Below are 60,948 nucleotides of genomic sequence, written 5' to 3'. Positions count from 1 at the left end.
ACGGCATGGAAGAGCACTAGTAAGCCAGTGACTCAGCCCCAATAATAGGGTCAGAGGCAGAGAATCCCAGTGGAGAGAGGGGAGCCGGCCAGGCAGAGATAGCAAGGGCGGTTTGTCACTCCAGTGCCTTGCCGTTCATCTTCACACCCCTGGGCCAGACTACACTCAATCATAGGACCTACTGAAGAGACCGAGTCTACGTCTCTCACGTGGGTAGGCAGATCATTCCATAAAAATTTTGCTCTATAGGAGAAAGCCCTGCCTCCAGCTGGTTGCATAGAAATTCTACTGAACAAAAAGGAGGCCTGCCTCTTGTGACTGTAGCGTACGTGTAGGTATGTACGGCAGGACCAAATCGGAGAGATAGGTAGGAGCGAGTCTATGTAATGCTTTGTAGATTAGCAGTAAAACCTTGAAATCAACCCTAGAGTGTAGAGTGGCTAGCACTGGAGTAATATGATTTCTTTTGGGGGATCTAGTCAAGATTCTAGAAGCTGTATTTAGCACTAACGGAAGTTTATTTAGTAGTCTATCCAGGTAGCCGGAGAGTAGAGCATTGCGGTAGTCTAATCTAGAAGTGACAAAAGCATGGATGAACTTTTCTGCATCATTTTTGTACAAAAAGTTTCAGATTTTTGCAATGTTACGAAGATGGAAAAAGCTGCCCTTGAAATATTCATGATATGTTCGTCAAAAGAGAGATCAGGGTCCAGGGTAACGCCGAGATCCTTCACAGTTTTATTTGAGACGACTGTACAACCATCAAGATTTATTGTCAGATCAAACAGCAGATCTCTTTGTTTCTTGTGACCTAAAAATAGCATCTCTGTTTTACGTTAGTTTAAAAGTAAAACATTTGTCGCCATCCACTTCCTATTGTCTGAAACACAGGCTTTTTGGGGATTTACCATGTTTCATCAAAATGTACAGCTTTTTGTCGTCTGCATAGCAGTGAAAGTTGACATTGTGTGTCCAAATGACATCACCAAGAGGTAGAATATATAGTGAAAACAATAGTGTTCAATGGTCCTTAAATGGAACCTTGCACCCATGGGAGAGAATCCTCACCTGTTTGATGGTGGCAACTTCAACTGCACACAAGTTGCTGAACTTCTTCACAATTCATGCACAGTGGTTGGAGAGTGAGGTAGGGACAGAGTTCCTTTCCTAATGTAGGCTAGTTCATATAGAAATGTATTTTCATCTCCAAAATACCCAGCAGCAGCAGCAGAATTCTAAATACTGTATAGTCTATGTAACAGATAGATAAATTGTTTAGGTCATTCTCATACGTGCTGTGGAGTCTGACGAGAGACTAATCTTAGTTTAATAAAAATGTTGACATCTGTCTGGTTCATGTTTTTTCCTCCTTTATGTAACAGAGAGATCAGTTGTTTAGGTCATTCTCATACTTACTTACTGACTTTATTGTCCCCATGGGGAAATTTTGTTGCAGTGTCATGTACACATTTAAAGTGGCGTTTAAATACAAAACAAAATTGACAATACAACTTTCATTACAGTTACATACCAATAATAATAAAAAAATAATAATAATTGTAATAAATAAAGAAAGAAAACATTTTAAAAAAGACTAGCCTGCTGGCCTTACTGAGTCGATAGGAACATTAGCCTGAGCTATTTAGGAGGGATATCACACCTGGCACAAATGATTGTCTAGTTCTGTTTTTCCTGCTGAGGGGTGCCCTATACCTGCGCACAGAGGGGAGTAGTTCAAAGTCCAGGTAGAGGGGGTGGCTTGGGTCTAAAATGATTTTGTGAGCCTTACGGAGGGCCCTGACCTTAAAGATCTCATCCAGGCCTGACTGTACCTTGCTTGCTGTGGTAATAATCCTTCTCAACATATTTCTCTGGCTGACAGTGGCATTGCCAAACCAACAAACAATACAAAAAGTTAAAATACTCTCAATAAAAGATTTGTCAATATAGTCAATATAGTACAGTCTACATTAAAAGATCCCAGCTTTTTGAGAAAGTACAGTCTCTGTTGGCTCTTTTTGTAGATCAGGTCTGTACATTTACTCCACTGAAGCTTATTGTCCAAAAGGACACCCAAATATTTGTATTCCTCTACAATTTCTATATTCTGACCTCTGATTGATGTTGCAGAGGTAGGTGTTGTACGCTTCCTGAAGTCTATGCACATCTCTTTGGTCTTGTTGGTATTGAGGACCAAGTGTGATTCCTCACACCACTCTACAAAGTCATCTAGGACCGGGCCATGATGTTCCTCGTCATCATGCAACAGGCTGATCAAGGCAGTGTCACCAGCGAACTTAACGGGGTGTCTGTCAGTATGGGAACTAGTACAACTATTAGTGTACAATATGTACAGGAGTGGGGACAAAACACATCCCTGAGGAGAGCCTGTGTTGGTATTGTGCGTATCCGACACGTGGGGACCTATTTTGACTCGCTGTGAGCGTTGGCTCAGGAAGTCCAACAGCCACAAAACCAGCCCCCCATCTAAGGAGAAGTCCCGAATGAGTCTCTGTGCCAGAATGTAGGGCTGGATTGTGTTGAAGGCAGAAGAAAAGTCAACAAACAGAACCCTGACATGGGATTTGGCACCCTCTAGATGTCTATAGACCATGTTAAGGAGGGTAAGAATGGCATCATCAGCTCCTCTGCTAGGCTGATAGGAAAACTGAAACGGGTCGAGAAGCTTCTGGGTGACACTGAGAATATGACTTCAACAATTTTCTCAAGGCATTTCATTACTAAGGATGTCAAGGCAACAGGGCGGTAGGCATTCAGCACAGAGGGATTAGATGCTTTAGGAATTGGTATAATTATTGAGTTTTTCCACAATACTGGCACGTGTTGCTGGTCGAGTGAGGATTGGAAAATGTCTGTAAAAACACCAGCCAATTGTTCAGCACAGTGCTTTAACACTTATTTCTCATAGCCGGTGTGGAGTCTGACGAGAGACTAATCTTAGTTTAATAATAATTTTGACATTCGTCTGGTTCATGTTTTTTCCTTCTTTATTGCCTGCTCATTACACGACAAATTATTTTATTATAATTGATATAATTAAAAACGGTACTATATAATTTCAATCACACAGTGTTCACATAGGCCTACTTAATTAATACACTGTACAGAGAATCATTTGAAATATAATTCAGCTGATAATAATTCGAAAATAATTCATTAAGAAAAACGGAATATAATGCAACACAAACTATATGCACAGACTAAAAAGGAATGACCCTTCACAAGACTTAATAATTCATACTAACTTCAGAACATTTTAACTATCAAATGTTTAAATAAACAGACAAATGCAGAGGAGAAGGAGGACATAAGGAGATGGGGGACTTTATCATGAGAAAAAGACTGAAAGTTGAGAGAGAGTGGAGTGGTCTCACTACTACTTCTGTACAACAAGAGGAAGCAATCAAATGGAAGATAACCAATAAGTGAGTATGGGAATAAACGTGCTGCAAATCATAACTGAAATACGTATTGGACTTGAAATACAGGGAAATAGAATGTAATGTTCTCATGACTAAGTCTTTGATCCTCTTAGCAACAGACGGTTCTTGCGGTTCCCTGAAGTTATGATCGGCATACAGTATGGTCTGGCTTTCACTTATTACAGTAGATCACAGGTTTTCTGGAAGTGAAGTGTTTGTTGGCTTTAGAGTCTAATGGTTTGGATCAGTCCTCTTGTATGTGCATGGGGTTCATAACCACGGTCGTGGCATCCTGGAACAAGGGATTTTTTGTCTGAAACATAAAAGGACCAAACAAGAGAGAAGTTTAGTACTGAGGGAGCATCATGTTATCAACAATCAATTTCAACACCTAACCTTACAAATCTTACATTAAAGACTCATTAAGTTGATTATTTTCTTTAAAATCAATACAAAACAACCATAAGAAGACCAAACACATTCACCCAAATAATGATGAAATCCACTATTCATATAAAAAACTATGAGACTGAGAATAATAGAAAGTTATTTGGTTATGACAAGCAACCAGTTATTGCAGGGACATTTAGCCTATCTCATGTCATGGTGATTCATTGTCATGTGTGTGCTGTTCTTTCTCTCACATCTTCCCAGACTTCGGCCTCCTTTGCTTTGAGGAAGCTGTCATACTCTCTCCGGTAGTGGAACTCTAGCATAAGCCTGCTGATGAGGATCACTGCGATGCCGATGAAGATGATGCTGGACACAGAGCTGCCGATGATCACGTAAGTCCTGTCAATAGAGCCTGCCAGAAATGTGGAGAGGAAGCGTTTGTTGTAGAACATGTGTCCTGACTGAGCCCCAGTTTCCCTGGTCAGGTCACGTGGTAAGGAAAACCCCAATTATAATACAGCTTCAAATATTGAACAAACCTTTTGTCTAATGTAAACAATATTAGATCAAACAACTATAGCAGTATAGGGCAGAACAAATACATCATAGGAATAGTCTTTTCTAGGTGAGCCTAAACGCTAGTAATATTATAAATTGCTCCAATGAGCAGTGAGATCCGAAGAAGTGAAAACATTCGGACATAAAATGAAAATAAAGGATGACGATTAGAGATAAATTGAAGGTCTCACGAGGCAGATCTGCGTAGAAGATCAGGATGTTGCCATCAGGCAACAGCTCTACTTTGTAGGAGATGGTGTCTTTACTGCAGGGGAACTCCTGGGGTCCCTTCATCCAAGTGAGCTTGACTGAGCCACAGAGTTGGCTGCAGTTACTCATTAGGCCGCTACTCTTCTTATTGTTCAATTCACATGTCACACATTCCCTGGACATAAAGACAGGTTAACAGACACGCTGAAGGTACACACACACATTTTGTTGTTCTATCCTCGTGGGAACCTAAAATTAATTTCTATTCAAAATCCTGTTTTCCCTAACCCCTAACCCTAAACCTAACCCTAACCCTTACCCTTACCATAACCTTGATCTTGACCTTAAACCCTAAACCTAACCTTAACCCGTAACCCTAACTCAAATCCTAAGCCTAACTCCTAACCCTTACCCTAACCCTAATTCTAACCCAAACCCTAATTCTAACCCTGACCCTAACCCTAACCCCTGATCTTTAAAATAGCCTTTGTCCTCATGCGGATGTGGGAAATATCCCCACGAGGGAGAATTTTCCTTGTTTTACTATCCTTGTGGGGACTTTTGGGGATTTTAGGTCCCCACAAGGATAGAAGAACCAACCCCCCACACACACTGCATTATTGTAGCAAAAGTAAACTGTTGCTGTACGGTCACTATTTAAGACCTAAGCTTTGTCAACCTGGAAGCTCAATCCAAACTCACTTTAAGTTATTGTCTTGTACTCACAGGAATTTTGGGCATGCGTCAGCAATCTTTGAGCAGTTTATGCCAAAGAAGTCTTTGGTGCACTGGCACTGGTTACACTGGCATGTTCCCTGGCCATTGCACAGCTTCCCAACAGTCCTGCACTGGTCGGTGAGTGTGGAACAGTCACATGCAGAGCCTGTGTAGTTGGCATTACACTTACAGGTTCCACAGTCACACTGCCCATTACCTGCAGAAGACATTACACGGCTGAAAAGTGGGCTGCAATAAAATACAACTAAGGAACACATTCTTCAGCCAATCAAAATGCATGGCAGGAACTAACTGTTTGAGTTTACTCACCACCGCAGAGCATGTTGTTGTGGCGGGCACAGCTGTTGTCATCACATTGGCAAAATTTGTCGTGGTGGGTGCCCCAACAGATACACTTTCCACACTCACAGCTCCCATGCCCGCTGCACAGCTGCGAGGAGTTGTCTTGGCGACATGTTGCGGCCATAGAGTCGGCAGAGGTCATGTCCTTAGGCCGCTCACAATCACACCTCTGACCCAGGTGACCCTCATCACAGCTAAAGGGCATAGTATTTTACAAAAACTATGAAAAGCCAGGGGATATTCTGATACTTATAGTCTATTTTGGGCCAGGAGTTGTTTCTGGTCAGGTTACGTGATCAGAGAAGACTCCTATTCCTACTCATCAGTATCTAAACAACACTTTAATCACTTTCTCTGGATTCACTTTCTCTGGAGAACAATTGGCTTAAATCACCTAAAGTTTTGATAACATACAGTATATCTTTGATACATTTCTTTGACTACAGAAACTAGTTTACTGCCCTGTGGTAACAGTCAGACTGCAGACTGCAGCGGTTTCCCTTACTCTGTGCAGTTTGTAAGCACAGTTCTCTATCTCACCAAACAGGAGGTGCTGTGAGTTCCAGTCATAATTTTAGGACTTGCCTGCAGATGCCGCAGGTGAGCGTTCCATTTTCATTGCAGTGTGAGGACTGCTCTTCTCTGTCTTGGCAGTCACAGTCACACAAGGTTTCCACAGAGACCTTCAGGGTCTCGCTGATGCCCTGCAGTTTTAGGGAAAACGTCTGCTTCTCCTTCAGACATGTTGAAATGTTCAGGCTTACCGTGAAGTTGACCTGGGAGCAAGGGAGGGGTTAATAAGTCTATAAGTCCAAGTTACATGACTAAATCCATTGAAGACATGAGCTTTGTTGTTGTTATTCACATTATGATCACTCCCCCCGCCCCTGCTTTGTGCCAGACCTGCTGGTTGAGCTTGACATTCATGCACTCGCCCCTCCTCTGCCATGGGGTGTTGTCCCCTTTTTCAGGGGTGCAGTGGGATCTGTAGGTCAAGTCCAGACCTGAGGGAGCTTCATGGTGCTCCAGTAAGATGGTGGAGGACAGGTTCTGTGAATAGATATGCATTACTAGATAGAACAACTGATGATGTTACATGTACGTCCATGTGTCCAATAAATGGCATTTCATTGCAAAGCCACTTTTGTTTGTAAGTTATGCATTTGCAAAAGTAGTATATATTTCTCTACTTCTAACATACTCCTATCTAGAGAAATGTAGGTCTATCATGTATGAAACCTTTGAAGTCCTCACTAGGAAGATTTAGACATAATTTGCCATAGCCTATTTTTAGACCTGTGAGAACCCAGCACACACTATATACATCAGTAGGTAACCATGATGCCATGGTTTCCAATGAAAATACGTATGAGAGCTAGTTCTACCCTTTTAGTCTGCAGTGTGACTCATGAGCATAACCACAGACATGCTTTTATTTCCACTTTCAGCATCTCTGTTTCAAATAAAGCACTCCTCTTTTTTTGTCATTGCAGCCATTCGCCATTTTGCAGTAGCTTGTTAACTGTATTCTAAGCTTGAGATACTCACATTGTAGGCCTCTGAGATGAGCAGGACCACGTTGCTGGAGTCGTTCTTCAGGACTCCCACCACTGACTGAGGGATTAGTTTACTCAATGCCTAGAGAAGTGTGTGTGTGTGTGTGTGTGTGTGTGTGTGTGTGTGTGTGTGTGTGTGTGTGTGTGTGTGTGTGTGTGTGTGTGTGTGTGTGTGTGTGTGTGTGTGTGTGTGTGTGTGTGTGTGTTTAGGTATGGGCACAATAGAGAGAGATGGGAGGAGGCATAAATACTGAGGTTAAAGATCCAAGGCAGCTGTTTTTATCTCTATCAAAGCATTTCTGGGTAACAATTAAGTACCTTACTGTGATTGTGTTCAATTAAAATGGTAAAAAAGAAACAAAAATAACTTCTTAGCTAACAGAAGTTTCTCAAGCAAGAATTTTGCTGGGACTGTCTGGAAGTGGTCTTAGTGGGGAACGGAAAAATGAAAACTAGCTGTTATTGGCAGAAAGGTTTGGAACTCTCTTTCTTATTGGTCTATTAATTCATGTCACCAGGCAGGCCAAAACTTCATCCCACCAAAACAGCCTGGAATTTCAGGTGGTCTTTAAAACAGCTCTTTCACTGAAAGGGTATTATCATCATTTTCACAATTTCACAGTATTATTCCAACCTCATAGTGTGGAAATATATAGAAAACACAGAGAAATCATGTTTTTGACTGCATTGGGCCTTTAAACATTTTGTGACATTTTGTAATCTGCTCTTACAAACAACCTCTCCTGTCAGTTCTGACCTTGTAGGCAGCAACACTGTCCTCGGTGACAGCAAAGATGAGCTGGATGTTATTGGCTGCCAGGACCCTGGCAAGCTGGCCAACCGAAGGGTAGTCCTGAGACACATACAGGAAGTGGAGTAAATAACCACAGAAAGACATTGTAGTACCCCAGTTCTCCTGCAATAAATGTTAGCCCCTATCACTGAAACAAGCTCACGGCTTCTAAGTGTTGATCACCCTTCTCCTCTCTTGATAACTCACATATTTAGTGCTATCGTAGAAGCCAGTGTCATTGAGATGGCACATGCCGTCATAAGGCTCGAATATACCAGCCAGCCTGCCATCCCCGGCAATGTGGAAGGTGTCATCTGATGTGTAGACCAGGATCCGGGTGACATTGTTCCAACCAATCACACTCTGGAAGGAAAGACAGAGACACAGAGTGACAGAGATGGTGTGAGGCAAGTAAGAGTGGGAGAGTAAAGAGAGAGAGAAAGAAGGAGAAACCCATAGAAAAAGAAATATGGATGTTCTAGACATCCTTGCCTCCAATCTATAAAGTGGAGGTGACTGTGTTTGGTTATGTATGACACTACCTGGCAGACAGCTGCCTGCATGATTGCATCAAAGCCTGCCTCGGGGGAGTCCAGGTTTCCAGAGATGATCTGGTCGCTGACCCTGGTCTTGAACTTGTCCGCGTCTTCTGTGAGTCTCAGAATATTCTGGAAGCTGAAGGCAGGTTGACAGGTGTTCAGGCGGTTGGGACAGGGGTTATTCTTCTTGGCCTTCACCTGGCTGACGTATGGCAGAGCCACCTTGTCTACAAATGAGCCGAAGCCTGACAGCGGAGAGAGGAGCGGGATAGAGATGGACAGGATGAGGAGAGGTGGCACAGTCGGATGACTACACACAGTTGATTGAAATCCTCACATGAAATCCTATCTTCTGCAAAAGTCTGTCTCCTCAGCACTCACCTATGCGAACCTTCTGGGTGACTTTTTTCAGCGCATAGAGGATGTCCTGGCCTAGGTTCTTGATGGTGTCCAGGTCGTCCTTCATGGAGAAGGACAGGTCCATCAGGTAGTACAGGTCTATGGGGTAGCCCTCGGCTCTCTTGAATGACACATTGAAGGTCTGAGGGACTCCTGAAACAAACGGGTCAGCTAGAACAGTTATCAACTGCAAATACATGCATCACTACAATACTTCACATGATGTCGTTATTTCTATTACTTTGCGCGGCTTCAAAAATAATCATAAATCACCACCACAAATTTCTGATTTCAGACCTGTCTCTGTTTGAATTTCAGATTTCAGACCTGTCCATGTTCATATTTCATATTTCAGACCTGTCCATGTTCATATTTCATATTTCAGACCTGTCCCTGTTTGTATTTCATATTTCAGACCTGTCCCTGTTGGTATTTCATATTTCAGACCTGTCCCTGTTTGAATTTCAGATTTCAGACCTGTCCCTGTTGGTATTTCATATTTCAGACCTGTCCCTGTTGGTATTTCATATTTCAGACCTGTCCCTGTTTGAATTTCAGATTTCAGACCTGTCCCTGTTTGAATTTCAGATTTCAGACCTGTCCCTGTTGGTATTTCAGATTTTAGACCTGTCCCTGTTTGAATTTCAGATTTCAGACCTGTCCCTGTTTGTATTTCAGATTTCAGACCTGTCCCTGTTTGTATTTCAGATTTTAGACCTGTCCCTGTTTGAATTTCAGATTTCAGACCTGTCCCTGTTTGAATTTCAGATTTCAGACCTGTCCCTGTTTGTATTTCAGATTTCAGACCTGTCCCTGTTTGTATTTCAGATTTCAGACCTGTCCCTGTTTGTATTTCAGATTTTAGACCTGTCCCTGTTTGAATTTCAGATTTCAGACCTGTCCCTGTTTGAATTTCAGATTTCAGACCTGTCCCTGTTTGTATTTCAGATTTCAGACCTGTCCCTGTTTGTATTTCAGATTTCAGACCTGTCCCTGTTTGAATTTCAGATTTCAGACCAGTCCCTGTTGGTATTTCAGATTTCAGACCTGTCCCTGTTTGTATTTCAGATTTCAGACCTGTCCCTGTTTGTATTTCAGATTTTAGACCTGTCCCTGTTTGAATTTCAGATTTCAGACCTGTCCCTGTTTGAATTTCAGATTTCAGACCTGTCCCTGTTTGTATTTCAGATTTCAGACCTGTCCCTGTTTGTATTTCAGATTTCAGACCTGTCCCTGTTTGTATTCTGGGAAATACTTCCTTTTAGGAAGAGTCATATAACTCTCACCAACTCTGAGTTTGAAGAGGAGGTTTTGTGGCTTAAGTTGGACCACATTGTCTGAGTTGCTGCTGAGATCATTGTTCTTCAGAAAGACTGGATCTGATCGGGGGTTGATGATGTCCATCTGCTCACAACGCCTGGTCCTCAGAGACTCAGCAGTGTCACACCTCCGCTCACTGGACTCTCCAGACTTCAGGAAGTCCTGTCAGGAGGATGTGTATTATGGTCTTAGTTCAGTGTGTCGGACTAAGGATAGAGAAAATAAAACACTGACTCATACACGTGGGGTGCCAGATTATCATGTGGGTCTGCCTGCTGTCAATCCAACAGATGGGGGTACATCTCTGTATAATTATTATCTTTAAAGATACATAGGACATGTCATTATTATAGATAGGACCTATAGATTAGACTGTTGCTTTGGGGAAGAGGGTTTTGGTTGCAGGGAGAAATGACAGAGTTAAAGTCAAAGCCAACAAACATTTGAATGTATCACCAATATCTTCACTAAAATATATACCACAGAAATTAACAGGAAATGCATGTGGAAATAGAATAGAAAGACGGAAGTGAGTCTGACATCAGTTGCACGACTAGCTTAGGAAACCACAGAGCGCTGGAGCAGAACAATACACCATTCAATTTTCAACCCCAAACTGAGAGCAGGATAGAGAACATACACATGTTGTATAAGACATGAGCACCCAAGCAAGACAGTGTGTTCACTGATTCTAATCAAGACAATCCACTGGGAACACACTGGTTGATTCAACGTTGTTTCCATTCATTTCAATGAAATGATGTTAAACAGCGTGAAATAAACGATGAACTGACACCTGTGCCCAGTGGGATTTGACAGCTGACTTGAAATATTAACTTGAAACAATAAAGCAAGAGCCTCACTGATAATCTTTAAAAATCTAAGCAAAATAAGCGTGAGATAAAATCTGTCCTACTTTCTGATGTCTAATGAAGGATCAATGATAGTGATACATGACTGATGATTCGAGACCATGGGACTATAAGGTTCTGACTGCGCAAAGCATAGTTCTGAGATATTGAGCATTAAAGTTTTGATATCCCAGATCTCAGAGGTTTTGGAGTGAATTCTTCTTTCATAACCCATTCAGGTCCTTACCTTTAGGTACCCAAAGTACAGAGTATCAAAATCTTAAGACATTTGGACATACGTTTTTTTAGGGTGTGCAATCGCAGGTAGAACCTTATGGCTCTGAAATGTCAATCTGGGTTCAGACATAAGGTTCTATCACAGAATGTTCAAATTATTTCAATTTCAATAGATAAGTACAGACATTTAATGATTAAATAAAGAGAATACCCTTCCTTCTTTCTAAACACATCAAATATATTAATTCATGTTCATCACACATTTGTTAAAGCGATAGTTCTCTGAAATGAAAAATACACTATATCCTATGGATACCAAGCAACGTTGTTAAAGCTTAGCTCTGGATGAGTAAACTGACATATTTTTTTCTGATCTATGACACCTAAAGTTAGTAAACTACTTGATAGTTATCAATAAAATGTGGCAAGTTTGGAATTTTATTACAAATTAAAAACAGAAATACCTTATTTACACACGTATTCAGACCCTTTGCTATGAGACTAGAAATTGAGCTCAGGTGCATCCTGTTTCCATTGATCATACTTGAGCTTATTCTACAACTTGATTAGAATCCACCTTTTGTAAATTCAATTGATTGGACATGATTTGGAAAGGCACACACCTGTCTATATAAGGTCCCACAGTTGACAGTGCATGTCAGAGCAAAAACCAAGCTATGAGGTAGAATGAATTGTCCATAGAGCTCTGAGACAGGATTGTGTCGAGGCACAGATTTGGGGAAGGGTACCAAACCTTTTTGTTCAACAAAGCTTCTTGATATGCCACACCTGTCAGGTGGATGGACTATCTTGGCAAAGGATAAATGCTCACTAATAGGGATGTAAACACATTTGTGCACCAATTTTGAGAGAAATAATATTTTTGTGTATGGAAAATTTCTGGGATCTTTTATTTCAGCTCATGAAACACGGGACCAACACTTTAAGGCACCTGTATTTATTTGTTTTTACCATAAAAGCTTATGTTATGGCAATTCTTATGAAAAAGTGGTGGAACATTTTTTGAAATAATTTAAAGAGGACCAGAACCTATGATATGTATAATCAAGGCCTTGATACTACAAAGCCTTGCAGACTATATCTGCTAAATGTCCAGTTTTGAGATGAGTATTTTTTAATTGGAAAAGTTGTTACAAATCTGAATGGAAGACGCGGAAGACATACCGTTTTCAACCGTTGGAACCATTTACTTAATCATTCATGTATATCTTTTTTTCGTCCTTTTTACTTTTGTGCATTATACATTTTTGACTTCATCAATATCATCTGGAATCTGTTTAGAAGACCCAGGATCTATTGCTTTGTTTTACCATTCATCAACTGGAATCTGTGTGACAAACCTGGACCTTTTTGTGAGTAATAAATTACATTTGAATTGCAACTAGAACAATAACTCTCTTAAGTCTTTAAATGGGGAAAACGTGTTGGAACCAGTCTTTGTAAAAGCAGCTATAGCAGACCTGGGTTCAAATCAATTATGCATTGAAGCCACCGTGCAGCCATCTTGGTACTCTTCCTCCATTGTAATTCTTTTGAGGGAAGCTATAGAAATGCATTTATTAATCTCTACATAAGTTAATGACACATTTATTCTATTACAGACACCGTAATGCATACTTTTAAATTATATTATTTAAACATTAAAAAAATTATATACAGTGGCAAGAAAGTATGTGAGCCCTTTGGAAATACCTGGAAAAAGTATGTGAACCCTTGGATTTAGTAACAGGTTGACCTTCCTTTGGCAGCAATAACCTCAACCAAACATTTTCTGTAGTTGCAGATCAGACCTGCACAACGGTCAGGCGGAATTTTGGACCATTCCTCTTTATAAAACTGTTTCCATTCAGCAATATTCTTGGGATGTCTGGTGTGAACTGCTCTCTTGAGGTCAGGCCACAGCACCTCAATCGGGTTGAGGTCAGGACTCTGACTGGGCCACTCCAGAAGGCGTATTTTCTTCTGTTGAAGCCATTCTGTAATTGATTTACTTCTGTGTTTTGAGTCGTTGTCCTGTTGCATCACCCAACTTCTGTTGAGCTTCAATTGGCGGACAGATAGAATTAACATTCTCCTGCAAAACGTCTTGATTAACTTGGGAATTCATTTTTCCGTCGATGATAGCAAGCTGTCCAGGCCCTGAGGCAGCAAAGCAGCCCCAAACCATGATGCTCCCTTCACCATACTTTTCAGTTGGGATGAGGTTTTGATGTTGGTGTGCTGTGCCTTTTTTCTCCGCACATAGTGTTGTGTGTAATATTTTGCCAGTAGCACTGTGGAACAGCCAGGTGCACTTTTGCAAACTTCAGATTTTCAGGAATGTTTTTTGACAGCAGTGGCTTCTTCCGTGGTGTCCTCCCATGGACACCATTCTTGTTTCTCCATTTATAGACAATTTGTCTTACCGTGGACTGATGAACATCAAGGCTTTTAGAGATACTTTTGTAACCCTTTCCAGCTTTATGCAAGTCAACAATTCTTAATCTTAAATCCTCTGAGATCTCTTTTGTTCGAGGCATGGTTCACATCAGGCAATGCTTCTTGTGAATAGCAAACTCAGATTTTGTGTGTGTTTTTTATAGGGCAAGGCAGCTCTAACCAACATCTCCAATCTTGTCTCATTGATTGGACTCCAGGTTAGCTGACTCCTGACTCCAATTAGCTTTTAGAGAAGTCATTAGCCTAGGTGTTCACATACTTTTTCCAACCTACTCTGTGAATGTTTAAATTATGTATTCAATATAGACAAAAATACAATAATTTGTGTGTTATTAGTTTAAGCAGACTGTGTTTGTCTATTGTTGTGACTTCGATGAAAATCAGATCAAATTTGATGACAAATTTATACAGAAATCCAAGTAATTCCAAAGGGTTCACATAATTTTTCTTGCCACTGTATGTATATAAAAACATTGAGCATTTTCAAATACACAACCCACAACAAGTACTTTTATTTGAGTATTTGGAATTATTATTTGTATAAAAAATTGTAATTGAGAGTATTGTCAAATACTTACTTCAAATTCTATTTTCAAAAACCTGGGTTAAATGCATGGGAGTGTATTTGAGTCAGTGTATTTGAGTATTTTCAAAAACTTTCCAAGTGTATTTCCAAATACATTATAATATTCAACTTCAAATAAAAGATATCTGAATATTTGCTTCAAAAGGTATGTGAAAGTAATTGAGATATTTGAAACAGTATTTGAACCCCGGTCTGGTCTATAGAAGTGGCCTTTTGGAATCTTAGAACCTAGCCACTACACTTTGTTTGAGTAGTGCTATGGTGAAGAACCTATGCAGTGCCATACGTCTGTATTTTGAAACTAGTATAAATGGTTGAGGATCTAGAAAGAGAAGATATTCTAACACTTATAACCAGGGGTTGGAGCCGGTTCAGGGAACAGAAAGAACCTGAAAATGATGACATTTTTCTAGGAATAGAATCAGAAATGAAAACAAAAGTGATATATACTGTTCCGGATCAGAAAAGTAATTTTACGTTCCGGTCATTTTTTTATAGTCCCACAAAACATGCAACAAATTGCCTACACAAAGACCTCACTGTCACTCATAAACTTATTCCAGTGTCTACCTGCCAGCTGAAAATCTTTGCCAGTGTGTGTGTGTGTGTAGGCTACCTGCCCCTCCCCTCCCTCCGAACCATGCATAGATTACTGTAGCTACTGACAATTACAGGTGTGATTCAGAAATTAGGTAGAGAGATTTTTAATTAGAGAACGATGGATTATCTTTTCAATGCTAGTTAAGGATACTATAGTTTTCACGTTTCACATTGGATTTATTAATTACAAAAAGGTAAGACGTGTTTTTATTTTAATTATGGTGCCGCTCTGCACACACAAGCTTGTTAGTTAGCTCTGGTCTTGCTCTCGAAAATTCTAGGTGGCATTATGTGTAATGTAATGGAACTGAGAGTCATGATCAACGGCTAGCTCTGGTCCAATGTTAGTTAAGCCAACTCTCTGAAGTTCAAAGACATTCAAAGTTCCTTCATAGAAGCCGCTCCTCCGTAGGTATAATACGGTGGGCCTAATTCAGATAACGCATGTCATAACAACAAGATGCCCAGCGCTTCATGCCCAGCACTCTCCTCACCCGCAAAATTTCATTCGAATGTTATACTCTACACTACACTTGTCTGTCCAATGTATGTACATAGCTTGCCCGCTCCATAGCAAGCTGCTCTATCCATTGGTGAAGTAATTTAATGTTGAGCTAAATGTCATTTTTACTTGTTTTTGGTTTAAAATGGTTCAGAACTTTATATTGCTCTTCGGAACAGTGGAACAGAACCAAAAATATGTTCAGAACGAAACGATTGGAAAATAACTTTTCCTCTAAATGTATGACAATGTGAAGGAGAAATGTAAATATTCACTTGACCTAACTGGCTTTCCGTCAATCTAACCTTTCACACCTCTTATCACCAGGAGGTCAGGATTTTTTTTTTTTTTTTTAAGTGTTTGACACGTCACGTGATCTCTTCCACCACTAAATTTAAGGTCCTGTATAATTCAACCCATAACTGTAAGTAAAATGTCTGCTAAACTGTAGAAGCTATTGAAAATATAACATCCACATAATCTTACATGAGCTTGATGGGACATCATTGTCTATGATCTCACCCAAGTTGCAAAAGATTTTCACCATTCAGTCTGCAGTGAAGACCCACTTCCCCTTGTTTATCTTCTTCTTTTTTTCCTCTCTGTATTGTTGGGAAGGACCCGTAAGTAAGCATTTCACTGTTAGTCTACACCTGTTGTTTACGACGCACGTGACAAATAATTGTATTTGATCCTATTGTAAGTAGCTCCTACAGTGTGAATTCCCTAATGCCGTTGTCCCACATTTTGTCCACAGAGAAGCCAACTCACAAAGCAATCAAGTCCAAAGTATAGCAACACTCAAGGATAAAACATGCAACAGTTTGAAACAAAGAAATGAGGTAGCAGCAGCAAGCCAGATGATGCATGATAAAGCTGACCTTGTGTTTGCACCAGGCACATCCAGGGCTCCTCAGGCAAGCTGAACATGAGGGCTGGGACACACATCCTTGGGGGACCCCTGATACACCAAACACAACAGTGACATCAGTAATGATCCCTGACTCTCTCAGGCACAAATTCACAGCAGAGGTCTAGGAGGGTCTGCTACAAGGGCGAAATTGTGGTGTACATATTGGGGTGGATGAACAGTAGACGGTGGATCCAGGTGATACCCCCTCTGTTTGACATTTTAAAACACATTTCCTGCAGTTCTATTATGCCTCTCTTGAGGGGGATGTTGAGGGGGATGTAGAGGGGGATTTTGAAAGTATACGTGGAAGTATAAGTGGAAGGCCCCCCTAACTGATTATTTTTTGGGGAAAAACAGCAAATTTCCTGCATTTCAACACATTTTTCCATGGGGCAGAGAGAAAAATGTGCAGTCTTATAATGTTGTTCTTCACATTTTGTAATGAGTCTGAGAGAAAACGTTGCAGTTTTAAGTTAATTTCCTGCTACTTTACACATTTTGCCATGAGGCTGAGAGAAAATGTTGCAGTTTTAAAGTAACTCTCTGGTGAAAATCTCACTTTAAAAGTTAATATTCTGCTAACTCCTACCCAAATAATGTTGTTGACCCTATACTCATATTTGTGGCCAAAGCATAAATTGGAGGAAAACAAAACATATATCTCAAATAGATTGTTTAAAAAATGCTTGCCATTTCCTCATAGAAGATGATGTGAGCTGACCAATCAGGGGTCTACTTGCATATTTATTTTTAATGACCGGTAAACGCCCACACCAGCCTGTTGTTGGGGTACTACCACACCATTCTAACACAGAAAAGCGGCTTTTTAACATACTTAATTACAATTTTTTGGAAAGAAAACTATTTCACTCATATTCTAATTAATGATAAGTCATATTTTATAGAAATCTGGAAACACTGGACAGTTACTTTTTTTTAGGTTGACTTTGGGCAAAAACGTAAAACTAAATAAAAAGTATTTAAACTGTTTAATTGATCAATACACCGTCATACCAGGTAATTTAACGCTTAAAGTAAATGGATGAATAATATAAGGTATTTGCCATTTCTTACCACAGGCTGCTGAGGGGAGGACGGCTCATGATAATGGCCGGAACGGAGCAAATGAATTGGTATCAAACACCTGGAAACCATGGAAACCATGTATTTGATGTATTTGTTACCATTCGACTAATTCCGCTCCAGTCATTACCACAAGCCCGTTCTCCCCAATTAATGTGCCACCAACCTCCTGTGTTTCTTAACGATCTCTACAGCTTCCGTCCAAAAACCAATCCTCTGAAATGACGTCAACACATACTGGAGGAGTTACTGGATAGCTACAAGTAGCTATCTTAGCTAACGAACTAACTACGTTGGTTGTGGCGCCCATGACCAGAAAGACACATTGATGAACCACCAAAGGCACACCCCATTTCTGTTTGAAAGTTGGACTGTTTTCGTGCCCAAAGTTGACCGTTAAAGCAAGGGCCTGTTCCCCGTGGCAATTTCGCCTATGGTTTGCTAAATTAATATTGGGGAAATACTGCTCTCATAACGGACCTGCCATTACCCATGTCTGCCTTGTGCCAGGTACCAGTACCAGGATTGGGGTCAATGCTTGTCAATTCCAGAAGTGAATTCTTACTCAACGATTTCAAAAACACCATTGGAAATAAATTACACTTTGTAATTATTGAATAAGAATTTCAAGTCAATTCCTCTATTAAAATGATATACCCCCAACCCTGACTAGTAGTTGTAGATGGGAATGCACTTACCTTGAATTTGGTTCTGTCCCACACAGTACAAGAGAAAGGTCCCTAATATAAAGATCCCAACCATTGCCTGAGGATTTAAACGGAGTGAGCGATAGACAGAGTGGATGAGAGTCTTCTTCTAGAAAGAGAAAGTCAAGAGAGAGTTGTGAGAAGACAGGGAGCAGGAGGCAGGCACAGAACACAGCAGACAGGCCACTTCCCCTTGAGTTCTCACAAGTTGTCAACCACACACCCCACAATGTTCATTTTGTCATGTTTTTGTAGTCGATCCTCTTCGATAAGGAGAAAAAGAATCACTAAATAATTTTGAGCCACGTCTCCTTAATGTGAGAAATTAAACTCAAAGCTAAACCAAACCTTATTTCTAATTCAGAAACGTTCCCTGGAGCTTCCAATATTGTTATGATCGTAATAAATAATTGTAGTGATTTGAATATCACTCTTACGCTTACAAACACTTGCTTTCTCATCCACAGCTACTGTACACCCAACGTTCTTCCACAGCTACTGTAAACCCAACGTTCATCCACCTACTGTACACCCAACGTTCATCCACAGCTACTGTAAACCCAACGTTCATCCACCTACTGTACACCCAACGTTCATCCACAGCTACTGTACACCCAACGTTCATCCACCTACTGTACACCCAACGTTCATCCACCTACAGTACACCCAACGTTCATCCACCTACTGTACACCCAACGTTCATCCACCTACTGTACATACATTACACATACATTTCAAGGCCTGCTTAGAACTTGTCTTTAGGGCATCATAGCCTCACATCTATGGGCTTCATTAAGGATTTGCTCTCTCTCTCTCTCTCTCTCTCTCTCTCTCTCTCTCTCTCTCTCTCTCTCTCTCTCTCTCTCTCTCGCTCTCTCTCTCTCTCTCTCTCTCTCTCTCTCTCTCATAAACACGCTACAGATGTTCTGGGAAGGAAGTTGGTTGGTGTCTGAAATGGGTCAGGCGTTGATTAACACAAACTACAGACCGCAGATCAAATATTGCAGCTTGTTTGACTAGCTGGGTGACAGCCTTTGGTCACAAAGGGGCCGATTCAGACTTAATGGCCCCTTTGTGACCTTATGAAATGTGCGCCTGACCGGCCCTCCAACTGATAATTACTGAAGAAAATCAGTATTTTTTTTTGCCCACGCTACAGAAGGCTATATCGGTCCGCTAATACAGGACTAGTAAAGGCTCAGTGCACTACTTTTGTAAATAAATATTTTTTCCTCAAATAAAATGATATAGATATATATACATTTATTCTGATTTTTAAGGGGGTGCAGCACCCTCAGCACCCCTACTTCCTGTGGATAAGTCTCCATCCAAAACGTATATTTGGCTGGCACTAGCGTTTCCCCATGCTTTAAGAGCAACTGAACGTAATAAGCAACTTATTGTTTTCAAAACGGTCTATGTGGCATCGATATGAGTCAAAAAAAAATATTTTAGTGTCAACATGTACTACAAAGTGTAAATAGGATCATTTTGGTCATAAAGTCAGTCTGGTCCAAAACGGAGATTTGGCGATAATTAGGAAAAATGTGTATGTCATGGAATGAAGGGTATTGTAACAGTTTTCTCTTTGAGTTGGGCTTTAAATCCTGCCCACAGTTGGCAGCGCCCAAGTAATCATCAATCCGGAGCGCAGCTGCATGCGGCCAGATCATAATGCCCACGGTCAATTTGGTTTGACATTCGATTTCCCTATGGGGCTAGTTATGGACCATCAGTAAATTACACAATATTATTTAAAAATGTCAATAGCTCCACATTTCAATTACTTAACCTCAAACCAACCATACATTTTAGAAATGCATATACACATATTGAAAGCATTTAATGAGACAACTAAAAGGTGTACAACATGAAAATATTGTCCCATTTACATTGTGTAATTTATTGACTAGCACCACAGATAGGCTATCCAAAGTCAAACCAATTTTGCCACAGTCTCACTCAGCCAGCTGAAGCTAATTGGCAAAAGAAGTTGGCTAGCTTGCTAGCTAGTCTAGGCTACTTCCAGACACAAGACCTGGTTAGACTGTAACTGTGTACTGTTTTGGCAGAGTGAAAGTACAAACACTTCCCACATTCAAACACACACTAGAGACACCCACACCAAAGCACGTCTCCAAAACACAAATTGTTCTCAGTTGCATTTTCTAATGAGGAGAATTGAAACTGAGGCTAAATCAGGAAGTTCAGCCCCCTTTAAATTCAATGTCAGAATATGCATATGGGAGACTGGGGTAAATTGAGCCAAAGGGGTATGTTAAGCCACCCTTGTTTCAAGCAAACCATACACAAAATGTATAATTTGACCAAATATTTAGGAAGAGGTCATAATTTCATGGAGTCTGAAGAGTGGTAAGGAAGTTAGGCCAGAGTAAAATTAATCTATTGTGTTAGAGGTTTCATGATGCTTGTATCTAAACCAAAGTAGATCATTTTAACAGTTGGGGTCTTTATAAGCTTCAATGTCCTAAACCTAGCATGAAAATGCATCCTTGTAGCTGTGTGGGCTAATATAGTCAAAATGTTTGCCTTGGGGTAAGTTAAGCAAATTTAAGTGTTTTCTTCCCAGGCGTAATGCAAAGCATTATTGCTGGGATATGATGTAACAACACGGCGTGGCCCATGATAAAGTATTTTAAAAAGTACAGTGTTTTTTTAGGTGGTACTGCAGATATAGCTATATGCACCATTTTGATTTTAGTTTGGATGGAGAGATAATGTCATTGGTGCTGTGTTAAAATATGCTTAAAATGATTAAAAGACAGCGATTGTGATGGTGTTGAATAGTGTTTGGGAAATAAAGATAGTTTTAAAAAGGTAGTGGTAATATTTCATTCAGCACAGAAATTTGTAGGTGGCTTAACTCTCCCTGTCCGGAGGATCAATTTACCCAGGGTAAGTTGCACCAAGAGACCACTTTTTTTGGACAAGCTATGTTTTCAAAACTGTAATGTTTACATGAATTCTGATTATTTCCAGGGATACACAACATCCTGAAATATATGTAGATATCTTTGTTAGAAAGAATACCATATTTCCCTTGACAGAGTGATGCTGAATGTAAAAAATGGCTCAACAGACCCCACTCCCCTATAAAGAAAAGAGGTATAAAAAGGAATTCATTTCCATTTACGTGCGTGTAACTCTGGTCTGAATTCCCCCCAAAGAGGACATACTATTATGTACACACACTCCTTTAGTACACTCAGTAACATTTGTAGCTAAGGGAGAAAGAGTAAATAGGGAAATGGTCATGGTTGCGCTGTCATGATTCATACATCAGAAACCGGGGGAACTTGCAGTAGGTGCCACGGTCTACATTTTGACATTTTACAATTTAGTAATTTAGCAGAAGCTCTTATCCAGAGCGACTTACAATCTTCATTTCTTCTGTCAGTCATAATCATCTCTGTTACCAATCAGTGTAGGACCATCTAGCCTTGAATCATTCTTTTTGCCCACACCTTACATTTTGTATTTATTAAATTACTAAATGCATAACAACTTTATTATTGGGGTAGGCTGTACTTAGTCAGCCTATTAGGCATAATTTAATAAAAGATAATGAAGTTATTGTTGTAAAAAGCATCACAAAATGAGTTAGATTTTCTTTGCGATACATTGATACCCTTTTATCACTAAACATTCAATATTTTTTATTTTCAATAAACATAGTAAATTTCGAAATGATCTTTCATCATGTCAAATTTTAAATAGTCCAGAAAACTAAACATAATGTTTTATTACATGTCCTAGTTCAGTTTCAATGGAAGAAAGAAGTATTAAGTTCTAAACTGTTCTGCCATACAAACAGGGGAGAAGGCAGTACACCAGACACAGGAAACAGAACACTGTGGGTGTTTGTGGTTTTCAGATGTGTTAGACTCTGACTTTGCTGAGAGATCTGCACAGTATTGTTGAAGGGTTGCCAGCTGCAGAATGACTTCTGTGATGTAGGATAGTTCAAAGCTCCACACAACAAACTGTATGTACAGTCTTTTCCTCATAACCACTAGTACTGTACTGACATGATACACCCATCAGTTGACTGAATGGTTGACTGTTACTAGCAACTAACTACTAGTTACTAACAAAATTGTTAGAAGGGTTTAAAAACAATTCCAATAAATGCAATCAGTTGGACAATGGATGAAGATACTCCAAACCGTTTGAAAAAAATGTATCCATTATATATTGACTGAATTATAGCACATAACATTTTTACTGGCAAGGACAAATAATGGAGTTCAGGGATTTGGTGGGAATTCAGGTATTACATTTATTGTCAAATTGCAATATGTCTTAGAATAGATTACACCTATCTATACATACTTTACATCGTTTGCGAGATCAGACATAGTATTTCTATAATCCGAGTGTTCCTTTTCGGAAATTGCTTTCATTTTAGAGCATCTCTTTTGTAAACTTTTCAAATGTATTAAATTATAACTTTTTTCAGTGCCGCACAAAATGTACACCAATCAAAATAAAGTTATCTTTCTTCTCTTTCTTGTGATGCAAGTGTCGAGACTATGCGTTTAGTCTCAGACAAAGTTTAGCGTTCTTCTAGATTCAACGGAAATACAATGTTTTCCATTGAGCCCCTTTCAGCCATTACCGGGATGTGTTTGACAGGTCATTACAAACATTTCCACGGTCGTAATGTTAATGGGTAAAAACGACAGGCACAAGCAAGAGTATGAAAGAGTCACAGGATTAAAATGAAAGCAATCAGTCCAGCCAGATTTAAATGACAAGTGGATTTTGCACCCCTCACACAGGAAATAGATGGCTGAAAAAGACAGATCCTCAGGTTCCTTTCTTTTCATAAGTGCGGGCGGGTCTAGGTGCAAGACTAAGGGTGTGTATGTATGTGTTTATGTGAGGTTGTGTGTGTTTATTTGGTTTGTTTACATTTTGCCCCCCTTGATTTCGCCTGTCTTCTTGATGATGTGCTCCATGGTAACCGCCTCAGAGGTGTCTATTTCCACAGCTTCATACCTGGCCAGGATCTTCAGAATGGGCCTCAGCTTCAGCCACCACTCAGTCTTTGGGATACGGTGCCTGTGGAGGGAGGAGAGAAGCATGGAGTGAGGGGAAAGGGTGGTAGAATGGAGGAGTGTGAAGGAGGAGGAGAATAACAGTGGGATCAGAAAAAGAAAACCAGAAACAGAAGAAGAATAATAAGATAAATGATAGAAGGAACCTGGGCTGGTTCAATAGTTCTGATTGGATTGACACATACTGTAATGCGTCTGTGTGTAGCTGGTGAAATGAGTCAGGCGCAGGACAGCAGATATGAGTAATGACAGCAATTTTACTCAATAATATAACAATACACGTCGTATAAATACAAGGCCACAAATACGGACCGCAATACAATAAACAATTACTCACAAACAGACATGGGGGAACAGAGGGTAAATAATGAACAAGTAATTGGGGAATTGAAACCAGGTGTGTAAGACAAAGCCAAAACAAACGGAAAATGAAAAGTGGATCGGCGATGGCTAGAAGGCCAGTGACGTCGACCGCCGAACGCCGCCCGAACAAGGAGAGGGACCGACTTCGGCGGAAGTCGTGACACATACTTACAAACAACAGCACTTACCTACCACTGCTCATCATTAAAACACAGCTGAACTCAATGTGGAACACACGATGAAGAGTCACAAACAAGAAAGAGGAGGAGAGAAAGAGAGAGGAGGGGAGAAAGAGAAGGAGGAGAGAAAGAGAAGGAGGTGTGGAAACAGAGGGAGGATTAGGACTTACTCAAAGTCAGTGTCTTCCTTGAGGGAAGCCAGGGGTTGGAAGATCAGGGATCTCCTTTTCATGCCCAGCACACAGGCAGAATCTGGTGTGTTAGCAAAGATACGACCTGGGGACACAAAGAGGGCAAGCATCAACATAGGAGGGCAGTAGCCTGGCTGGTCCTAGACCTGTCTGTATGGGCTTTATCCAGCTCATCTCTTATAGCAGGACAACAATAGTCAGAGGAGTTGGATAAAACACCTATCTAGGACCAGGCCAAGGGTAGTGGGCACAGAAGAGGGCATTGTGCTTGTTGATGAGAGCAAGGAAGAGTTATTCGCTTTTTGAAAAATGTATTTTTAGACGTTAGATCAGCTTTAATATTGCAGATATATTGTGGCTTCCATCAATGTAATTGTCTACATCATCATCCCCCCGGAGACAGTAATTCGCTCGAGGTGATTGAAGGAATTAAGTCATTTCCATCAGCTTAAAGACATTTGGTTCCAGATGGGAGTGTGGAACCACTTCCTGTTGAACAAGGGAGAGCTCGGTATGTTGTTTTGAAAAGTTTGTTGGGACCTGAATATTTATTGGTTTTCATCAAGCTGTCTGCTCAAGAGGAAGCTTCTCACTGTAATCAGTGCCTGTAATCTGGTTCAGGTTAGTAATCAGCCAACCAGGGTGTTTTACAAACACTACAGGGACAGGATCATCCACATGTATCGATCACATTTTTATTAATACTGTATAGCTTTGTACCAAAGCTGTACCCATTGGATACAGTGATCACAAAATTGAGGCTATATCCAGGAAAGCCAAAGTTCCAAAAGCTGGGCCTAGCCATGAAATGCTTTGAAAGGTAGGTAATGGCTCACATCAACACCATTATCCCAGAAACCCTAGACCCACTCCAATTTGCATGCCGCCCAAACAGATCCACAGATGATGCAATCTCTATTGCACTCCACACTGCCCTTTCCCACCTGGACAAAAGGAACACTTATGTGAGAATGCTATTCATTGACTACAACTCAGCGTTCAACACCATAGTACCCTCAAAGCTCATCACTAAGCTAAGGATCCTGGGACTAAACACCTCCCTCTGCAACTGGATGCTGGACTTCCTGACAGGCCGCCCCCAGGTGGTGAGGGTAGATAGCAACACATCTGCCACGCTGATCCTCAACACTGGCGCTCCACAGGGGTGCGTCCTCAGTCCCCTCCTGTACTCCCTGTTCACCCACGACTGCATGGCCAGGCACGACTCCAACACCATCATTAAGTTTGCAGATGACACAACAGTGGTAGGCCTGATCACCGACAATGACGAGACAGCCTATAGGGAGGAGGTCAGAGACCTGGCCGGGTGGTGCCAGAATAACAACCTATCCCTCAACGTAACCAAGACTAAGGAAATGATTGTGGACGACAGGAAAAGGAGGACCGAGCACGCCCCCATTCTCATCAACGGGGCTGTAGTGGAGCAGGTTGAGAGCTTCAAGTTCCTTGGTGTCCACATCAACAACAAACTAGAATGGTCCAAACACACCAACACAGACGTGAAGAGGGCACGACAAAGCCTATTCCCCCTCAGGAAACGAAAAAGATTTGGCATGGGTCCTGAGATCCTCAAAAGGTTCTACAGCTGCAACATCGAGAGCATCCTGACTGGTTGCATCACTGCCTGGTACGGCAATTGCTCGGCCTCTGACCGCAAGGCACTACAGAGGGTAGTGCGTACAGCCCAGTACATCACTGGGGCTAAGCTGCCTGCCATCCAGGACCTCTACACCAGGTGGTGTCAGAGGAAGGCCCTAAAAATTGTCAAAGACCCCAGCCACCCCAATCATAGACTGTTCTCTCTACTACCGCATGGCAAGTGGTACCGGAGTGCCAAGTCTAGGACAAAAAGGCTTCTCAACGGTTTTTACCCCCAAGCCATAAGACTCCTGAACAGGTAATCAAATGGCTACTCGGACTATTTGCATTGTGTCCCACCACCCGCCACCAACCCGCCACCCACCAACCCCTCTTTTACGCTGCTGCTACTCTCTGTTTATCATATATGCAGAGTCACTTTAACTATACATTAATGTACATACTACCTCAATTGGGCCGAACAACCAGTGCTCCCGCACATTGGCTAACTGGGCTATCTGCATTGTGTCCCGCCACCCACCACCCGCCAATCCGTCTTTTACGCTACTGCTACTCTCTGTTCATCATATATGCATAGTCACTTTAACCATATCTACATGTACATACTACCTCAATCAGCCTGACTAACCGGTGTCTGTATGTAGCCTCGCTACTTCTATAACCTCGCTACTGTATATAGCCTGTCTTTTTACTGTTGTTTTATTTCTTTACTTACCTATTGTTCACCTAACACCTTTTATGCACTATTGGTTAGAGCCTGTAAGTAAGCATTTCACTGTAAGGTCTACACCTTTTGTATTCGGCGCACGTGACAAATAAACTTTGATTTGATTTGAAAATAGTGTACAAGAGAGCATACAAAATATTTTGCTGTGACTCTTTATGTGGATGATGTCAAAAATATTTTTTGTCTGATGTGATTAATAAGGAGCATTTAGACACTGCACTTTATGCATTTATTCAATTGCTTCTTCCTATTATTGATAAACATGCAGTTAGAACTGGACTGATGAGGAACTGAAAAATGGTATGGTTGAAAGAGATGGGACAACAGGAGTGGCTAACACGTCTGGCTGCACGTCTGACTGGCTGACTTTGAGAAATTATGTGACTAAACTAAACAAGAAAAAAAGAAGAAATTGTATTATGAAGCCAAGATCAATGATATAAAGAATGACGATATAAAAAACTTTGGAGTACTGTAAATGAAACGATGGGAAAAAGACAAATTCAACCAACTTTTAATCGAATCAGATGGCTTATTCATCACAAAGCCATTTGATGTTGCCAATTCTTTTAATAATTACTTCATTGACAAAGTGGGCAAACTTAAGTAGGAAATGCCAACATCGAACAGTGAGCCGTCATATTCATGCATAAAAAACTAATAATGAAAGAAAAACATTGCAAATTTGAATTTTGTAAAGTTAGTGTGGGAGAGGTGGAAAATTATTGTAAACGATCAATAATGACAAACCTCCTGGCATTGACAACTTAGATGGATAGTTACTGAGGATGGTAGCTGACTCTATAGCCACTCCTGTCTGTCATATCTTTAATCTGAGCCTAGAGGAAAGTATTTTTCCTCCAAATTAATTCCTCTGCCCAAGAGTGGTAAAGTGGCCTTTACTGGTTCTAACAGCAGACCTATAAGCTTGCTGCCAGCTCTTAGCAAACTGTTGGAAAGAATTGTGTTTGACCAAATTCAATGCTATCTGTAAACAAATTACCAACAGACTTTCAGCATGCTTATAAAGAAGGCACTCAACATGTACTGCACTGACACAAATGACTGATGATTGATTGAAAGAAAGAAATTGATAATGAGAAGATTGTGGGAGCTGGACTGTTAGATTTCAGTGGAGCCTTTGATATTATTGACCATAACCTGTTGTTGTTGTTGTTACCTAGGATAGGATAAAGTAATCCTTCTAACCCCCCCCCCCCCCTTAAAAGATTTGATGCACTATTGTAAAGTGGTTGTTCCACTAGATATCATAAGGTGAATGCACCAATTTGTAAGTCGCTCTGGATAAGAGCGTCTGCTAAATGACTTAAATGTAATGTAAATGTTGAAATAAACATATGTGTTATGGTTTTTCAAACTCTGCCTTATCGTGGAGTCAGAGTTATGTATCTAATAGAACTCAAAGGGTTTTCTTTAATGGAAGCTTCTCTAATGTCAAACACGTAAAGGGTGGTGTACCGCAGGGCAGCTCTCTCGGCCCTCTACTTTTTTCTATCTTTACCAATGACCTACCACTGGCATTAAACAAAGCATGTGTGTCCATGTATGATGATGATTCAACCGTATACGCATCAGCAACCACAGCTAATGAAGTCACTGAAAACCTTAACAAAGAGTTGCAGTCTGTTTTGAAATGGGTGGCCAGTCATAAACTGGTCCTGAACATCTCTAAAATTAAGAGCATTGTATTTTGTACAATGCATTCCCTAAGTTCCAGACCTCAGCTGAATTTGGTTATGAATGGTGTGTCTGTTGAGGAGACTAAATTACGTGGTGTTACCTTAGATTGTAAATGGTCATGGTCAAAACATATAGATTCAATGGTTGTAAAGATGAGGAGATGCAGGCTCTAGTTTTGTCTTATCTTGATTATTGTCCAGTTGTGTGGTCGAGTGCTGCAAGGAAAGACCTAGTTAAGCTGCAGCTGGCCCAGAACAGAGTGGCACGTCTTGCTCTTCATTGTAATCAGAAGGCTGATATAAATACTATGCATGCCAGTCTCTCTTGGCAAAGAGTTGAGGAGACTGACTGCATCACTTCTTCTTTTTTCTAAGATACATGAATGTGTTGAAAATCCCAAATTGTTTGCATAGTCAACTTACACACAGCTCTGACACACACGCTTACCCCACCAGACATGCCACCAGGGGTCTTTTCACAGTCCCCCAAATCCAAAACAAATTCAAGAAAGCGTACAGTATTATATGGAGCCATTATTGCACAGAAATTAGTTTAATCTCATATTGCTCAAATGAACAGCAAACTTGGTTTTAAAAAACAGATAAAGCAACACCTCACGGCACAACACCTCTCATCTATTTGACCTAGATAGTTTGTGTGTATGTTTTGGTATTGATATGTAGGCTACATGTGCCTTTCTTTTTTAATTGATGTAGTTCTGTCCTTGAGCTGTTCTTGTCTATTAGTGTTCTGTATTATGTTTCATGTTTTGTGTGGACCCAAGGATGAGTAGCTGCTGCTTTGCAGTGGGGATCCTAATAAAATACGAAATTATCCTCACCGTGTCTGTAGCACTCCTTCAGCTTGTCAGTCAGCCACAGGACAGACTTGGCTCCCATCTTGGTGCCAAAATTCCTGTCGAAGGGAGTGGGGGTTCCACCCTGGTGGTGAGCAAAGAGAAAGAGAGAGAGATGGTGAGAGAGATGTATTTCCATATGAATATATAGATGAACTGATTCCTTATATTACTACAGGTTTAGAGTTGAGCCCATTAAACAGTTAGAAGAAGTGTCCATCAGACCTGCTGCATGTGTCCCAGGATGTTCATCCTGCAGTCGAACGTGCCCTTGCCCTCCTCTGAGTACAGGTTGAAGAGGAACTGTGTGGTATAGTTGTCGTTGGCATTAGAGTTCCTGTGGGCAGGAGGAGGATTTGCGGTAACAAGAGAAACAAGAGAACGATAATGTCTGAGGGATATCAGACAAGGATGTGTTTTTGAGGAGAGCACATCTACCTGAGAATGAGACCTCTCTTCACTGAGGTCTTCATCTTTTCTATCAGATGCTCCACGTTCAGCTGCAACAAAACAATACAACAGATGATTCAACATCCCAATGTCCCCATTTTTTGTGTTTGAAATATAACACAGCATCCATCCATCTTTGTTATTCTGTCAGTGTGCCCCCTGACCTCCAGGTCACGGATATGGAAAGGCTCTTCATAAATGTAGGCAGCGTCAGCCCCAGATGACAAGCCAGCCATGGTTGCCAGGTAGCCGCAGTATCCCCCCATGGTCTCAATGATGAACACTCTCCTCTTGGTGCCAGCAGCAGACTGCTTGATCCTGTCGCAAGTCTGACAGAAAGAAAGGCTAGTATGAGGAGGGCTGTGTATCTGGGTATTGTCATATGTTAGGCAGGTAGCCTAGCAGTTAGCATAGCAGTTAAGAGTGTTGGGCCAGTAACAAAAAGGTAATTGGTTTGAATCCCAGAGCAACTAGTTAAAACATCTGTTGATGTGTCCTTGAGAAAGGCACTTAACCCTAATTGCTCTGGATAAGAGTGTCTGCTAAAATGTAAAAGTGTGTGTGTCCCACAAACATTCTCCTGTCAGAGGAGGCTAGTTTGATAATAAGGTGTTTTCTTGTATCCCAAATATGCCAAATATTGTTGTTGTGGGGAAGGCCGGAGGGAGGTGCATATTTTGGAAGTAGGCTGCTCTTTTGACTCCTACATGGAGCAGACCTTTGTTGCTAAGTTACTGAAATACCATCTCCATGTGTCACGCCTGAACAGCCTTAGTTATCAGTGCAAACTTGTGGTGCTGATATTTGGGAGTCTCGCCCATATACATAGGCTGACTGTACGTGGCCTTCAGAATGCAGGCTTGCATAGGACAAAGGCAAAGTAGCTAACAAGGTAATGCTCTGTGTCAGCGGTCATGGGCAGCCTTGCTGTACCGAGAAGGTGCTTTTCATATCCATCCAGATATCTTTGTCCTTTGAAATGTTTGAATCCTTCATGTGTGTTTGTCTTACCGTGGTGATGGTGTTGAGGGCAGTGTCAGCGCCGATGCTGAAGTCTGATCCGGGAACATTGTTGGAGACGGTGGCGGGAATGATCACCATGGGGATACACAGCTCCTCGTACTTCTCCCTGGCTGTTACCAGCTCCAGACCACCCAGATATGCCTGACAAGGAGACACACAATACCATGTATATCTGGACTAGGCATCAACAGACAAGACAATATTCATGATACTCGTTTTTAACTGTTGTGCTTATGTTCACTGAATATGTTCAATCAATAGTGTACCATCCGAATACTCTCTGAACGAACCCCTCGATCCTCACCTCAAAGCCTCCGATGATGATCAGAGAATGGATGTTGAACTTGGCAATGTTCAGGCTGATTTGCTCAATGTTTTTACCTGGCAGGTGTCTACACACCAGAGAAGAGAAACATTGAGAGTTAAATATCAATAGAGGTTTCTATTGTTCTTAGTAGGACCCTGGGTTCCTCCTAAACACACGACTGTGAGCTTTCCCTGGCCCTAAGCATTGGTGCGTGTGCTCTGTGGAGATGTCTCACCTCTTGGTACCGAGATTGGACCCTCCCTTCCCAGTCCATCCACCCACTTCAGCCCAAGTGATAGGTTGAATCTGGGGAAGAGGAAAGAGAGATTAGTATGGTGTGTGTGTGTGTGTGTTTATTTGTGTTGAGTTGTGCAGATGGAGCTCAACTTGGCAATGAACTGACGCTCCTGATGATGCCATTCATCTGATCAGATGTAAAATAACATACAAGTTGTCCACTACAAGAAATCCTCAGGGGCATCTTTCCTGGTGGAATGTCTCACCTGTCCGTTTGACAGGCCATCAAAGCCATCGTGTACAGCCAGCATCTGGTGTCCCTGGATGAGACCAGTCCTGACAGCTGAACGCACTGCAGCATTCATCCCAGCACAGGGGGCGCCCACATTTACAATGGCAATATTGATGTTGCTCTGAGAGGGGGAGAACAAGACAGAGAGAGGATGTATTTTGGGTGCAACCCTATAACGCCTTCAAATGTGCAACCAGGTTGCCCAAAGTATCAGACCAAGATAGCAAGAAAAAGAACCTGATGAAAATGATACAGTTACTCACCTTCACTTCTGGAGGGGACAAGTGAGCCAGCATTTTGTATGTGTTCCAGTTATTCTGAAAGCTCCTACAAACAAGAAAATGACCAATGGTTTTCATCTCACTACTAAGTCCAAATGAAGAAGGAAAGAAAATAGGCAAAATAAAAGGCTCACTTTCCCCTGAGATTCACAGCATCTTGAAATCTCCCCTCAGCCATGGCTACGGTCACATCTTTAGTCTGAGAGAGTGAGAGAGAGAGGGGGGGGCAATAGAGAGAGGAAGACATTTTAACAGACGATGTCGATAATATGCTTTCTCAGCAATAAGAGAGGAAATAATGCAGTTTGATGTGGCATAGGTGTATAGCTCACAACTTGGACACACTCCATGAGCGGCAGCCTGATGGCCATGTTCCCAGAAAGACTGACAACACAGGCTGGGGTTTCTGGGGTGGCCTCCAACAGAGCCATTACAGCCTCCACACCCATCCTGCTACCCTGGGGGATGGAGGGAGAGAATGAATGAATGAATGAAGGATCGATTATCATAGCAGGAACATTATAGACGCTATGTAAATGACCCTGAAGGTCAAGAAAGAGTAGACAACAGAGTAAAAACAATACCGGCACAGACAGACGGATTAACAGACACAAAGTGGTGATAGACAGATGGATTACCAGGATCCTGTCGAAAGCAGAGGGGGTGCCACCTCTCTGTACGTGCCCCAGGATGGTGGAACGGGTGTCGAAGCCAAGTTTCTTGGATACCAGCTGTACAGAGTGACACAGAGAGATTACAGCATCAGTCCTCTGTCAGATCAGAGCGAGACAATTGATCAAAGGGTGATATTACCCTAGCCCCTTATAACCTTTACCATTAGGGGGATGAAACATATCGGACTCTGGCTGGGGCAATAGGGTGCCGTTTGGGACACTACCTGTTTCAGTGGTTAGGGACAACTTCAATTGACTGTGTAATGCCATCGCTCACATTTTTGACTTGGTCACAGGTGATGGGTTTCTGCTTACGGTCCTGGGCTCCCTCTGCCATGATGATGACGTTCAGACGAGAACCACGCTCCCTTTGCTGAGAGAGAGACGGAGAGAGAACGTTGTTTCGTGTGTTATTATATGAGGAAGAGAGAGAGAAAACCAGGGAGAGGGACAAAGAGATAGAGGCTCAATCAGAAGAGGTGGGGAAGGGATAGAAGGATGGAGGGATAGAGGGAGCAGGAGAGGAGGTGTGGTACCGCAATCAGTCTTTGGCACAGATGTTCCTCCCAGTTGTCCTCTGGGGGCATCTCTGGGATGAACACCCAGTCAGCACCGCAGGCCAGAGCAGTCACCAGGGCCAGGTAGCTGTGAGGACAGACAGCAATGTTAATACATACACAAGCACGCACAGACACACGTGCGCACAGATACACGCACACGCATGCACACACAGTCAGGCACTCACCCACAGTGTCTGCCCATCACCTCCAGGATAAAGGTTCTCTGGTGACTGTCAACAGAAATATGTGAAAAACTCAAGAATCCCCCCAAAAATCATGATTTACTGATGCTTACAAATGACTTAATATTGGTGTGTGTGTGTGTGTACCTCTGTGCAGTAGTCGTTATGGCGTCCACCACCTCTATGATGCGGTGCAGGGCGGAGTCAGTGCCAATGGTCATGTCAGTACCACAGAAGTCGTTGTCTATAGAGCCCACCATGCCCACGATGTTGAGGTGAGAAGAACGCTTAGCCTCCTCCGCCGTTATCTTACCTGGTGGTGGACACACAAACTAGCAGTCAGCTCTCACATTTAATGCACTACTTGTAGTCCTATGTGGCTCAGTTGATAGAGAAGGGCCCTTGCAACGCTGGGGTCGTGGGTTCAATTCCCGCTGGGCACACCCATATCAAACTGTATGCAAGCACTATTCTAAGTTGCTTTGGATAAATTACTTGGGTCCACAAGGAGGCATTGAATTACAGTATAAGGAGCCACATATTTCAAAGACTGTACAGATGCTTAGGCCAGTTTTCACAAATTGTCTATGACTAGTAGTGCTGATCTGGGATCATTTTTGGCTTTAAGATCATAATGAATAATGACCTAATCCCCCCTCTTAGGATAATCTAAAAAGTGACTGGGAGAGTTACGTAAGTGTAGTGGGTTAAATTATGTTTTATGATAGTTGGGTGCTTTGGAGTAAAGGGTGCTTGGTAATGTAGTCTTGTTGGTGGCCTAGGTATCTCACCCTGTTTGGTCAGGTCAGCCAGCAGCTCGCTCCACTCTGTACGGAACTGGTTAGCACCAGTCAAGCTACCGTCACCACCGATCACACACAGGTTGGTGATGCCCAGTTTGACCAAGTTGCAGGCGGCCTTCAGACGCCCCCACTTCTCTTTGAAGTCCATACAGCGGGCACTGCCAATCACAGTGCCACCCTGAGACGAGACAACATGCCAACAGAACACATTCAGTTGGGCTAAATAAGAGGGAGAGATGGAGGAGGAAGTAGAGAAGGACAGGATGTGGGATATAGGCAGAGAGGGATGAGAGAGATTGTGGTTCAGGAATAGTGTGTGTCAGAGAGAGAGAGAGCGAGAAGGAGAGAGACCAAGGGGGAGGGAAGGAGGAAGGGAAGTGGAGGAAAGGAGGGAGGTGAAACCCCAGCCTATCATTCTGAATCCCATTAAATCCAGTGAACCCTGGCATTTGACTAGCTCCTACTGACTAGAGGGTCACTGATCTAGGACCAGTTCATGTTACACAGGATGGATCCCACCCTTTTCACTGAAAGGTCACATTTGGTCAGAAACTAAAGGAGAGTGAGGGGGGAGGTAATTTGATAAAGTGTGTGTGTGTGTGTGTGTGTGTGTGTGTGTGTGTGTGTGTGTGTGTGTGTGTGTGTGTGTGTGTGTGTGTGTGTGTGTGTGTGTGTGCCTGTGCCTGTGTACACGTGTGTGTGTATACTGTATGTGTGCTCACCAGCTGCAGCATCATAGACACACTCTCCCAGGTGGCAGGTTTGATATTGTCACCTCCATCCACCAAACCCTGGTAACCCTGGAGACGAACACACAAACCTGTCACTCACAGTTACGGGAGGATCTAAGGTGAAACCCAAGGTAACTGAGGTGCCTTAGCTGACAGATCTTTACGGTAAGGTAACAGGCAAGGAAAAAGGAATATGAGTTTGTAAGAGGCTCATTCCAGATCACCTTTCTCAAATCCAGGCCTTGCTGTCCGTAGCTCTGTTGGTTTACATCCTGTCCCCTCTAATCATGGATTTTGTATTATTCTATTTGTAAATCCAAGATACTCCATTTAGTAAGATATGTTACATTTCGTATGGTGTGTATTAATTTGTGGATGTCCACCACCTATTTCGTATGATATGTTATGAATTATAATTCATATCATATATTAGGAATTTACACATCATACAATATATTACAAATTTGAAAAACGTACTATATGTTACACATTTGCAAAACGTATGATATGTTACAAATTCTAGCTAGGTGGCTAATGTTAGCTCGGCTAGGGTTAAGGTTAGGGTTAAGTTTAGGAGTTAGCTTAAAGGGTTAAGGATGTGGATAAGTGAAGGGTTAGCTAAATAGTTACAAAGTAGCTAAAAAGTAGTAAGTAGTTGAAAAGTTGCTAATTAGCTAAAATGCTAAAATTACCGTGATGAGATTCAAACTCACAACCTTCGGGTTGCTAGACGTTCGCATTATACACCTATCCAGCCTATCCTTTCACTTTTGACTTGAGTAACCATCTGTCTAACGTAACCATACCAAACATAACATACCATACTGATTTGAGTATCCCGGAAGTCTAGACGGTTTTCCACACATTTTATGTTTTGTAATAGTGTTGAATAAAAACAGTATTGACAGTGCTGAATAAAAACTGACATGAATTCACTCATAAAAACAGCAGCTCTTAGCTGTAGTCTTTGACAGTTTCTCTCTGGTCATGGTTTTAAAAGTTAAAGAAAATGTAATGTAGGCTAGTATCAAACTTTGCTATGGACTGGGTCGTGGAAGCTGTAGGCACTGTAATTTGAGCTATAAGATTGGCCAGCACAGATCTCTCTGTCTGCTGGGTAAGCTGAGTTTGAATGAAATGGTTCAAAATGGGAACACTTTGCCTTCCCGGTGCGCAGGGCTTCTGAATCAAGTGCACCTACCGCCAAGAGATCCAAAAAATAAATACAAAGAAATTCCCTTTATATTGTTGGCTTTTCTACAGAAATGTTTGGGGATCGACTAGGAATTCCTTGATTGCTGTAGACTATAATAATCAAAAAAGGGGAATAGTAACAGTTATAGACTAATGGGTAACATAAAATGGTTGATGAGATGGGGGGGGGGATACAAGTCAGGTACTAACCTCATGAACGAAGTAGACTTTGGCCCCAGTGTAGATGCCCACTCTGACTGTGGCCCTCACAGCAGCATTCATACCTGCAGCACAGAGTGGCTGTTAGAACATCACTGACACAGTCCCACCTGCACAGGTGGTTTTGAACTATGACACACAACACAGTGTAGCTGCTATGATTAAGTTGGCATACTGTGTGCTACAAACTTAACATATGAATGATTATATAGGGGATGCAGCCAACTTGACTGGCTGAATCACTGCTTGGTACCGCAACTGCAGGGCACTCGACCGCAAGCCGCTACAGAGGGTGGGGCTGAGCTCCCTGCCATCCAGGACCTCTATACCAAGCGGTGTCAGAGGAAGACCCTAGACTCTTTCTGCTACTGCATGACAAATGGTACCAGTGTCCCAAGTCTGGAACCAACAGGACTCTGAACAGCTTCTTCCCCCAAGCTATAAGACTGCTAAACAAGACTGCTAAATAATTAATCAAATGGCTACCTGGACTACCTGCATTGACCTTTTTTTTAACTAACTGTCTTGCACTGACTCTATGCACACACACACTGGACTCTAACCACACACTCACACATACTGACAAACAGACAGCCCAACAGACACACACACTAATAACATGCACACACATGCATAGAGACGCCACACACTCACACACACTTTCACACACGCTGCTGCTACAGCTCAGTTACCTCGTACCCCTGCACATCGACTCTGTACTGGTACTCCCTGTATATAGCCATTTTATTTTGACTTGTTATTGTTATTCACTGTGTATTTATTTATTGTGTCACTATTTCTATTTGTATTTTTAAATCTGCATTTTTGGAAAAGGACCCGTAAGTAATTTCACCGTTTGTCTCCACCTGTTGTTTATGAAGCATGTGACAAATACATTTTGATTTGATTTGAAACACCAGCCAGATTAGTCCCTCCCTGAGTGACTGGTTTAGATGGAAGCTAAACAGGCTACAAACAACAATTTCAAAGATTTATTTCACATGACTGGGAATACAGATATGCATCTATTGGTCACAGATACCTTTTAAAAAGGTAGGGGTGTGGATCAGAAAACCAGTCAGTATTTCTTGTGACCACAATTTGCCTCCTGCAGCGTGAAACATCTCCTTCACATGGAGTTGATCAGGCTGTTGATTGTGACCTGTGGAATGTTGTCACACTCCACTTCAATGGCTGTGTGAAGTTGCTGGATATTGGTGGGAACTGGAACATGCTGTCATACACATCGATCCAGAGCATCCCAAACACGCTCAATGGGTGATATGTCTGGTGAGTATGCAGGCCATGGAAGAACTGGAACATTTTCAGCTTAAAATAATTGTCTACAGATCCTTGCGACATGGCCATGTATTATCATGCTGAAACATGAGGTGATAGCAGCAGCTTAATAGCATGACAATGGGCCTCAGGATCTCATCACGTTATCTCTCTGCATTCAAATTGCCTTTGTTAAAATGCAATTGGGTTCATTGTCTGTAGCTTATGCCTGCCCATATCATAACCCCATCGCCACCATGGGGCACTCTGTTCACAATGTTGACATCAGCAAACCGCTCAGCAAACCGCTCACCCTCAGGTCAAGACCCTGGTGAGGACAACGAGCACTCAGATGAGCTTCCCTTTGACGGTTTCTGACAGTTTGTGCAGAAATTCTTTGGTTGTGCAAACCCACAGTTTCATCAGGTGTTCGGGTGGCTGATCTCAGACGATCTCGCTGGTGAAGAAGCTGGATGTGGAGGTCCTGGGCTGGCATGGTTACATGTGGTCTGCGGTTGTGAGGCTGGTTGGACGTACTGCCAAATTCTCTAAAACGACATTGGAGGTGGCTTATGGTAGAGAAATTAACATTCAATTCTCTGGCAACAGCTCTGGTGGACATTCGTGTAGTCAGCATGCCAATTGCACGCTCCCTCAAAACTTGAGGAATCTGTGGCATTGTTGTGTGACACAACTGCACATTCTAAAGTCCCCAGCACAAGGTTCATAGGTGTAATGATTATGCTGTTAAATCGGCTTCTTGATATGCCACACCTGTCAGGTGGATGGATTATCTTGGCAAAGGAGAAATGCTCCCTAACAGGGATGTAAACACATTTGTGCACAACATTTGAGAGAAAATAAGGTTTTTGTGAGTATGGAAGATGTTTGAGATCTTTTTTGTTCAGCTCATGAAACCAACACTTTACATGTTGCGTTCATATTTTTGTTCAGTGTACTTACACTTCACCATAACAGGTCAGAACCCCAGACGAAGGTTAAGGTAAACCATCACAATGGCTTGTATGCCCGTTAGAAACTACAATATATGACCAAAAGTATGTGGATACTTGCTCAGCGAACATCTCATTCCAAAATCATGGGCATTATAATGAAGTTGGTTCCCCTTTGCTGCTATAACAGCCCCCACTCTTCTGGGAAGGCTTTCCACTAGATGTTGGAACATTGCTGCAGGGACTTGCTTCCATTCAGCCACAAGAGCATTAGTGAGGCAGAATTACTGATGTTGGGCGATTAGGCCTGGCTCGCAGTCGGTGTTCCAATTCATCCCAAAGGTGTTTGATGGGGTTGAGGTCAGGGCTTTGTGCAGGCCAATCAAGTTCTTCCACACTGATCTTGACAAACCATTTCTGTATGGAACTCGTTTTATGCACAGGGGAATTGTCATGCTGAAACAGTAAAGTGCCTTCCCCAAACTGTTGACACAAAGTTGGAAGCACAGAATCATCTAGAATGTCATTGTATGCTGTAGCATTAAGATTTCCCTTCACTGGAACTAAGGGACCTAACCTGAACAATGAAAAACAGCACCAGCTCATTAGTCCTTCTCCACCAAACTTTACAGTTGGAAGGTAGCGTTCTCCTGGCATCTGCCAAGCCCAGATTAGTCCGTTGGACTGCCAGATGGTGAAGCGTGATTCATCACTCCGGAGAACGTGTTTCCACTGCTCCAAAGTCCAATGGCGGCGAGCTTTACACCACTCCAGCCGACGCTTGGCATTGCGATTTTAGGCTTGTGTGCGGCTGCTCGGCCATGGAAACCCATTTCATGAAGCTCCCGACGAACAGTTCTTGTGCTGACATTGCTCCAGAGGCGGAACTCGGTTGTGAGTGTTGCAAACGAGGACAGACACATGTTACGTGCTACATTCTTCAGCACACGGCGGTCCCGCCTGGGTGACCTTGTGTGGCCTACCACTTCGATGCTAAGTCGTTGTTGCTCCTAGACATTTCCACTTCACAATAACAGCACTTACAGTTGACCGGGGCAGCTCTAGCAGGCCAGAAATTTGACAAACTGAAAGGTGGCATCCTATGACGGTGCCCCATTGAAAGTCACTGAGCTCTTCAGTAAGGCCATTCTACTGCCAATGGTTGTCTATAGAGATTGCATGGCTGTGTGTTCAATTTTATACACCTGTCAGCAACGGGTGTGGCTGAAATAGCCAAATCCACTAATTTGAAGGGGTGTCCACATACTTTTGTATATATAGTATATCTCTCCACTGTATCACTTCATTCTTACAGACCCAGTGCAGTCAAAAGATTTTCCTGTGTTTTATAGATATTTATGATTTTGGAATAATACTGTGAAATTCTGAAACTTAAGATAATGCCCTTTTAGTGTAAGAGCTGTTTGAATAGACCACCTGAAATTTCAGCATGTTTTGGTGGGATGTAGTTTGGCCTTCTATGGTGACATCACCATGCAGTGAATTAGTTAATAGACAAATAAGAAAGAGAATTCCAAACCTCTCAACCAATGGGTGTGTTCGTAAATTGCCTCCAGTGTGTCAGAGTGTGCTTTGGGTCGTTCAGAAATTCAGAGCGTTGTCAGATTGCCTGTTCATAAATTCTGAGCATTTCGATCTCGGAGCATTCAGAGCGCACACTGGATGCTCTGGCCGAGGAGTAGGGTTGATCCGAGCGTTCTGACCTCACAGCGGCAGTCAAGCAACCAAGATAACTGGCTAAAGTTACTTAGCTTGCTAGCTACTTCCAGACACAAATGAGAGAAACCTCACTCTGACTATTTTAAATCACCCTAGAAGAGCTGGTCAGGCGGTTTTAATTTTATCTAGAGTGTTAGTGACTGTAACTGTGCTGCTGGCAACAATTTAATTCATTTTTATTCCGACGTTTACTGACACTCAACGGGTGTTGCGCATACTCAACAGGTGTTGCGCGTTATTCTGCGCTCTGGCACACTCAGACAAGAGTGCTCGGAAATCGGAGTAGATAACCAGAGTGAATTTATGAACGCACCCAATAACAGCAAATTTTTGGTTTTCCTCTCCCCACTCAGACCACTTCCAGACAGTACTAGCAAAATTCTTGCTTGGGAAATTTCTGTTTTCTAAGAAGCTATTTTTGGTTCTTTTTTTTTTTACAATTTTAATTGAAAACAATCACAGTAGGGTACTTAATTGTTACCCAGAAATGATTTGATATTGAGATAAAAACAGCTGCATTGGACCTTTAACAGATTCATTGTCTCATTTTAGTGATTTTGCTGAACAAAAAATTGTAATGTGTACATATACCAGTTCATAATAATCATTATGTACTAGGGTCCAGAGTTTTTTATTGTGAATTCACATGGTCAGGATGTATGGCTGATGGGGAACCATAGCGTAGCATAGCATAGCATAGCATAGTGGAATAATGAAGAGCACACCTGTCACATCCACACAGTTGGGATGACAATGCAACACTTTCAAGCTCTCCTGGGCATGTAGTTGCAACTGCCTGTGTGTCTGTGTCAGTAAACTAGCAGGGAACTGAAAGGGCAGACAGGGACGACAGGTATGGTAGGGCAGACGGGGTAGGGCAGACAGAGACGACAGGTATGGTAGGGCAGACAGGGTGGGTGGGTAGGGCAGACCGGGTGGGTGGGTAGGGCAGGCTGGGTGGGTAGGGCAGACAGGGAAGACAGGAAATGTAACTAGCTCACTGTCTCAACACACCAGCTCCACTCTAAAGGGCAACACATGTGGATAGTATTGAGGTGCCAAGAGTGTCTCCCCTTTCAACATGATGGAGAGAGAAAAAGGTTTAGGTGGAAGAGGAGGAAGAGGATTGAGGAGGGATATGAGGGAGGGATAGGGCGGCCCACTTATCTCCTCCTCCTCCTCCTCTCCATGTCATATGACAAAGGTCACGCCTCTAAAATTAGCACCACTTCAAAAAATACAGAGAGACGAGAAGGAACGAGAGGGAAAGAGAGACAGCGGGAGGGAAAGAGAGGTAAATAGAGGGAAAGAGAAAGATATGGGTGAATATTTAAAGGACAGAGTAGCCAGGGTGTATGTACAGAATATGGAAAGAAGACAAGAAAGAAAAAACATGAAATAAAAGAGAGAACATGGAGAGAACCCTGAAAAGCAGCTAGCCAACTAGAGCCACTTAGTTGTTGGCAGACAGCTCCATAATGATGTAAAGTTCAGAAAGGCAGACAGCTCCCTGACACAGGCTCCAATCAGAAGGTCATGTGGGGTCAGTGGCAGACATCCCAAAAGGTCAAAGGGGAGGTATTCATCATCCAGTTAAAGGTCAGGGGGAAGACTGTTGGGTGCATCCCAATAATCTTTCCTTTCTCCGAAAGTGTGCGCATGTTCACTTCCCTTCCTCGATTTGAAACAAAATGATTGGTATAAGGAAACTCCCTCTACCCATGCCTACACCAATCCAATGATTTTACATTTGGGGGAGTAGTGAAAGAGTGCACACTTCAAAAGGAAGGAGAGATTGTGACACACCCACTGCAAATGCTCTGGTGACCCTGGCAACCTCCTCGGATGGAAGACTTCACGTTGCCCTTTTTTGAACTTGATAAGATATCTCAGTGACAACCGAGAGAAGGGGTCTCTATGTGAAGCTAACGTGCCATATAAGACGTCTCATATGTTCAATAATGTGATATCACAGCCACCAACACGATATGAACTTTTAATGTCAGAACTCCACAATCATTACAGTTTATTCGGCCGTGGTGGTGGCTGTGGCAAACTGTGTGACTGGAACTGTGACTGAAAACAAAACGTCAACACAGTTGAATTTTAAACCACACAAATAAGAGGCATGTTTTCTATTAGTTGAGCTACGGTACGGTATATGTGCTGTGACTCATCTGACTGTCAACAAAAATGTATGCATTTCTGTAGTCCAGTCAGTCTATGCATCACACTTGAATTCCAGCCATAACTTCAGACAACACAAATTACGTTTAGAAATCACTTCTTACTTTACCTTTCTACACTCCACTGTTTCCCTACTCCAAATTCATTGACAAGCTCTGAGCATGAATGGGAATTATGGGAATTGTTGACTTAAAGTAATATCTCATTGTTTGCTGCCCCCACATGGGAACTGTTCCCACAGACCTATATAACTCTGGCCCGGCACAGCCACCTGCTGATTACCAACAAGCCTCTGGGTTGTCTGCCCTCCCTTGGACTGTCTGCCCCTGTAACTGATGCTTCCCCCGAACAGTCCCTTGGCACCCACCTGCCCTGGTCCGCCCAGCCCCACTTACCCTGGGCATCGCCTCCAGAGGTCAGCACGGCGATGGAGCGGCCGATGCCCATCTTGCTGTGGTCTTTAGGGTGTGCCATGGTCCTGGAACTGCCTGTGACCAGATAAGGGAAGGAAGGAAAAGACAGCAGAGAAGAATTAGCCTTGATCCTGGTAGCCCTGCTGTTATAGTGTATGGTATAGTGCAGTAGAATGTCTCTCTCCTCTCCCCTCACTCTCCCTGCTTGCCTGACTGGGAAAGTGACTGGATGGGACAGTGGGACACAGTTTATCCACCACCCTGCTTGGCAGGAATCTGATGCATGCGCGTGATGAGAACACACACACCCTATCACTCGCACATACACTTGCGTGCAAAAACATGCACACACACCTCTCTTCACTTTAAACTAATTATAAAACTAACCACCGTCACAGCCTATGCCTTCATACAAATAAATAAGCTTGGTCGGCAGCAATCACAGAATAGGCTGTCCAAGGCTACACCGAGCCTATCAATACATAGCATGGATGAGAGTTTGTTAGAATAGAGATCTTTGTTGAGAATTAACTTGAGAGGTGACTGTAATGAGAGTGTATGGGAGTGTATGAAAGAATGAATGGGTACCCTCAAATCAAACTCCTATCAATTGAAGCATAAATGTACTGTACGTCTTTTGATAACATGTGGTAAAAACATTAAAGCAGCTAGAAATAAAACATTTAATTTATTCTAAATGCATGCATAAATACACTACTCCCACAATAGACATCATTTAGTGTTCTACTTTTCCTAATTGCTAACTAACTAAATAGCTAATACCATGACTAATGCATTACATCAGATGGTGCTATGCACTGGAAGAATCAACTAAGTATCTCACCCTGTCACACCCTGATCTGTTTCACCTGTCTTGTGGTTGTCTTCACCCCCCACCAGGTGTCTCCCATTTTTCCCGATTATCCCCTGTGTATTTATACCTGCGTTTTCTGTTTCTCAAGTTTTCGTTTTTAGTCTTCCTGTTCTGAGCCTGCCTGTCGTCCTGTACCTGCCTGACTCTCCTGGATTGCAAACCTCTGCCTGCCCTCGACCTGCCTGTTGCCTGCAATTCGAACTATCTGCCTCCTATGTCTGCATCTGGGTCTTTTCCCGAGTCACGATACACCTGATATGCCTTCTCTACCGCCAACAAATCTATCTAGCATTTATTTTGACTGTTCCCACTTCCAAATTAGTTTTCTAAAACCCATGCTTTGTTTTTGAAGACGGTGTATGTGTTTTAATGTCGTCACACACCCTATCTGTGTGTGTCAAGCCAGTCATTATCATGTCTGTCTGTCTCAGTGGTTCACACCCTCCACTTCATTAGTTACCATAGAAAGCCACCATAGAAAGTAGACACATTACCCCACTGTGTGTGTGTGTGTGTGCATTTGTGAGTCTGTGTGCATGCTCCAGAATGGTTCATAACTGTTTGATTATTCATGTGCTGTTAGGGTCTCAGTGGGTCAGTCAATGGGAAGCAGATCTGATCTGAGATGTGTGTCTATTGTGTTTACTAGCAATGAGGGAGGAGTAACTCAGGAGGACCTCCCCTGTCTGTGGACTGAAGTGTGTGTAGGAGTCCATAAACTGTACTTACTCATGTACTACAAGACAGTCTTTGTTTTCAGCTAAGAATTAAATAGCAATAGAAGTCCAAATAGAGACATGTAACAAAAATACAACCACAAAAATAAAGGTACTAATTTGAGACAATTGCAAGTACTTGTAGATTGTTTACTTCAATATATTTTAATATGCTGATACAAACATACTGTATAATATACTTGAATGTACAGTACAGTCAGCATGTCCATATCACAAATCTGTCCTAGACTATTTAATAGTCATCTTTAAATAGACACAGGATGTCTGAGCTTGACTGGGATACAAGCCTGCTATCTATGAAGTGCAGTTCCCCTACCCTTACCCCCTCACCACTTGCTGTCATTACTGTAAAACTGCCTAGTCATCCCAAGGCCTGCCAACAAGAGAACACAGACACCCAACACAAATGGTATAGTACAGAGATACGTACTGTACATATACTGTACAACCACCACACGTACACACCACAGGAGGTTGGTGGCACCTTAATTGGGGAGAACGGGCTTGTGGTAATGGCTGGAGTGGAATGGGTGGAACGATATCAATACATGCCATTCAGTTTGCGCCATTCCAGCCATTATTATGAGCCGTTCTCCCCTCAGCAGCCTCCTGTGGTACACACTAACCACACACATGCACAGACATACGTAGTGTGGCAAAGAAGGGGGTCGAGTGATAAATGGCAGATATGTGAGAACTAATAAACGGGCTCTGCCCGATCACTAAAATGGCCACCCCGATCAGAACTACAAATCACAAAATGGCCGACTGCCAAAACTACAATTCCCAGAAGCAAGCGGGAACCCTCAGAAGGTGGAGCCGACCCACAGATAAAAGGTCAAGAAAAAACAGGAAGAGAGAGAGAGAGAGAGAGAGAGGGCGGGAAGGATCTATGAACCATAGAGAAAGAGACAATCTACATTGGCTGGATTTACCGTGTACGAGCTGGACTGTTTTGGACTTACCTGTTGGCGTTTAGACCTGGACCTACCGACAACCAGATTTGTGTACCGAAACCTGCTATCCTTGACCTTACCTGCGGCCTGGGTGGACCAGGACAGCGAAACAAACACACAGGTACTGTCATGTTCGAAATAACTTTCATTCTGGGCTGACTTTGGTGACAGTTTCCCACTTAATTTGTGACAAACGCTCCTAACTTTGAAGAGGTTTGCCACAGTAGTCATAGACCTACCAATTCAAAAATACACATACTTTACATTCTAGTACACAAATAGACATTGTTCATAAACCCGGCGGACAGACAGACAGACAGATTCTAACCTTCACCACCACATACTAACATCATGATACCTACCTTTAACTGAGGTGGCCTTTGGACGTAGACGGACCGCCTTCAGAACCCAGCGGACCACGAAGGTCACCAGTCCAAAGGAGAGAACCCAGAGCCCCACGAAGGTCACCAGTTCAAAGGAGAGAACCCAGCGGACCACGAAGGTCACCAGTCCAAAGGAGAGAACCCAGCGGACCACGAAGGTCACCAGTCCAAAGGAGAGACCCCAGCGGACCACCAGTGCACATAAGTCCAACATCCTCCTGCCACAGCCTCTTTACACCTCCGGACATGACAATCTGTATTAATAGTCTTGATGTCACTGCGATGGGCACCGTGCACTGACTGGGCACTGGAAGGATAAAAAAAACAGGAGTCAGTTGACTTCATCACAGAGTCATTATCCTGGGGATTTCAGATGCTTCAGGTGATGCCTGGCCTGCCAAAGGGGTTTGCTTGAACTGGGGATGGGCTGACCATGATGACAGCAGTTGCACCATGATACAGCAGTGTTTAAGTGTCTATTTGGGTTGTTGTTTATCTGTGGAATAGACTGAGACAGTATTGACATTGTTGATTCCACTCACCCCAGCAGAGGGCAAACTGGCTCTGACAGTGGATTGCTTGAGCAGCCTGACATAGCAGAGGCCTGGAGTCCAGTGAGGTATGGGGTGACTGCAGTATAAGAGTCAGCCAGCCAGCCAGGCTGTCAGTCTGCCAGGGTTTCCACCCTCCACACATGACCCCAGAGGAACGGGGTTGTATTCATCAGGGCACACAATGGAAAAAGTTTTAAAAAAATGTGCAATGGAAAATGAATACGAGTGCTTTCTTTTGGACAAGTCCAAGTAATGTTTCAGTCCATTTGATTGATTATGACCCTGGTGTCTACCAGGTGTTGCGCCTGGCACCGTCCTCCTCCCGCTTCTCATTGACTCGCGACAAGTTCCACAACAAGCTAACATGTGGAATTGTTTTACGATGCTCATACCATGGCCCATTTAGTTAATTGATTTACAATTTTAGGACCCTTGTAAGTCTTAAAACATATATATTAAAAAAGGATTTGATGAAACATTGAATTTGGTCTTACTGCTATTAGCCTATAGAAATACATTGAATAACACATTCATGCATGGAAAAACAAATAGTCAAAAAATAAATCAAAAGGATGTATGTTTTGAAGTATGTTTCTTATATCTGAGAGATAGCGAAGGAATTGTTCATTACATTTTATGTAGTGGAATGACCCGTCCACCTATGATGTCATTTTTACTGCACATTCACCAGATGACCTTTGGACCAGTATTGTGAAGCTGGTGGGCGTCATAGAGCAAAACGGATGACACGTTCATGTTCATAAGTGTCTCAGCTGTTCAGAAGTTTCTGTTAGAAGACCTGTTTCCGGGATGTCTCCTGGTCTCACAAACACCTTGGTAAGTCTGCCGTTTTCCACCACAGAGCCGAATGGCCGACACCGGCGGATGTAGTGGCATGAGATGCAGCCCATGCAAAAACCCCAGAAGTCTTTTGATTTGAAGTCACGTACTTTGATGAATAAAATGGTGATTAAATGATTATACTAATTTGATTCCAGGGGGTTCCATACTATGTTCCATATTATATAAATTCTAGGTGCAGCCTGGTCTGTATATTTACACTGCAGAATTTGCAGAAGTTGGACAATGTACAGAATCAATTTTGTGAGATCATGTTTCACATGTGACATTCTGTCTTGATGTGTTATACGGCACGCTCTTTTGTTCCAGTTGTTTTGGATGCTGTCAAGCATTACTTCACCATGTGCAATATAAAGGCAGTAACTTACAAAATGAATGACAATATGTTAAGACAGGCCATGATGAAACGGTAAATTGCACCGAGGCACTTGTTATGACAACTAATAAGCCAATAGGTCACATCATGGTGTCTGGACAGTGAATAGGTCAACGATGCAGACATGACACATGAGTCTGCATCCCAAATGGCACCCCATTCCCTATGGACCCTGATCAACAGTAGTACACTATTTAGGGAAAAGGGTACCATATGGGACGCTAGCTGAGACACCACAAAACTCTTCCCCCAAAAAACCCACATAACATAGACTAAATACTAGATGTCCCTTCACCCCAAAAACCCACATAACATAGACTAAATACTAGATGTCCCTTCACCCCAAAAACCCACATAACAGACTAGATACTAGATGTCCCTTCACCCCAAAAACCCACATAACATAGACTAAATACTAGATGTCCCTTCACCCCAAAAACCCACATAACAGACTAGATACTAGATGTCCCTTCACCCCAAAAACCCACATAACAGACTAAATACTAGATGTCCCTTCGGACCCCAAAAACCCACATAACATAGACTAAATACTAGATGTCCCTTCGGACCCCAAAAACCCACATAACATAGACTAAATACTAGATGTCCCTTCATCCCAAAAACCCACATAACATAGACTAAATACTAGATGTCCCTTCATCCCAAAAACCCACATAACATAGACTAAATACTAGATGTCCCTTCGGACCCCAAAAACCCAACACATGCCAGATGTGTTGTGTGTCCCCTGTGCAGCGCTGTTCTCTGTTGGTAGATATTCCCGATCCCACGTATCCCTGGAGGATGTTCCGTCATAGAAGCCTTTCCCGTGGCAGCGAGCCGAGATCGATAGCACCATTTCCAGGTGATCCTCCCCTCCCATCTTCCTGGACAGTGTTAACACTCCCAGTGTAGGGTAATAAAGCATGTGGATCAATAGACCCCCAGCTCTGAACACAACACTTCCACTCCTAACCACAGAGAACTAATGCTGGGAAATATGGATTTATACGGTTTTCATCAGACCTTCCTGAAAAATGTACAGTAATTAAAATAACTTATGTACAGTAATTAAAATAACTTAACTCACTTGGTTGCATTTTAATATGATTGTGTGCTAAAACTTTCGCAACATTTCAGTTTTTTGTTTCTCTACCCTCTCTCTCTGTATCTCTCTCTCTCTCTCTCTGTCCTATTAGCTTTGGGGTCAATTAAGGTCCTCTCCACAGAACATCATTTGACCTGGTTGCACACCCACTTGCCCGTGCGCGCGCGCACACACACACACACACACACACACACAGAGAGATAGAGAGACCGGAAGTTTACATACACCTTAGCCAAATACATTTAAACTCCGTTTTTCACAATTCCTGACATTTAATCCTAGTAAAAATGCCCTGTCTTAGGTCAGTTAGGTCACCACTTTATTTTAAGAATGTGAAATGTCAGAATAATAGTAGAGAGAATGATTTATTTCAGCTTTTCTTTCTTTCATCACATTCCCAGTGGGTCAGAAGTTTACATACACTCAATTAGTATTTGGTAGCATTGCCTTTAAATTGTTTAACTTGGGTCAAACATTTAGGGTAGCCTTCCAGAAGCTTCCCACAATAGGTTGGGTGAATTTTGGCCCATTCCTCCTGACAGAGCTGGTGTAACTGAGTCAGGTTTGTGGGCCTCTTTCCTCGCACACGCTTTTTCAGTTCTGCCCACAAATGTTCTATAGGATTGAGGTCAGGGCTTTGTGATGGCCACTCCAATACCTTGACTTTGTTGTCCTTAAGCCATTTTGCCACAACTTTAGAAGTATGCTTGGGGTCATTGTCCATTTGGAAGACCCATTTGTGACCAAGCTTTAACTTCCTGACTGATGTCTTGAGATGTTGCTTCAATATATCCACAGAATTTTCTCCTCATGATGCCATCTATTTTGTGAAGTGCACCAGTTCCTCCTGCAGCAAAGCACCCCCACAGCATGATGCTGCCATCCCCTGTGCTTCACGGTTGGGATGGTGTTCTTTGGCTTGCAAGCCTCCCCCTTTTTCCTCCAAACATAACGATGGTCATTATTGCCAAACAGTTCTATTTTTGTTTCATCAGACCAGAGGACATTTCTCCATGAAGTACGATCTTTATCCCCATGTGCAGTTGCAAACCGTAGTCTGGCTTTTTTATGGTGGTTTTGCGGAGCAGCCTTTCAGGTTATGTCGATATAGGATTAGTTTTACTGTGGATATAAATACTTTTGTACCTGTTTCCTCCAGCATCTTCACAAGGTCTTTTGCTGTTGTTCTGGGATTGATTTTCACTTTTCGCACCACAGTACTTTCATCTTTAGGAGACAGAACGCGTCTCCTTCCTGAGCGGTATGACGGCTGCGTGGTCTCATGGTGTTTATACTTGCGTACTATCGCTTGTACAGATGAACGTGGTACCATCAGGCGTTTGGAAATTGCTCCCAAGGATGAACCAGACTTGTGGAGGTCTACAAAAGGTCTTGGCTGATTTCTTTTGATTTTCCCATGATGTCAATTAGCCTATCAGAAGCTTCTAAAGCCATGACATAATTTTCTGGAATTTTCCAAGCTGTTTAAAGGCACAGTCAACTTAGCGTATGTAAACTTCTGACCCACTGGAATTGTGATACAGTGAATTAAAAGTGAAATAATCTGTCTGTAAACAATTGTTGGAAAAATGACATGTGTCATGCACAAAGTAGATGTCCTAACCGACTTGCCAAAAAAATAGTTTGTTAACAAGAAATTTGTAGAGTGGTTGAAAAATGAGTTTTAATGATTCCAACCTAAGTATATGTAAACTTCCGACTTCAACTGTATACAGCACCTAACAATTTAACCTGCTTCCTTCAATAATATGTTAATGAATACATTTCTGAATATATACAGTGCATTCGGAAAGTATTCAGACCTCTTGACTTTCCACATTTTGTGATGTTACAGCCTTATTCTAAAATGGATGAAATACTTTCCCCCCTCATCAATTTACACACAATGCCCCATAATCACAAAGCAAAAACAGGTTTTGAAATATTTTTGCACATGTATTAAAAATAAAAAACAGATATACCTTATTTACATAAGTTTTCAGACCCTTTTCTATGAGACTCTAAATAGAGGTCAAGCCTCCCGAGTTACGCAGTGGTCTTCGGTACTGCATCGCAGTGCTAGAGCGTCCCTACAGACCCGGGTTCGATCCCAGGCTGTGTTGCAGCCGGCCGCGACCGGGAGACCCATTGAGGCAGTGCACAATTTGCCCCGAGTTGTCCGGGTTATGGGAGGGTTTGGCCAGCCGGGTAAGGTTCTTGTCCCATTGCACTCTTGTGGCGCGCCGGGCGCATGCAGGCTGACTTCGGTCGCCATCTGTAGGATAAACAGAGCAGAAAGATGCATGATAAAAAGCTGCTCCAGAGCGCTCAGGACCTCAGACCGGCGTGAAGGTTCACCTTCCAACAGGACAATGACCCTAAGCATACAGCCAAGACAACACAGGAGTGGCTTTGGGACAAGTCTCTGAATGTCCTTAAGTGGCCCAACCAGAGCCCGGACTTGAACCCGATCGAACATCTCTGGACAGACTTGAAAATAACTGTGCAGCAACGCTCCCCATCCAAACTGACATACATTGAGAGGATCTGCAGAGAAGAATGGGAGAAACTCCCCAAATACAGGTGTGCCAAGCTTGTAGCGTCATAACCAAGAAGACTCAAGGCTGTAATCGCTGCCAAAGCTGCTTCAAGAAGGTACTGAGTAAAGGGTCTGAATACTTATGTAAATGTGATATAAAAAAGTATTGAATACTTTCCGAATGCACTGTATGTACAGTATGTTGTTGCATTAGAGCCCTTTTAGACAAGGCTAAGTGGGATGAATGTAATGGACTTGGTGAGTATTTAGGCTTAGGCTGGCCATAAATGTGACAAGCTCTATATCATGAACAACCGTAGTACATGATCACATTTCTAGTTGTTGGTAGAGAGGTTGCACTCAAAAACATTTATTTTGCTATTTTATTAATTGAGGCAACAAGTGCAAAAGACAAGCGGTTCAGCTGTTAGGCCGTCGGCTAAATTACTATATTTCTAATCATGAAATTGGCAATACTACGATAAATATGCTTATGAGGTTTTCTTCAACACCGATCCTAGTAGCTAATATTTTCATAATCACAGAAACTAAAATCAGGCGTAATTGTGTCAGACGCTCGATTCAATTCTGGATGAAGACGTGTTAGAAAATATTCTTCCGATGCGAACATCTTCGAAATCAGGATTTGTTCAAATAATCAGTGACAAAAAAATCTGCTCACCAGAAGAAAAGGTTTCTTGTCAGTAGTCACATCCTACACGATACCAGTTATGTAACATGCGTCTGTCCAAAGAGAGATTTTTTTTTTAAACATTTATACACTGAGTGTACAAAACATTAGGAACACTTTCCTAATATTGAGTTGCACCCCCTTTTGGCCTCAGAACGACCTCAATTCATTGGGACATGGATTGCAAGGTGTTTTAAAGTGTTCCGCAGGGATGCTGGCCCATGTTTAATCCAGTGCTTCCCACAGTTGTGTCACGTTGGCTGGATGTCCTTTGGGTGGTGGACCATTCTGGTCAGTCTACGTCATGGAAAGAGCAGGTGTGCCTCAGGGGCGAAAATCTGATATCAACTTTGGAGGGGACAATTACATGACATTTTCTCAAGAGCAATTCCTGAGGGGGACACCAAAAGTAGTGCTGTAACACATAGCCTACATTGTAATATGGTAAATGTATATTGAGGAACCAAAGAAATAAGGTGTTTGCCGTACTCCTGACTACCGGTACCCAAAACTACACAACTAATCACAACAGCAATACCATTGCCTTTAACAAATCTTAGTTCAGTCACCAGTTTAAGTTGAGAGTGGGGGTATCCATGGCATTTTCCAATTATGTTCCTATTTTACAAGTAAAAAAAAATTGAGAACCTTTCATAATGTTGCCAAACAAAGACTCAACAAACTTACCTGAGACTCCCTGTCTCTGCCAGTCTGTCCCTGCATGTCTGTCCCAAACTCTGCTGTCTGTGTGCCATCTGTTGCCTGCTCTGCCTAATGACATCATTGTGAAACATTTCCATTAGAATTTCATTTCTTTCTTATGAACATTTTATCAACTAGTCTTTGAGATATTAGGCTACTAGGGTTCTTACTATGTGTATTGAAAAATACTCTGATGTCCGTCTTTTTATTTTTCTGCCATTTTTCTACCTGGCTGGGTGGCTACACACACACACAGTGTGTAGGTTATTTACAGTAGGAGATGGGCTTCTATCATCTTCAATCATTCTATTTGGGCTTCGATCTAAAAGGTAGCTAGCAAATGTGAAACGGATTGAGTTGACAGCTGTATGAGTTCACCATTTACACAACATATGCTGCAACCTTTTGTAATTTTAATAGTTTGTTTCATATTGGCTGGCTTCCAACAATAGCTGAATTTGCAAAGCTAGCGAGCACCAATTCAGTTTCAGTGGTGTTTGCTATAATCTTTGCTACCCGGGTTAAATAAAGGTGAAATAAAATAAATAAATGAAAGTTCCCTTGCGACAATTTAGCTTTTGCAACGAGACCATTAAATATATTTAGCCTCTCCAGCGTCTCATCCCGTCAGCGGGATCAAAATCCAGCGAAAAATCATATCGCCAATTAGCATAAAAAAAATATCATAATTTAAAAAAAATATATATAATATATATATATTTTTTTTATAGATACACCTCTCCTGAATCGACCCACGTCGTCCGATTTCAAAAAGGTTTTACAGGAAAAGCAAATCATTAGATTATGTTAGATGAGTCCATCGTAAAAAGCAGCTTCATAGCCATTTTCCGACCAACCACTTGCATCACATGTAATCAAAAAACAGCTAAATGCAGCACTAACCTTTTACAAACTTCATCAGATGGCACCCCTAGGACATCATGTTATACAATGCATGCATTCTTTTGTTCAATAAAGGTCAGATTTATATATAAAAACAGCATTTTACATCGGCGTCTGACGTTGACTAAATAATTTCCCCTCAAATGCGTCCCGGTAAACAATGCTACAATTCCCTAAATTACTATCCGATAACGATTTTTTAAATTTATATTGTCAATCTAACATTTATAGATGAATATCTCTTGAGAACACCTGTCATACCAGATTTTAAATTAACTTTACTGGGTAATCACACTTTGCGATAAAAGGAGATGCGATACTCAGAAAATGAGCTAATATACAGAGCTCGGCGCCATCTTGGAAACAATCGCATGTCACATCTCATCTTGTATAATATTGTCAATAATCGCCTACCTTTAGTTGTCTTCATCAGAAAGCATCCCAGGTCCACAACAGATGTATTTTCGGTCAAAAAGTCCATACTTCACATTCCATTAGCCTGCTGTTGGTAGCGCGTCCTATGGCTCTCTCCAAGCGCAGGGCTGAAGTTCCGGATAAAATGAGATTCTCCCGCCTGTAGGTTCGTTCAAACATGTCAAACGTTGTAAAACATTAATCTTCAGGGCCTGTAACACCAAGAGAGCCAATAAGATTCGAGGGGGATGATTTCATTGCCTTTAAAACCGTTTCCAAAGGTGGGGGTAGACATGGCCGCCGGCGTCATAATGGTGATGGCCCATCCCCTGTGACCAATTTCCAACGCGTCTCATTCACTGAGTTTCGACTGTATAAGGCTCAAACCACTGTGAAAAGACTGGCGACATCTAGTGGAAGCAATAGGAAGTGCTCACTGAACCATGGTTAACGGTGTGATTTATAGGGAAAGATGAGAAGTCGAGTCCACAATTCTGAATTCCACTTCCTGTTTCAATCGGTCTCGGGGTTTTGACTGCCATTTGAGTTCTGTTATACTCACAGACACCATTCAAACAGTTTTAGAAACTTTAGGGTGTTTTCTATCCATATATAATAAGTATATGCATGCCCTAGCTTCTGAGTTTGATTAGTAGGCCGTTGAAAATGGGAACGATTTTTTTTCAAAATGCGCTATCCTAGGGTATCCTCAAGAGGTTTTAAGACAATGGTAGAAGAGAGTGTAGTTCTGTTCAGTTTGGACTTCAGTTTATCGCTAACCTTATCACAGGGACTTTGAAGCACTAACTTACATCATCTGCATGCTGATCTTGGAATAAATTGACGATAGCAAAGATTCCATCTTTGACGACGCCACATAAATGGAATAGGTACTAGCTAGCTTAATAGTTAATATTTGCGCACTAGCTCTGCATATTCAGCTAGTGTGTGTGTGCGATTGACTGGATGAACCTCATGGCAGTTACGTGCATTGAGTGCCTTTCAGACAGTAGACACGACCCCTCTGTTACCTTGCCAACTAAGGAACTAGCAGTGGATCAAACCATTGTGAGGCAAAGGGTGGGGGGGTCGCAATCTTTTGAAACTTAAAAACGCGCTATTAAGTGTCTATAATCAGCACAATTGCTTTCATTGCGTATTATTTAAATTACATAGTTATGTTTCAGTGATATATTGGGGGGACAAATCATATTTTTCCCAGGATGGGGGGGTCCCCGTCCCCCCCGGGATTTCCGCCCCCTGGTGTGCCTAATGTTTTGTACACTCAGTGTAATCTGTCTGTTGCTTCCAATAGACAGGCTATTGGGTTCCAGTGCATGCAGCTGCAGCACTCTAAAGCCACCAATGGGTGGCAGCAAGATCTGCTGTTTCCCCACTGCTATCCTGTGTGTGAAAGGTCTCTGACAGCGGCAGGACTGGGTGGGATATGAGAGGATACAAAGCGCCAGACTAATAAATCAGGCCCTGAAACTGTCGGTACAAATTATGTTAGATTTTATTGCAGTTTAATCAACTCAATGAATGTTTTAATAGGCCGATATTTCAGAGTGGGAACGGCAATGCGGTGATAAATTGTGTTGGAGATGTATGGCCACCCCTCCTCTCTCTGTCTCTATTTCTCTCACAGTAGAGTGAGACAGCAGAGTTCAGAGTTAATGTGTGTACCTGGACTGGGGTTTAATTTCACTGTGTATTTAATGTTAACAGGCAAATATATGTTTTGAATAATAACTCAGTCATCCCTCTCTCACTCCTCCACCCCTTAGTTTTATTGTTCTCTCTTTAATTCTGTCATACTGTCCCTTCTACTTTGTATCTATCTTGTCACTGTTTTCTCCCCCTCTTTGTCCTTTTAATCTCCTCTCCTCTCCTCTCCCCTCGCCTCTCCTCTCCTTCTGCTCTCCTCTCCTTCTGCACTCCTCTCCTCTCCTCTGCTCTGCTCTCCTTCTTCTCTTTTCTCATCTCCTTCTGCTGTCGTTTCACCTGCACTCCTGCAGTCCTCTCCTCTGCTCTCATTGTGAACTCCTCTCCTCTCCTCTCCTCTCCTCTCCTCTCCTCTCCTCTCCTCTCCTCTCCTCTCCTCTCCTCTCCTCTCCTCTCCCTGTCCCTCTCCCTCTCCTCTCCTTCTGCTTACTTCTCCTCTCCTGCTCTCCTCTGCACTCTTCTCCTGTGCTCTCATTCTGCTCTCCTCTACTCTCCTGTCCTCTTCTCTCTGGGAATGACAATGCGGTGATAAATCATGTTGGAGATGTATGGTCCCCCTCCTCTCTCTGTCTCTATTTCTCTCACAGTAGAGTGAGACAGCAGAGTTCAGAGTTAATGTGTGTACCTGGACAGGGGTTTAATTTCATTGTGTATTTAATGTTAACAGGCAAATATATGTTTTGAATAATAACTCAGTCATCCCTCTCTCACACTCCTCCACCCCTTAGTTTTATTGTTCTCTCTTTAATTCTGTCATACTGTCCCTTCTACTTTGTATCTATCTTGTCACTGTTTTCTCCCCCTCTTTGTCCTTTTAATCTCCTCTCCTCTCCTTCTGCTCTCCTCTCCTTCTGCTCTCCTCTCTTCTGCACTCCTCTCCTCTGCTCTCCTTCTGCTCTTTTCTCCTCTCCTTCTGCTGTCGTTTCACCTGCACTCCTTTTGCACTCCTCTCCTCTGCTCTCATTGTGAACTCCTATCCACTTCTCTCCTCTCCTTTCCCCTCCTCTCCCTCTGCATGCCTTCTGCTCACTTCTCCTCTCCTCTCCTCTCATTGTGAACTCCTATCCACTCCTCTCCCCTCCCCTCCTCTCCTCTCCATCTGCTCTCCTTTCCTCCGTACTCCTTCTGCACTCCTCTTCTATGCTCTCTTTCTGCTCTCCTCTCCTCTGCTCTCCTTCTGAACTCCTCTCCTCTCTTCTCTTCTCATCTTCTCTGCTCTCCTTCTGCACTCATCTCCTCTGCTCTTTTCTCCTCTCCATCAGCTGTCCTCTTATCTGCACTCCTGCACTCTTCTCCTCTGCTCTCCTTCTAAACTCCTCTCCTCCCTCTCCTCTCCTCTCCTTCTGCTCCTTTCATCTGCACTCCTTCTGCACTCCTCTCCTCTAATCTCCTTTTGAAAACCTCTCCTCTCCTCTCCTCTCATTCTGCACTCTTCTCCCTCCAGTCTGTCTTTTCCCCTTCTCTCTCATTAATTCATCATGTTTAAACACTGGGCCCCGCCCCACCCCACCTCTAGGTCTCCCACACCGTTTAATGTCTCTTCTCCCCCCCACCCCTCCTCTCTTTCCGTGGATCTCTCCATTTCTCCATTTGTCATCCCTGATCCTTCGCTCCCATCATCTACACACCTTAATCACACCCTTATTCGTCTTTTCCTTCCTGGCCGTCACCCCCCCCACCCCTCCCTCTCCCAGGCAGTGTAGAAGTAATGGAATGAAAAATCAACATGCCTGTGACATTTTGGTCCCCCCACCTCCCTTACCCCCTTTTAGACACCCCTATCGCACCCCAACTCCCCAGTACAATGATGCACGATGGTTGGTATGTCGATGCTAATAAGGACTTGGTTGGAACTGTAATTAAAGAACAAGGGTGCTGGGAGGAACTGGGGAGGGAACATGAGACGGCAATGGCTATCCACTGGTCAGAACGATAAAGAAACAATAAATCCCCCGTCCCACTTTCACAATGCACTCACCCTCCCCCTTCTAAAAAGGAATTCTGAAATGTCTTGTTAGCCCATTCGTCTTCATCAGGACCAGCAGGAGGTTTGGACCAAACCATACACACACACACACACACACACACACACACACACACAGGTCCAATTGATCAAAGCAGAACCAGTCTATGGATCAGAGCTGGTCCTGGTGTCATTTCTGACATTACACACACACTTGCACGCACGCACACATTCACACACGCACAGACCACAATAGCTCAATCCCGGTTTCCCATAGTTAATGACCAGGTAGTTAACACACTCAACACGATTATGGCAGTCAAGTCCAATTAAGGCCTAATTAATTACATACTTCCTACAAAGCTTATGGAGATGTTCATTAGCAGTAAACATTTGATGTTCATTGGCAGCCATGAGAAGAATGAGAGTATCACTAACATGTCACACAATCAGGCTTAGATTGATGTCATGTTCAATTGTTATTCAATATCTATGCTGCTAGCTGGTAATTCTGATTAAAATAGCAATAGTTCTGAATTCAGGAGGGAAAAGTTGAATAATAATAATTGTATAGCTACTATTTCACTATGTTTTACTGTTGCTCGGGAATGTTGTTACCAAACAACAGTCTACTAAATAAGTGACTGTCCTTTAAATAATTTCCATCAGACTTAACAACATACTGGTAGTCTATGCTGTGGATTGATAGAATGCTTTATTACTCTAACATGATAATGTTTTTAAATGTACCAGAGCCACACAATAGAATGAGTGGTCACCTAACAATAAACAAGAGAAGAACAATGAGACAATGATAACAGTTCTGACAGGGAAACACCAGAGGGGGGTTCAGGCTGTCCATCAACTCTTCCCTTGTAATGCTGAGGGCTTGACTTTGATTGACAGCTGTCAGTCACTCTGAGGAAGCCCTGAGGGAGGAGGTCAGACGGAGCACCAGTGGGGATTTTCATGTCATCAAAGAGGGACAGTGGAATAGAGGTATACTGAGGGGTGGGGGGAAGAGGGAATAGACGCAATCTGATCTGACCTGGTCCACTCAGCTCTCATCTACCCACCCAAGAGGTGTGTGTGCGTGGGTGTATGTGCGGGTGTGTGCGGTTGGGTGTGTGCGGGTGTGTGTTTAGGTTAGGCCTTTCGGCAGATTGAGAGACCCTCCTCTGTGGTAAGACCTGGTGTCCTGGAAGTTCTGAACAAGTGAGAGAGAATTGGAAAATTCTTCAAACAATCAATCTTTATTTGATATCGACGAATTACTGCAATAATGAAGCTGGTCGACGAATCACCCGTAAGTGATTTGTTGAGAGCTCTGCAATAATGAGGCTGGTCGACCCCACACTCTTAAGTGTTGGGTTGAGAGCTCTGACATACAGAAACAAACAGAGGTCTTAAATAGTAGACCTGTAAATGCTTAGTCATGGCTGGTTCCACCACAACTGTCTCAATGTGTCGAACCAACAGATATCTACTGGATGAGGTGACCAAATATTCAGAGTCCTCTGTGTTCTCATGTGAGTACTAAGAACTGTTTGTTCCTAGAATAGAGGAGAGGATAAGGAGAGACTGTTTGAAACAGACCTGTTTCAGAGTACAGAGGGTGGAGGTAAGAGCACAAGATGTGCACAGCCATGGTGGATTAGGTACAGAGTTATGTGAAAACAGCAACTTACACAACCAGAGTAACAGGATTGTACATACCTATCATTTAAAGTAATACTAATTTTTATCCCACATTTCCCTCTTAGGGGTGTCACGACTTCCGCCGAAGTCGGCTCCTCTCCTTGTTCGGGCGGCGTTCGGCGGTCGACGTCACCGGCTTTCTAGCCATCGCCGCTCCATTTATCATTGTTCCATTTGTTTTGTCTTGCTCCCTGCACACCTGGTTTACATTCCCTAATCACACTGCATGTATTTATTCCTCTGTCCCCCCCATGTCTTTGTGGGAAATAGTTTTGTTACGTGTTTAGTGTGATGTGCCAGACTGGTTTTTCCCCCGGGTATCGTATTTTGACCCGTTGTATGTATTTGTCATACATTTGTATATTTGTGAGTGTTTTCGCGCTTATTTACTTTTACCTGTGGCTGGAGGATTTTGGACGCAGTTGCATCTGTCTTTTGTGCTTCTGCCAAATTGTCACGGCTGTCGTAGTGATGAGACCAAGGCGCAGCGGGCTGCGTGTTCATCATTATATTTCTTTAATTAGTGAACACGAAGAAAACAAAAAGAACGACAGACGACAGTTTTACAGGCTATACGCAGCAGTGCAAAATACAACTACCCACAACTAAACAGGTGAAAACAAGCACTTTAAATATGACTCCCAATCAGGAACAACGATGAACAGCTGTTCCTGATCGAGAGCCACACAGACCACAAAGAAATATACAAACTAGAAACCTAGAACACAAAAACCCAGAACATACACCAAAACCCCGGAACACATAAATACAACACCCCTCTACATACACATAACCCCCCGAACCACATAAAACAAATACCCTCTGCCACGTCCTGACCAAACTACAATAACAAATACTCCCTCTACTGGTCAGGACGTGACACAAATAAAGTGCGCCTGATCACAACTCACTGCTCTCCTGCACCTGACTTCATACCAGTAGTGCACAACCTTGACAAAGGGACTACGTTCATTCCAGGAAAGATAGGAACAGTAACATGGCAAATCTTACAAACATTTGTTGCAGAGTATATGAATTACTAAAAATAAGAAAAATAGAAAATCAAAACCAGAATCAAAATGTCGTGTGTCTTATTTCCATGTAAGCTTCCTCCGTTGGGAAACTGAGTTTACGACCTTAAAACCTGTTGGGGCTCGGGGGCAGTATTGAGAAATTTTGAAAAAAATATGTGCCCATTTTTAACTGCCTCCTACACCAACTCAGAAGCTAGGATATGCATATTATTAACACATTCGGATAGAAAACACTCTGAATTTTCTAAAACAGTTTGAATGGTGTCTGTAAGTATAACAAAACTCATATTGCAGGCAAAAACCTGTGAAAAATAGATTTTAAAAAATGTGAATTTTGTGACTGTACTATTTAGTGTCATTGTTTTATAGATACCATAGTGAGAAAGGATTCATTTCGCAACACCTACGGCTTCCACTAGATGTCAACGATCTTTATAAAGTTGTTTGAAGCGTCTATGATAAACAGAGAGCAAATTAGAATGCAAAGAAGTTGACATGTCATCACTTCATTTTTTTGCGCCTGCGCATAAATCTGAGAAGCGTGAGTTTGTCATCATTGTTTATCTAGACATAGGATAGGTTGTGTGAAAATATTACTGATGTTTAACGTTAAAAATGGACCAAAAGATTAATGCTAAACAACTTTTGACATGTTTGAACGAACGTAAATAGATTATTTACAAGTTTTTTTTTAGCTTTTCGGCGTGATTTTACACCCCCCCCCCCCACCACGTTTTGTGGGAGCATAATGAACCTAACTACTTGGTGTTATTTGGACATAAATTATGAACTTTGTCAAAAAAAAACAAATTTGTTCCGGACCTGGGATTCCTGGCAGTGCCTTCTGATGGAGATAATCAAAGGTAAGGGGATATTTACAATGTTATTATCGATATTAGATGATGCTAACTGTATAGCATAGCTTATTGTTCTTAGCATAGCACCCCGTTTATTGCAA

At 42.4% G+C, this 60,948-nt stretch overlaps 2 protein-coding genes across 2 annotated transcripts; both read right to left on the bottom strand.

Moving 5' to 3' along the window:
* Nucleotides 1-2,990: 2,990 nt before the first annotated feature.
* On the bottom strand, nucleotides 2,991-18,706 carry LOC106565679 (integrin beta-7). Its single transcript, XM_014133044.2, has 16 exons — nucleotides 18,674-18,706; nucleotides 18,222-18,339; nucleotides 16,409-16,488; nucleotides 10,258-10,453; nucleotides 8,954-9,124; nucleotides 8,576-8,817; nucleotides 8,241-8,396; nucleotides 7,998-8,093; nucleotides 7,233-7,322; nucleotides 6,588-6,734; nucleotides 6,270-6,460; nucleotides 5,652-5,878; nucleotides 5,331-5,538; nucleotides 4,586-4,779; nucleotides 4,088-4,248; nucleotides 2,991-3,756 (listed from the first exon to the last, which is right to left on the bottom strand). The coding sequence occupies exons 1-16, from the start codon at nucleotides 18,689-18,691 to the stop codon at nucleotides 3,688-3,690; spliced, it is 2,364 nt and encodes a 787-aa protein (XP_013988519.2). The 5' UTR covers nucleotides 18,692-18,706; the 3' UTR covers nucleotides 2,991-3,687.
* Nucleotides 18,707-22,505: 3,799 nt separating this feature from the next.
* pfkmb (phosphofructokinase, muscle b) lies at nucleotides 22,506-42,751 on the bottom strand. Its single transcript, XM_014132739.2, has 22 exons — nucleotides 42,455-42,751; nucleotides 35,893-35,966; nucleotides 34,480-34,557; nucleotides 33,746-33,935; nucleotides 33,102-33,267; nucleotides 32,958-33,002; nucleotides 32,749-32,857; nucleotides 32,490-32,585; nucleotides 32,177-32,269; nucleotides 31,871-31,996; nucleotides 31,673-31,737; nucleotides 31,521-31,584; nucleotides 31,232-31,378; nucleotides 30,964-31,034; nucleotides 30,726-30,813; nucleotides 30,410-30,562; nucleotides 29,563-29,727; nucleotides 29,387-29,448; nucleotides 29,174-29,285; nucleotides 28,934-29,033; nucleotides 24,024-24,129; nucleotides 22,506-23,315 (listed from the first exon to the last, which is right to left on the bottom strand). Exons 1-22 carry the CDS (start codon nucleotides 42,531-42,533, stop codon nucleotides 23,162-23,164), a joined length of 2,343 nt encoding a protein of 780 aa, XP_013988214.1. The 5' UTR covers nucleotides 42,534-42,751; the 3' UTR covers nucleotides 22,506-23,161.
* Between the last annotated feature and the right edge of the window lie 18,197 nt (nucleotides 42,752-60,948).

This window comes from Salmo salar, chromosome ssa12 (assembly GCF_905237065.1).
Source record: "Salmo salar chromosome ssa12, Ssal_v3.1, whole genome shotgun sequence".
NCBI classification, from domain to species: domain Eukaryota; kingdom Metazoa; phylum Chordata; class Actinopteri; order Salmoniformes; family Salmonidae; genus Salmo; species Salmo salar.
Note: the sequence above shows the minus strand (reverse complement) of the source record. Positions and strands in the feature narration are given on the sequence as shown.

Coding starts and splice junctions, on each gene's coding strand:
- LOC106565679 (XM_014133044.2), bottom strand. Junction 8,094..8,240: donor TCTACGATAGCACTAAATAT/GTGAGTTATCAA, acceptor TATGTGTCTCAG/GACTACCCTTCGGTTGGCCA. Junction 5,879..6,269: donor CTCACCTGCGGCATCTGCAG/GCAAGTCCTAAA, acceptor TATGCCCTTTAG/CTGTGATGAGGGTCACCTGG.
- pfkmb (XM_014132739.2), bottom strand. CDS start 42,533: ATGGCACACCCTAAAGACCACAGCAAGATGGGCATCGGCCGCTCCATC. Junction 35,967..42,454: donor CTCTGGAGGCGATGCCCAGG/GTAAGTGGGGCT, acceptor TCTGTGCTGCAG/GTATGAATGCTGCTGTGAGG. Junction 33,003..33,101: donor ATAACGACTACTGCACAGAG/GTACACACACAC, acceptor TTCTGTTGACAG/TCACCAGAGAACCTTTATCC.